The 72089-nt window shown below is 44.5% G+C and overlaps 1 protein-coding gene and 1 pseudogene across 2 annotated transcripts; one reads left to right on the top strand and one right to left on the bottom strand.

Moving 5' to 3' along the window:
- Positions 1–2945: 2945 nt before the first annotated feature.
- On the bottom strand, positions 2946–3987 carry LOC308282907 (large ribosomal subunit protein uL3m-like; annotated as a pseudogene). Its single transcript has one exon. The product of its transcript is annotated as a large ribosomal subunit protein uL3m-like (transcript).
- Positions 3988–29232: 25245 nt separating this feature from the next.
- LOC308283099 (C1q-related factor-like) lies at positions 29233–54877 on the top strand (the record flags this gene model as incomplete). The annotated part of the gene is made up of 2 exons (XM_080723483.1): positions 29233–29931; positions 54698–54877. Exons 1-2 carry the CDS (start codon positions 29323–29325, stop codon positions 54875–54877), a joined length of 789 nt encoding a protein of 262 aa, XP_080579609.1. The 5' UTR covers positions 29233–29322.
- Between the last annotated feature and the right edge of the window lie 17212 nt (positions 54878–72089).

Genomic DNA, 72089 nt, shown 5'->3' with positions numbered 1-72089 from the left:
CAAGGACTGACAGATACAGAGATCTCCATATATGGGCATAAAAGGGACACAGGCCCATTTTTGTGATACATGTTGACTAATCCCATCTTTTACTTATACTTTTTTTTTTTTACATTTACTTTTTTCTTTTTTTTTGTTGTTGTTGAAAATAGCCAATCTACGAGCTTGTGGATCTGCTACTTTCACTAGTTTGGGTCCCCGGTGAGACTTCAGATTTCTATTTTGGGTCAAGCTAAAACGTTTGAGAACCACTTAGAGTCTCAGCCCTTTTAGACCTCAACACGTCTGTCTAAAATATCTGGCTTCAAAGTGGTAATGTAGATTCTATCCTTCTCCATCTTCACACCAGGCATCCAGGATCCTTGTTGTCTTTTAACATAGAGCCAGTAGACCGTCCTCCCCACCACAACAAAACAACACACAACAGCAACCAGAAGAACAAATCCCACGATGTTGCAAATGATCCCAACAATCTCGGCGGCAGGCATGGCGTCCTTAGCCACGCACGTTCCTAGCGCGGTGAGTTCACCTATCTCCAGGATTTCCGCTTTGTCCGTAATCTCGGGGGACGAGGGCTTCTTGTAAACCACGACACTGAGTGAAGCTTCCATCTCCTTGTCTTCAACCAGTGAACACTTGTATTCGCCAGCGCTGTCTCGTGTGATCTTCGACAAGGTGTAACTGTCCGAATTCTCCAAGAAAACCATCTGGCCCTTGAGGTGGAAGTTGTAGCTGCTGGGAGGAGGGTTACCGTCTCCATGGCACTTCAGCGTCACAACGTCCCCTTCTGCGTAGGGACCCTCGGGTATCGCCGTTAGACTCAGCCTTTCGGTCGGATAGTGAACAGGAACGGTCAGTGGTTCGGACTCCGCTGAGCCCAGCTTGTGGTTGGACAGACAGGAGAAACTGGCATTTACGTCCTCCCTGGTGGCAGTGTACTGGAGAGAGGAGGCTGTGGTCAAAAGCCCTGTGGTGGAGTCTTCCTTCACGGCAGAGGTGACAATGACGTCCATCCCATCAGCCACCAGCGGCTGGCCGTTCTTTTGCCACGTGATCTCGGCGGCAGGCATGGCGTCCTTCGCCACGCACGTTGCTAGCGTTGTGAGTTTACCTATCTCCAGGATTTTCGCTTTGTCCATAATCTCGGGGGACAACGGCTTCTTGTAAACCACAACATTGCGAAAGTGGTGCCAGATGAGCTCGACTGTGTTCACCGTGCAGGCATAGAGCCCTTGGTCCGTCAGCGTCCCCTGGCTGATCAGAAGGCTGGAGTCGTCAGAGATGCTGAACCGCGGGTCATAGATGTCTGCCTCATCTTTGTCAGCGTCTTTGCTCAACAGATCGATTGTGGTGCCATTGTCTAGCAAGCGCTCCCACTTGGTGGAGATCAATTCGTTCCCGGGAAGAAGTTTGTAAGGACACGGCACCATGATGGTTTCTCCGTACAGGCCGATGAACGGTTCCATGGTGCTGCTTCCGCTCTCCTTCATGAGTGGGAAGCTTCCCACGGTGCTGAGGAGGAGGAGGAAGATCCCCAGCAAGAACCCCGACCAACGCATCCTCTTCAAATCGCTGAGAAATTCGGAACGACCTCCGCTTGTGATGTATGAAGTGATTTGAATTTGAGATCTGATAGCGTGTAATGGGTCTGAATCCTGTATGGTTCTGGTTCTGGTGAGAGTTGTTGAAGGTTCTTGACTGAAGAGTCTTGTTCTGATGTTCTGCCACATCTCTTTGTTGCAGTGTGATTGTCTCACTGAAAAAGGTGTTGTATTTAAACTATCTGGCGATGCTTGCTCATCACGCTGATGTCACGATGAGTCAGCCACGCCCATATATGGAGACTGTGATGTCAGATGTTAGTCGCAGAGTATTCAGTGGTAACCATGACAGCCTGGACTCACTCAGGCATATTGAGTAACCGCGGCGACCTAGTATCAACAAACCTGAAACCTGAATCTCCATATATGGGCATAAAACCATTACCTCACCACGACAATGTAGATTGATCTCCATATATGGGCATAATCTGGGCCAAACACCCACGGTATCACCATTTATGGAGTCAGGCATGTCCATATTTGGCCTGCCTACCTGTCATTGATTGCATTGACAATGTGTCACGTCGCTCTTGTCTTGTCCATATATGGGCATATCGCGCAGCTACCACAAGACAGACGAATAGGCTAAAAATGATAATGCATTATAAATGCGATTATAATGCATATAGACCAGACCTTTAAGTAAAGTGTTACCAAACTGTCTAATAGGAGGGCGGGTCGCTCGATGGGCCACGGCCACGTGGTCCATCGACATAACCATACACAAACCATGGCCACTTCACTATGACAACATAGCCATAAATAATCTATGGCCATATATGGAGTCTGTGATGTCAGATGTTAGTGGCAGAGTATTCTGACTAGCAACACTGGTAACCATGACAGCCTGGACTCACTCAGACATTTGAGTAACCACGGTGACCTAGTATCAACTAATAACCTGAAACCTAAATCTCCATATATGGGCAAAAAAAAAACATTGCCTCATAACGACAATGTTTGATGAGGTTGATCTCCATATATGGGCATAATCTGGGCCACACACCCACGGTATCGCCATTTATGGAGTTAGGCATGTCCACATTTGGCCTGCCTACCTGTCATTGATTGCATTGTGTCACGTCGCTCTTGTCTTGTACATATATGGGCATATCGCACGGCCACCACAAGACAGACCAATAGGCTAAACATTATAGACCAGATCTTTAAAGAGGTGGTGCCATAGTTTTGTACTTTTTCTGCTTTGTATGTGTCTATGGATTTCTTTTTCTTTTCTTTCTTTTTTTTTTACAGAGAATGTGTGTGTGTGTGTGTGTGTGTGTGTGTGTGTGTGTGTGTGTGTGTGTGTGTGTGTGTGTGTGTGTGTGTGTGTGTGTGTGTGTGTTAGTCCATTGTGAGCGAGGGATCTGTGTGCACAAACATATCTTCATCATACAGGTCTTTGTCGAGCTGCTCCCCTTCCTCGGTGAAGTAGGTGGGGAATGGAGGGGAGACCAGAGCGGATTTCCTGGTTGGTAGGACAGAGTCTCTCACCTTCACTAAGCAGTTCTTCCATCCAGGGACAGAGCCGTTGACATAGAATATATTAAACATGGTGTTGACCCTCCATACCTTTAGGCCACATTCTGTCCTGTAGATATTGCCCATCATGCCAGGCATCTTCTTTCCTTTCCAGACTTTTGCTGGATCCCCTCCGGGTCCCGAGGCTCTAGGTCTGCGATGTGTCTTGGTTGAACCGTGGCTCGCCGGTTGACCTTTGAACCCATAGCGCTTCATTACGCCTTGGAAGCCCTTACCGATCGTTTTGGCAGTGATATCAACATACTGTCCTGGACGGAAATGTGCTGCGTAGAGAGGAGTGCCTGGTTTGATGATGGCATCGTCAGACACTTTGAACGTGGATACTTTCTGTTTTGGAGGAACTCCAGCCATCCTAAACATCTCAATACTGTTGTCAGTCCTTTGGAAAGGCGATACGTTTTTTGCTCCCACGAGTAAGGCACCAGTGCGGCCATCGTATTCGTCTTTGGACAGATACTTCATTCAGTACATGGCAGTCCTGCACCTGTAACATGGTCACTGCATGTCTCTCCCCTTCTTTCGTCCACACAGGAATCATTCCCAATTTCACTGCTATCAACCCAACTCTTCTGCTACCTTCACCGTAATCATGTCTGGGCCAGGGCTCGTCTTTGAGGGGGTTGAGTTTGGCGGCTGTCTGTCGTCTGTATTCTTGACCCGTGCTTTTCCTCATGTACTCCTGGTTCTCCTCTGTCAAGTGTTCGTCGAAAAACGTTGACACTGTCGTGACCGTCCGAACACAACCCAGCGCCGCCACGGGACTTTCAGACGCAGGGCTCAGTCTCATTGCAAACACACGGGTTCCTCCTCGCTGAAGCAGCAGCCGACACATCCACGCCACCATTACACAGTTACAAGTATAAAAAATAAATAAAAAGTTTCTATGAAGCACAAAGATGCTTTGACGCCTAAACAAGACCCATGCCTTCCAGCTTGTCCTGAAATGTCACCCTCCAGTCCTCACACACGGCGTGTCCCATGTGTCTATGGAGATAACATTACTGTAATAGAGACCCCCAGATGTTATTATAATATGCAAATATGTCTTCCCTGCGTATTTTTGGTTACTTCCTCAAAGAGTCAAAAGGCCCAGTTGAAATACACCGATATAATGACATCATAATATCATCTCCACCATTCAACTGCTTCTGTGGGTGTGGCTAACTTCAGCTGGGTCACCACCCACCTGACAACCAGGCATACTTAATGAGCAGGTGGGTGTGGCCACATAAAAACATAGTTTTAACACTTTCTGTTGACTTTTTTGAAAAAATCTTCCTCCAAGTATATAATCTTAATACCTGATGATTATGTTGTAGAGTGGAAAAAATCACAGCACCAAATTGTCTATTAGGAAGGCAGGCCGGTCTCATCGACATAACCATAAACAAACCACGGCCACTGACACTATGACAACATAACCATAAACAAACTATGACCAGCTCCGCCCAACTATGGAGTGTGTTGTCTAACCTCAACGACGTGTCATCATGACAACAGTCCTAATCAAATCAGTAAGCTCCATATATGGGAACAAAAGGGGCATGCCCATATATGGGCATATACTGATGACATCAGTGATCTCCAAATATGGGCATTAAAGGGACAAGAGATCTGGTTATCCAGAGCCACAGATTTGACCGCTATGCCCATATTTGATCATGTGCATCACACACAGTGGCAAGGCATCGGGAACCGCTGATCCAACCAATATGCCCATACAAGGTTATTCCAATATATGGGCATATTATATACTTATGACATCCGGGATCTCCTTATATGGCTTTAAAAGGGACAAGATGTGTGGGCCGCAAACAGCTAGGTACTGTACACACACACACACACACACACACACACACACACACACACACACACACACACACACACACACACACACACACACACACACACACACACACACACACACACACTCTCTCTCTGTACATGTATATATATTATAATTGCAGCTAATTGTAGCTCTTATAAGGTAGACCAGCACTAATCACAGGTCTCTCATTACATGAAGGAGGGCTCTCTCTGCTCCCAGATCCATATTAATGATACTCAAATTAATGATGTGTTATACTGTACACTCATCTCCCTGATGGCTAGACGATATATAATTGAACGCAGAGACGTGGATTCAGTGTAATGTGTGCTCGTGGGACTGAAACATTGCACATTGGAACTTCATCAGAATTCTCTTCACATTACTCATGATTAATCTGGACGACTTCATACACATAAATACTAATGGAGACAAAGCACACGGATGGTCGCTGCTACGAAACATGTGGTGGGCAGCATCCCCAGGTACCAGGCAGTGTGTGTGTGCGTGCGTGTGTGTGTGTGTGTGTGTGTGTGTGTGTGTGTGTGTGTGTGTGTGTGTGTGTGTGTGTGTGTGTGTGTGTGTGTGTGTGTGTGTGTGTGTGTGTGTGTGTGGGTGGTGGTGGCTGGGAGGGGCGGGGTTGAGGATGACTCCGTATATGACACTATACTGTTGGTCTGCTTCACTGCCCACCAGAGACCAGGCAGAGTTCTTATACAAGCATTTGCACAGCAGTGAATATATGAATTAATCGACATTTAGTTTCCTCGCAGTCCAAGTGATGCATATTGATAGATGGACAGACTAACAGGCAGACAGGGAAAGAGACAGGGAGACAGATAGGCCTACAGATGATGATGTAGGTACAGGTAGGTACCGTATACAGGTTAGACATGAAATCTGCCAATATCTACATGTATCTACCTACCTAGTACCTACCTACCTACATTACCTACTTACCTACCTATCTACCTACAGTACCTGCCTGCCTACCTACCTAGATAGATACATACCTGTCTCTTTCTTTCTTTCTTTCTTTCTTTCTTTCTTTCTTTCATTCACATATATATTTTCATACTTTAGAATGAATTCAGATGTATACATATATACTTTGTACAGTATTTGAAGGACAGAGGCTACATGTTTACTGTAATAGGGGGTTAGCTCATGTGGTGGATGATGGGGAATACCATGGGACTCACCCAGCTTCACAAAGGAAAGGTTGGTCAGTAGAACAGACCTACTGTACAATACAGTTTATACTCAACTTCTACCTGTACAGGTTCATGAGGAGACGCTTATCCTGTGTATCTCCTATGCTTTCCCATGGTCTGCCTTTATACTTTGTTTCTCAAAAAATGTGAGACGAATGCCCTTAATTTCCAACAAATGAATGCAGAAAAGTAGAATAGACTTATTAGAAAACTAGAATAATTTACATAGAAATAAAAAAAGAGTACAGTAAAGAGCAAGGTACAACAAAGAAATGGAACGAAGAATAAAGTTTATACAAAAAACTGTCAATGCTCAACGTGAAACAGCCAACTTGAACAAAAAAAGCAAACCTTAAAGGACAACTTTAGTTTTTTACAACAAGGGTTCATATTTTAGAATTAAAGAACATAAAAGATGAGTGTTAAAATTATTTAATTGACTTCTTTCTATTGTTTTAGAGATTCTTATTTCACTGGTTGGGGGCATGCGTTCAAGTGGCTAAATATGTCATTTTACACAGAATAAGCCCATTCCCAAGATACAACACAACCTTTCATGATTAGATGTGACTTATGGGGGCTAGAAGTGTTACTGTAAATAGCAATAAAGAAACTGCTGGCTTATTGTGTCTAAAAAGACATATTTAGCCACTTGTACGCATGCCCCCATGCGTACGCATGCCCCACATTTTATCACGGTAAACACGATAAAACAATAGAACGAAGCAAATGAAAACATTTTAACCCTCACTTTTTCTTTTCTCTAATTACAATCTAAAATATGAACCCTTGTTGTAAAAAAACAAAGTTGTCATTTAAGCACAACTATCAATACAATATACAGTGCCCAAACAAAAGTGTCCATAACAGTGAATGCTAGTCAGTGCTACAAGTATCTCACCGCCATGTCAAACACAAGCAAGTAATGGTTTGGTACCGCTGTATTTTGAAGGGCTCATCGTGCCTCGCAAAACTGCGAGACCGGTGCGTCCACAGTATGCAAATATCGGTATGCTTGAAGTTCTCAAAAAAATACCAAAGGCCAGAACAGGAGCCAGAGCATTTAAGTAGCCTATCAGGCACCTCAGTTGTGGAAACCGCTCACAGTTTCGGTCCGTGAAGCAGACACACTTTGTATATTTAAGGCTAGATTAAAAACCTTTCTTTACAACAAAGCCTATTTACTTTTCTCAGACTGTTGAGTGCACTTGGGTTGTAGAGTCATTCTCAGTCAGTACTTCTCAGTCACCCTGCAAAGTTAAAAGGGTAAGAACTGAGTAAAAGGCAAGGTTCCCTTTCTCTTTTGCCTCCCTCCCCGCCCTTTCCACCTCCCCTCTTCCTTGCTTCCCCTTCCTTTCTCTTTTCCTCCTCTCTCCTCCTCTTCCCTTTGGTTGTTTGGGTTCGTGACACATCAGTGCAATTGTAACTAACACTGTGCAGACTCAAATCCCACTAAGGCCTGCCACTAATTCGACTTCCGGAGACCCGTTCCCCGGAGTTTTTTTGTGTTTCCGACTCCACATTTCCATGGACTGCTATTACAATACGTACCCTCAGCTGCAGACCAAGAGTGTGACTGCGGACCAGTCCTCCATGGAGCACGCCTGTGGATTGCCATTATATTATATTATACCACTTTATTACCCGGCTTGTTTGAATGTTTGATTCTGATTGGTCAATCGCTGAAATCAGAGGTCTGATATTCCCTGATAACAGACCGCTCCGCTCTATAACAGACCACTGTCTAATCAAAGGCCCAGAACACCTGCTGCAGTCAGGCTGCACTGCGTGAATCTTGTGCTGTAACCAACATGTCAGCGATGTAAACAGTCAAACACACAGCGACATTTAGAACTAAACGTTGCTCTCAAATGGATTCTATCTAATCAGCACTTACTTGTTTTCCAAGGCGACCGTGTTGCGCTGAGGGGGACGCCCAGCGCAACACTTGTGGAATACTTTCAGCTGTCTGTAAACGAGGAAATACTTTGTTTTGTTTTTAGTTTTTAGTCAAATTATACATTTTATTTAGTAGCCGGGTAATAAGCGGGATAATGACTGGCTCCTTGGTGGTTCTCGATACATAACATCCCTTCAGCCTGATAACTCCAGTATTACTATTACGGTTACTACTTGTAATTGCCTGTATCTCTCTCTCTCTGTCTCTCCTTTGCTCTCTCTCTCTTTCTGTCCCCCCGACACGGTCGAGGCAGTCGGCCATGCACCCACCCTAGAGCCTGGGTCTGCCTGACGTTTCTTCCAGTTAAGGGGGAGTTTTTCGTTACCACTGTTGCAAAATTGCTTGCTCTGGGTGGGGTCTCTGCTCAGGTCTCTGCTCTTTATGTAAAGTGTCTTGAGATAACTTGTTATGATTTGACACTTTGATAATATTGAATTGAATTGAATTGAATTGAATTGAATTGAATTGAATTGTCAGGATTAGCATGGCCCATTACTGGAATGACAATAATTTTTGGTATTTAAAAAACGACTTTGGGCACTAAAAATAGCCTCAACACAACAAACAGTCAACAAACAATTTACATGACAAAGGCCTCTGATACCGTCTCACCAACGACAGGCTTATTCTGGGACGTGTGAGATGGCAGTGACAGTTTGATGTGATGAAGGTACAGCAGACAGCATGTGGAGTTTTACCTCTCCCTCACCTCATGTTCTTCATCAGCTCTCTTGGGGAAGCAGCTGGTTCCAATGTGGTGGTCCCTCCCCAGGGAGTGACGTTTCCTCTGGGACGCAGTCAGTCACGCAGCCATGAGCATGACCAGGACACTGAACAGTCTGGCTGGACTCCTGCAGTGGTGTAAAGCAGTGGTTCTCAACCTGCGGGTCGGGAACCCCAGGTGGGTCGCCACATTATTTTGGAGGGTCCCCAGATGATTAAAGAGGCGGTGCCATAGTTTTGTACTTTTTCTGGTTTTCATGTGTCTAGGAGGTTGACAGTACTTCATTAGGGTGGTTGTTATATGAGCAATTATGTATTGCCTTTCTATTTGGGTTTTAGCTGTAGGCTGCCACCTTGTGGGGTCAAACGTGCTGGTCCAAAAACACACATACTTATTACATCACAGAATCAACCCCTCCCCTAATTACCATTCACCCAACATACGTGTTAACAGACCGACAGTGTGGCTAACTTCAGCTGGTTCACCACCCACCATGACAACCACGCATACCAATTAACTGGTGGGTGTGGCCACATAAAAACATAATTTTAACTCTTTCTGTACACTTTTTGGAAAAAATCTTCCTCCTAGTATAATACCTGATAATCATGTTTTAGAGGGGGGGAAAATCATGGCACCACCTCTTTAACTTAATGTGCAACATAGTTTTCTCTCTCAACAGTAAACAAACCAACATGAAGTTTAAGTGTATAGAGGATATAGGCACATTTCTAAAGTGACAATTTAAGGACTTTTTAATACCTCTGAAATTACAAATTAAACATTGGCCAAATTGTCAAATATTAGAGGCAGAAATTGTGAAAATAGCCAATCTACATACTCACATTCGCAACAATAGAACCAACAGAACCAATAGAACCGGTCCCCAGTTAAAATATGATTATTTTGGGGGTCGCAGCCTGAAAAGGTTGAGAACCACTGGTGTAAAGTAACTAAATACATTTACTCAAGTACTGCACTTGAGTAGACCTTTGCTTTGAGGTATTTGTACTATACTAGGGTATTTCCAATATCCAATACTTTTACTTCCACTCCACTACATCTTGGATCCAAATATTGTACTTTGACAATTTAAATTATATTATAAAACATACATTAACCACTTTGGACCTATTTTATACTTAGGCTACGGTATTTGAAAATAGCGGATCTACGAGCTCAGACGCGTCGTGAGCTTGTAGATCTGCTATTTTCAAAAAAATGTTGTACTTTTTCTTTAGGTGCTTTCAGTATATTTTGATGCCAATACTTTTGTACTTTTACTCAAATACATTTTGAATTCTGGACCTTTACCCGTAACAGAGTATTTATATATTGCAGTATTGATACTTTTACTTAAGTAAAAAGATGATGTACTTTTTCCACCACTGGACAGCCTCTTCTCTTCGATGTGTGGGAGACGTCGCCTGGGTCAGAAAAAGAAATGGACAAATTCAATTCAATTCAAATCTTTATTAGCAGACTCGGGTCCATAAACAAACGTATCGTCATAAGACAGAAAGTGTTAAGACACAGTATATCAATGCGTTCTAAAATATTGTGTACAGTAGCTTGCACAATATTTTAGAAAGCATTCAAATATATTGAAAGTAATGTAAACCATTTGAGGAACAGTACAAGCGAATGGCGCAAAAGAAAGTTAAATTACCGCAACACAAACTTCACTGTGAATGTTATGCTTTGTTTGCAGGCGCATATTGTCCATGTGAAAGTTCTGTACATATACTGTAGATTAGGGCTGTCACAATTATTACATAATCGTCTAATCGTAACTATTTTACATAATCGCAAATATTTGTTCATAATCGTCATAATCGTGAATGTTGAAAAATGTTCATACATTGATAAACATTTTCAGAAATAGTGGAAATAGCAGATCTACAAGCTCACAACGCGTCGCGATGCGACGCGTTGTGAGCTTGTAGACCGGCTATTTTCACTACCAATGTTATTTTTTTAAGTAGAAAGTTGTCAAATATATTTCTTTGTATATTTAGGTTATGTGTCATATCTGCCATGTGCAACTTCAAAGCCTAAAAGCCGAACAGAAATGTAATTATCAATGACAAAAACACAATTAAATCGTTAATCGCAATTATTTGAGTGACAATTAATCGTCATGTAAAATGTCATATCGTGACAGCCCTACTGTAGATACATTTGGATCCAACTAAACTCCAAAAGTTGTTTAATAGTCCCTGCAACTTCTTTGACCCAAATGCCAGTACAGGTTCAGCAAAGGTTCACATATCTGCGAGCAGGAACCAAAGTTAATTGGATGAGTTACACTGTTACAGTACCCACTGAAATACTGTCTATCAATTTAGATCAAGTCCAAAGTAATTAAGGCACAGACACAGACACACACGAACACACACGCGCACGCGCACACACACACACACACACACACACACACACACACACACACTGCATTGACCTTGATGCAGCATTTCAGTGTGTATAACTGGTGGACTGGGAAAACTAAAACATATCTCAGTTATTGTTACTGTATGTGTTAGCCTAGTAATTGTTACATTTGCTGTGGTTGCTGTTGATTTTACAATCAATAATCTAAATCTATATAATAGGGCAATATTTTAAGCCTGTCATGTTGTGGTATTGCTTTTCCACAGCATTACAATTCACTGTGCCAGAGAACGTTTATAAGGCATTATTGTGATGCTCTGTATTTTCCTGGTGGATTGCTTCATTGCCTTTCATGAACAGAAAAAAACGTGTCTGAAGATTGTACAGTATATTTCCTCTTTTGGTGGGTCAAGAATAACAAACACTGACACTCTAATCACTGAGTGAAACAACAGAATAAGTTAATTTTGTAGGCTGCCAACTTTACAAACTGCCAGTAGGCGCAACTTCAAGGCTTCAATGGGATAGGCTCCAAACAATACAAAAAAATCACAATTATTCTTGCCTCTAGAACAGCCATGTATAATAGAGATGCCCTATGCAAAAGAAAAAAGACCCTGGTAGAATTATTACCATTATGATTTTTTCACAAGACGGGTCCAGGTGAAGGAGGAAGGCAGAGGACAGGTGGGACGTGAAGAGCTTCTTGAAGAGAGAGTTTTCAGTCGTCCACAGGATGACTCTGCAGTCCTGGCTGGGGTGAAGAGGTCATTCCGACAGTGGAAGGACGGAAGGGTCCACTGCTGCGTCAGAGAAAGAAAGACAACATTTACATTCTACAAAGTTTAAGCTGTGCGCCTGGCTGACAAAACCTCACTGGACTGAATGTGTTAAAATGAAACGTTTCCTCTCTGAGAAAGCAGGGGCGTCAATTGGGTATGGCAGGGGTATGCAGCTGCCATACCCTGGGGCCAGGGGGGGAAATAAAAGCTACTTTTAAATATAAATCCATGAATGTCTCTTTGTCTATCTGCGCTGGTTATTATGTTGTTAAATTACACTAAAATAACCACAAATGCAAAATGTAACAAAATGGTCACTTTAACTATTCTCCACACTTCTCCCCATCTTGACAACATGGTATATTCCCAGGTTCCGCAGGTCAGCTGCACAGGTGCAACGCATTATGGTTAATTGTGGCACATTTACTAACATGCCAAGTTTAGGTGCACTTGAACAACCGTTCCAGGCTGCCATTTCCAGACCAAGAAACCATAGAAACCTGTGTAAAAAATTGCCAAAATTCTTTTTTTTCATACATTGTGAAAATAGCCGATCTACATGCTCACAACGCCTCGCAGCGTGAGGCGTTGTGAGCATGTAGATCTGCTATTTTCACAATATAACCATGTTATACAAAATGTAATGCCTCGTATCCATGAGGACTCCCATCTTTGCCATACCCTAGCTTTTGCTGAACTGACGCCACTGTGAGAAAGCATCCTCCGTGGCTAGAGTGAGTCTTTGCGGAATCAACTTGTAAATATTTTATAAATCTGGCCTTCGGCTGTGATCATCCCACTCACCTCACACAAGCATCGAAAAGTGTGCGGCTGTTTTGAGTTTTGACTCGCACAGCTTAGCCACCTAATCATGATGAGCCAATGAGGACCTAGTCTCACGTGACCAGAGGATGCAAGCCTGGGGGGCGGAGGTTAATGAGCACCTGAAATGCAAACGAATGCAACATGGCTGACTCGTCTCGTCCTACAGTATAGTGGGTGAGCTCTGCATGGTCGCCAAAGTTACCGTCATTCTGTTGTGTGAAGAGCTTTTATTTGAAGCTCCGCTGACGCTTGTTGTAGCTTACGAGGCATACATCAGGCTTCGTGGAGCCATAACCGCTGTGGCGTGGAAGAACACATGGCCCGAGGATATTCTGTGTTCACGTTGCTTGTTTCCTCTAGAGTCGTGTCCTTCACCGTTTCTGCTTTCACCTGGAAATGCCGTGCGCGAGGCTGCGTGTCAGCAAAAACTCAATGGAGCACAGAAGGCTTAAGTCAGTTAGACCGGGTACGCATTGTATATCTGCTATTATTTTTGAAAAAAAATCGTGAAAATGTGTGCAATTCTTTGAATATTTTGACCCGATTCTATAAGAGTCTTCTGAATCCTTCTAAGGTTTTTTGAAAAAGATATGTTTCTATGTCGACGGTGCTCAAACCTTTTCATGTGATGGACCCCCAAAATGATATGTATTTGGCCATGGACCCCCATCTCAAAATATTGTATCAGGGACGCCCCAGAAGAAAATATTTGAGTTACAAATGTTCCCTTTAAAAACCTATATATATTCAAAGATTTGCACAAATCTTCATGATTTTTCAAAAATAGCAGATCTACAAGCTCGCAGCGCGGCACCAACGTGAGCTTGTATATCTGCTATTTTTCAATAGTTAAAGCATTCAATAATTCTAGGCCTAAATGGGTTAAAGCAAATACATATTCATTTTCCCGGACATACAGCATGTGAAAACAAACCCCACACATTAGGCACTGTATACACTTTGCGGCAGCCAGAGGCAACTCTCTTCAGAACATACTGAACATATTCCCATCCCCAATTCCCCTTGCAGGCATCCTCTACCCTTCCCTCTGCATCTTCCATTTTTGACTTCCTCTCTGTTCGCAACAGCCCCACTAAACCACCTCAGCGGGCGCCAAGGGACCACAGCAGTGGCTTGATCCTGGCACTTATGAAAGGGGCTCTTTGATAAGCCACGGCCAGGAGCAACACAAGGGAAGCAATCACAGTCTCGACTGGAGATGAGGCGTCCACTGTGTTTGCTTGTATGTCTGTTTTGATGTTATGTTCCTTTGACCTGTTCAACTTTTCCCTTGAAGAAATCAAATCCTTAAAAGTATTTCTTTTTTTTTTCAAAACCATTCGTTGTTCAGACATCACATTTTCCCTTGTGGCGCTTTGATATTCTTGGAAACACTTGACTGTGTGTGTGCGTGTGTGCGTGTGTGCGTGCGTGCGTGCGTGCGTGCGTGTGTGTGTGTGTGTGTGTGTGTGTGCGTGTGCGTGTGTGTGTTTCTCTTCCCTCACTCCTTGTAACCACAGAGAACAACAAAGTGATTGAGTGTTTTTTTAGTTGTGAGGATGACGTGGTTGTTACCTGGCCTCACCATGGCTTTCCTGTTCTTACTTCACCCTCCCAGCCAGACACCCCTCCTCCAGCCCAGCTTCCCCTTGTCACCCCAATTTAAGTAGTTCCAATCCAATTGAAAATAATGTTGCCTGAATTGCTTTACGGTTACATTTTCAAGCTTTCATACCTGCTTTCCATCTACACTTCTCAGTTGGTAGAGTTCAATATTATATAACTTCATACACGTAACACATTGTATAGAGTAATGCATAGATTTTCTTTTAATTAAATTCAGTGTATAATAAGAAAATATGTATTAAATAATCTTTCTAAGTAATTTGAAAGAATGACTTTACATGGTGCCTGTGGACTACTTTCAGCACCGCCACCATGGGACAGCTCCGTGTATAACTCACAAGCTAGGGCACAGGACTAAACCTGGCTGTTTGCTTGAAAAGAAGACGGCAAACCGCAGTCAAGCATGGTTAAGCTCTGTGCTAGTGATGTGCACGCACCTCACAGCCGGAGTTTCAACATTGTCGCCAACAACAAACAATGAAAACACCCTCTCCAAGTCTAGCTCTGAATGGATTAACTTTGACAAGGACTGCGAGAAACAAAAATACACAGACAATAAAACAGGAAGTGAAAAGAATCAGTGGAATCAGAAGCGATGTTTCCCACAAGGCAATGCAGCATAATGCCTGATTTAAATTTGGTTGGGCATCGCCGTCGCAGTCACGCCACTGAAAATAGCAGATCTACAAACTCACATGTTGTAGCATGACAAATTGTAATTGTAAGACATCTCGTTTATTGTGCCGCCCTTCTTTTATGCATCTTTACTGTAGCTAATAAGTAAACAGTGATTAAGTATTAATTATGGGTGTGCCGCCCGCTGGTCTAACGGTCCAGGCGCATACCACTTAGGCTCAGTGTAGCCTGACAGCGTGTCGCGGGTTCGAGTCCTGATCCCGACTACCTTTGCTGCGTGTCACTCCCCGTCTCTCTCCCCGTTTCCTGTCAGTCTACTGTTGGGTCAATAAAGGCATAAAAGCCCAGAGCATATCTTAAAAATAAATATATTGTTTTATTAATTATGATTTTGTTTCTGTACTGGGACCACCCATACAGACATATACAGTATACAGTTATTAATTATTATACTGTTTGCCAGCAGGATGTTAATTGCGACCGTAGGTCGCAGATTAGTATGTGAACGGTCACAGCTTGTCCACATGTATCTCTGTATGTCTCCGACATCATGCTCTGACGTCACTGTGATGTCAGGGGAACCAATCTTAACTCATCTGGTGCCGTTCCCGAACTAGTTCGGCTTTATTTCAATCCAATACAATCTTTTTTTTATTAATTCATTTACCCCGAGCTGCTTGTAGAGTCGTGGGTGGTCCTGGCTCGCTAGCCGCTAGCCAGCTAGCCGTTCTACTCTGTCCGACGATATATTCCATTAAAAATGGTTTAAAATACATTTTTGAGCTCCCCAATGTTCACCCGATGTTCGGCGCCGCTTCCGATGAGTACACGAGTGTACCGATCCCGAAGTAGTTCGGCTTTATTTAATTAAATGAATAAAATGATAAGAGGCCTTCTGAAGCCTGGCCTGATTTTTCTAGCTACTAGCCGAAAGCTAACAACGTCCCGGCCGGCCGTAATTTGCGAACGCAATCGCCAATCTCCGCCTAATCCAATGAAAGACCGCATCTTTAAAGGCTTATATCTCTTTTTTGTGTTTTAGGGAAGCGGCGCGAGGTTTATTTACGGCGAAATCGCCCAAAAATGATCTTTTAGATGACAAAATGGGAATAGCCATTCTGTTAGCATCTTCATCCGGGACATTTCCATGCCGTGCATGAACGTGAGCACGTCAGGTCCTGGAAGGTGAAGTCCTGGAAGCTAAAGCGCTCGCCTATGAGAGATGCGCTGGCATTCTTTGGCCCCTAGAGGGCGCTGGCACTCAAAGAGTTAACAGAATGGGTTTGCTGCTCTGACATCACGCTCTTCACTGTGATGTCACACTAACAGAATCCCTTTTATGCCCATATATGGAGTTCCTTGATGTCATCACTTCATATGGGAATGCCCATATATGGAGGCAGGGACGTGCTGGGCCCCTGATTCAGCCCGGGAAAAAGAGTTGGAGAGGCCCTCATTGCGCGTAATAGAGAGATCTCTCTCTATACCACTGCTGCTACTCAAAGATTTGTGACAAGTGACAAGCCAGTGGGCCAATTACATGAGTTATATTTCGTCGTTGTCGGGTGGAAACCTTGTATGTCCAAAACCGTTTGTTTATTGTCAAACCTCCAGACAGGGTCCCCCTAAGGGATAACAGCGCCATCTGATGGCGCAACAGAGTAAAACTCATAAGCTCCCGAACGTCAAATACAAAATGTCGGGAGGGCTGTCAATCACAAACGAGGGCACCGCCCCCCGAGTGTATAAAAGCCCCCTGGGCCAGCATAGCTTCCTCTTTCCGCACCTCTGCTTACCGCAACTAGAGTACTGCGAACTCAGCCATTATTATTTTAAAGTTTAAGCTTAAAGCGACGGCTAGGAAGTCGGCCACAGGCCTCTTTAGAATATTCTCCCACTTTAACGTCTAATTTCTTCAGTTATTCTCCTTGTTTTCACTTGTTTCCTCTGTTTCTCCTTCACGCTTCTTCTCTCGACGGTCTATTGTGCGTTAGCCTTGCTTAGCTTAGCTTAGCTTAAGCTAGCTCGCTAGCATGTCTGCGCCACGACCCAGAGGACCGAGCCCTAGCCACTTGCTGGCTATGGTGCCCAAGAAGTGTGGGAACCCTGCTTGCAGAGGACTCATCGCAAGGGAGGACACTCACCCTTTTTGCATCGTCTGCGAGGGGGTAGGACATGCCCTGGCTGCTCTGTCTCCGCCAGCTCCAGCCGTGGGGGTGAACTGCGTGGACTGCCTCCGCTACAACGAGGTAGCCCTCCGGGCCCGGTACGAGATCGCGTCCGCTGGCTTCGGCCTAGCCACCGCTCTCGTCGCTGGACCTTCCCCCTCTACCCCTCCTAGTGTGCCGGTCAGCGCTGTACGCCACAGCGCTGCTACTCGCCACGAGGTTGGGCCTCCGGCGGATGCGGCCCTTTCTAGCACCGGTAGCCCCGGCGCTAGCGGACCTGTTTCCACTCCCGCTCCACCGGAGGTCCCTTCCACTGTTGCTCATGTCTCTCCTGGCACTGGGGCCGTGCCCAAGAAGAGGACATGCAAGGCCGCCTTCGGAGTGGTTTCACCGCCAGTTCCCGCCACGAAGGCCGCCTTCCAGGAGTTCCACCCCGGTGCTTCTGGCCACTTCACCGTCGGTGATTTTCCTCTGTCATTCTCCGTCCCCCAGCAGCGCGCCATGCAGTCCTCCTGGCACGACAGCGATGGAGATGAGGCGGAGGACGACTACGACCCTGGGATGTCGGAGGAAGGGTCCGAGGGTGAGTATGAGGAGGAAGACCCTCAGCTCCCCTCCGGACAGGGCGGAGACGCAGCCAAGGAGGTCCCTCATGCCGAGGTTCCTTCCTCCGCTGTGCTCTCCCCGGCCCATACTGCTCCCATCCCCCCTACTACGCCAGTAGGGGGGAGCGGAGCAACAGCACCCGACCCAGACTCGATCCCGCTGGACGAGCTGTCGGTGTTGGAGCGCGCCGCCATCAGATGTGGCTTGGAGCTGCCGCTCGAAGCCCCAGCGCTTGGACCCCGGGACAGAGTCCCCATCCTAGGCCAGGACGTGGAGCCTTCCCCACCGCCACGCATGGCGAAGATCCCTGTGGTGCCTGGGTTTGCGGAGGCCCTGCATTCCACCTGGTCCACTCACAAGGACCCCCCGAAGCTCCCTTTCCTTGTTGACTGCCTCAACGCGGAGAGCATAGGGATCCCCCTGTGTCCCCCCATGGATAAGCTGCTCGCTCAGTCCTTTGCGGGGAACATCAAGCCAGAGCACGAGCGGACGGCACCGGGCGGTCGCTGTCCATTCAAGCTGGCTGTCGGGAACAAGGCGCCTGGATTCGCCATTGATTTCGACGACAAACAGTCTGCCTTGGTGAGGAACTGTTACAGATCCTCTGCGCTGGCCGCCAGAGGACTGAACGTTACACAGCTGTTGCTCACCTCTACCAGGCGCCTCCTCGGTGAGCTAGAGGGGGTCCCTGAAGACACAGCAGCCGAGTTGGACAAGACCCTCCGCATGCTGGTGGACCTGAATGTCCATGCCATCGAATGGCTTGGACATGGCATGGACTATTCGATGCAGGCGGAGAGGCAAAGGTGGCTCAACAAAGTCAAGCTACCTGGTTCCTCGGGGGTGGAGACCGCGAAGGTCATGCAGGACCTACCCGGACACCCTACCACCTTGATGGGCGGTGGACTGGATCTCCTCCGCCAGGAGGTGGAGGCCAAGAGGATCACCCTGGAGCTCCTGGAGGCTACCACCGAGCCCAAACAGGAGCCTAAACCTGACAGGCAGGGACGAGGGAAGGCCCAAGGTCAGGCTGACAGAGGGCGCTCTTCCTCCAGCAGGGGAAAACCCCATCCCCCCAGGACCCCCTCCTCCTCTGCGGGGCCCACCCGCGGAGAGGTGAGGGCTCCTGCCCGCTCACAGCCTCGCCCCCCTCACAGGGGCGGGAAACCGAGCGGCTCCTACAGGGCCCGTGGGAAGCCGTCGCGGAAGTGACATTGGACCTTGGCGGGGCCCCCTTGAATTTTCAGGGGACCCCCCCTATCAAACGCAGGCGGGTGGACAATATAATTATTTCTCATGCCAAGAAAATAATATGTGTGCCTCCTCCTCTGTGTCCAGTGCCAATAAAAATAAAGAGTATGTTGATGAAACAATGCCTGTTTATTTCGACTCCTCCTGCATTAGCACAGACGACTCCATTTTGCATGAATACAGCCAGTATAGAGAAGTCCAGGTTGGATTTTCTATCAGCTCAGAAAGCACCGCTTTATCCAGTCAGGCAGACGGGGTACAAGCCAGGGGTTTCTCTTTGCAAAATGCTTCCTCTTACGTTAGATCCTATTCACAGCATTTCAACTCCTCTTCTATGCAATACTCCTCTGTCTCCACTGAGCGGCACTGCAGTGCCGAGTTTAGTACAGGACAGGGGTTTGGTGCTAACGATAGGGAAGAAGTCAGCTTTTCACAACAACCAGGGTCGGCCTCGTCTTCCCGTAAGGAAGAAAATAAAGGCCTTAGAAAAGGTATTAAACGTAAACACACTTCCCCAAGCCGGGGATTGTGTTTCTTATGTAATAAAACCTGTCCCCCGGGTTCCACGTTGTGTTCCCCCTGCATCTTTAACGAGCGGGGCCAGGAGGGCGTTACGTTTCTGGTCTCTACCGGATACGGAAACGAACCTACCGGATACGGGGGTCACGCGCCTTCCGGTGCGATGGCAACCGGATACGGAAATGAAAGTGCCGGACACGGAGACCCCTCGCTGCGCAGCGAGGTGGCCACCGGATACGGAAACTTCTCTTCTGGGAACGGAACCTCTTCCTCGCGACCCTTTAGTCACGCGGACTCTGTACAACCCCAAGGCTTCTCCTTTGCTCAACAACACGCTGGCTCGGTGTGCGGAGCATTGGAAACGTTGCAATCCGAATCAATGGGTGTTTCGGACGGTGACACGGGGGTACAGGCTACAGTTCGCGGAAGTACCCTTTCTCTCCAGCAAGGTTATTTACACTCGAGCCCGTGGCTTGAAGGCAGAGGCCTTGAGAGAGGAGATAAGCTCGCTATTGCGCAAGGGCGCTATAGTGGAGCTATCTCGGGATCAGAGCCGTCTAGGTTTCTGGAGCCGTTATTTTCTGGTCCCCAAAAAAGGGGGGGGGCTACGTCCGATTATGGATTTACGTGCTCTGAACAAGCACTTGAAAAAATTCAAATTCAGGATGTTGACGTCAGAGGCTCTGATGAGATCAATGAGGCAGGGGGATTTCCACTGTTCAGTGGATCTAAAGGACGCTTATCAGCACGTCCTTATTTATCCCCCCCACAGGAAGTTCCTGCGGTTTGCCTTCGAGGGGCGCCTGTACGAATACACGGTCCTCCCTTTCGGCCTTTCCCTGAGCCCGCGGGTTTTCGTGAAAGTGACCGAAGCGGCCATAGCTCCACTGAGGCGACAGGGGGTCAGACTCGCAAACTACATAGACGATTGGATGATTTCAGCCGCCTCCTGCTCAGAAGCGGCGCGTCATACCAATCTGGTGTTATCACACCTGAAGTCTCTGGGTTTCAACGTCAATTTTGGCAAAAGCATGTTGACACCCTGTCAGCAGATTTCCTTCATAGGGATATCTCTGGACTCGGTGGAGATGTCTGCCCGCCTCTCACCAGAGAGGGTGGACAGATTTCTGGTTTGTCTCCGCTCCTTTCAGCTGAACCAGGTGGTCAGATACAAGGAGTGTATGAAGTTAGCAGGGCTGATGGCCTCAGCGGTGCAACTTCTGCGCCTGGGCAGGTTTCATATGAGACCTTTCCAGCGGTGGACACTGGCACTCAGGATTTCCTCCCGGCAGGGCTACAGGAAAGTGGTTGTCAGCCAGGTCTGCTTGGACGCTCTGGTTCCTTGGAGGGATCAGGCGTTGTTGACAACCGGAGTCTCCATGGGCGAGGTGGTGTCACGCAAGGTGATTACCACGGACGCCAGCCGCTCGGGGTGGGGTGCCACCCACGAGGGGCGTTCAGCCAGGGGTCTGTGGACTCCGGTTATGTTGGAGTTTCACATCAATTATCTGGAATTGATGGCGATCTACTTGGCGCTCAAGTACTTCGAACCGTTTCTCCAGGGTTGCCATGTCCTAGTCAGGACGGACAACACGGCGGCCATGTATTATCTCAACAAACAGGGCGGCCTATCCTCGCGCACGCTGGATCAGCTGGCTCGGGAGATGGCTCTATGGTGCGTGCCGCGTCTCAGGTCCATCAGGGCCTCCCATGTTCCGGGACTTCAGAACGGCGGCGCCGATCTGTTGTCCAGGGGGGAGCCTCGCTACGAGGAGTGGTCACTCCATCCGGCAGTAGTGAGGCAGATCTTCTCCAGGTTCGGGCAGCCTCGGATCGATCTCTTTGCCTCCCAGGAGAACTCGAAGTGTCCCCTTTACTTCTCAGTAAGGGGGCCTTCTCCCTTGGGGACGGATGCGTTCGCTTACGAGTGGCCGGTGGGCCTTCTCTACGCGTTTCCGCCCCTGCAGCTGATCCTTCCCACGTTGGAGAGGATCAGGTGTGCCAACCTGGAGGTTCTTCTGGTGGCACCATCCTGGGGAGTGTGGAGGTCCTTGATCACCCCACTGCTCTATCGGTCCCCTTGGCAGCTCCCATTGCACAGGGATCTGCTACGCCAGGCAGGGGACGAGATCTTCCATCCAGACCCGCGGGTCCTAGACCTGTGGGTTTGGCCCGTGAGAGGGAGAATCTGCTGGCAGCAGGCTTCTCACCAGCGGTTGTAGCTACTATTCAGAGTGCTAGAACCTCCTCTACTAGGGCTTTGTATGATGGAAAATGGAATGCCTTCTTGGACTGGTGTGAGCTTCAGGATCCTCCTGTGGTGGCTCACTTGGCTCCAGCCCAGAGGGTGTTGGATTTCTTGCAGAACCGCCTGGACCTGGGTCTGGCGTTTTCTACCTTGAGGGGTTATTTAGCGGCCTTGGATGCCTGTCACCTGGGGGTGGCAGGCAAAGGCTTGTCTAAAATCCCTGAGGTGGTCCAGTTCATGCATGGTGTCGACCATTTGAGACCTGTGACTAGAGTGTTGTTCCCTTCTTGGGATCTACAGGTGGTTCTTGTGGGCCTATGCAAGGCACCGTTTGAACCTATTGAGAGTTCCTCCTTGAAGCATTTGAGTTTCAAGACGGCTCTTTTGCTGGCTTTGTCTACGGCAAAGCGAGTGAGCGACCTTCATGCGCTCTCAGTGAGTCATGATTGTATGAGGTTTCTCAATAATGACTCTAGGGTTCTTCTTAAACCTCATTTGGGTTTTGTTCCGAAGAACCGGGTGGTCCCGAAGGACCCTGTTGTTCTGACGGCTTTTCATCCTCCTCCGTTTGCTTCGGAGGAGGATAGGCGTCTTCATTGTCTATGTCCTGTTAGGGCCTTGAAGGCCTATTGTGACAGGACGGCGGACAGCAGGTCTACTTCTCAGCTTTTTGTTGTTCTGAATGCTCGGCAACGAAAAGCGGTGTCCACACCAACTTTGTCAAGTTGGATTGTGGACGCTATTAAGTTGGCTTACGCCCGTGCGGGGTCTGAAGTGCCGGTGGCATTTAAGGCCCATAGCACTAGGGGTGTGGTGACCTCTTGGGCTTTGTCCGAGGGGGTCTCCATTAATGAGATTTGTGCTGCGGCGAATTGGTCTTCGCCCTCCACATTTGCGACCTACTATCACTTGGACCTTGCGCTTTCTGCTTTGGCGCATTCGGTCCTGGGTGCTGCTGCCCCATCTACTGTGTAGTGGGACGGCTCTCTTCTCTCCCTTTCCTGGGACAGCGTGCCGCTGTTCCTGGGTGGCTTGGGGGGGACCCTGACTGTTTCCTTATCTTACTGTAGTATTATAAGGCAGACCTATGTCTGCTATTAGTGCATAAGGCAGATCTCGGTCTGTCAGGGTCTTTTTACTGTCTGGACACGCCCAGGCCCTGTGGGTCTGGGTCGGCCGGTTCCTGGGAGGGGTCACGTCGGTTGACGGTGACTCTTTCAGGTTGTGGTCTGGGTTCACGACAGTTCTGTCGGTGCATGGCTTCTCGGGGTGTTTATGAGTCCCTTAGGGGGACCCTGTCTGGAGGTTTGACAATAAACTATTAGGTTCCGAACGGAACCCTGTTTATTTAAAACCGGAGGACAGGGTCCCCCGATTTAAGCCCCTCGGTTCGCTTGTTGCGGGCAGAGGTGCGGCTTTAGAGGAAGCTATGCTGGCCCAGGGGGCTTTTATACACTCGGGGGGCGGTGCCCTCGTTTGTGATTGACAGCCCTCCCGACATTTTGTATTTGACGTTCGGGAGCTTATGAGTTTTACTCTGTTGCGCCATCAGATGGCGCTGTTATCCCTTAGGGGGACCCTGTCCTCCGGTTTTAAATAAGCAGGGTTCCGTTCGGAACCTAATAGTTTTGTATTTATCATTTTAAAAATGATTTAAACTAGTGAAAACAGCCGATCTACAAGCACACAGCGCCTCGCACCGCGAGGCGTTGTGTGCTTGTAGATCTGCTGTTTTCACTACTTTTGTGCAAACAGTTTAATTTTTAATTTTGTGCAAACAGTAAAAATGTTTCCTAATGGTCGGCCTGGACCGGCCGGGAATGAAGCGGCCGTTCGGGAGTTGTCCCGCTTTTCCCAATGGCCAGCACGTCCCTATATGGAGGCCACATCGGCCACATACCACACTAACGGCTGGTTCTACAGACAGGGATATCCATGCATGTATGGGCATAAAAGGGTATGATGTCAGATGTCATAGACATCATAGGACTCATAACGAATAACTGAGTAAGCATGTTTGGGCTCTCACAGCATATCTTCATATACAGTACATGGATCTCCATATATGGCTACCAGGAGTCTCCATATATGAGTAACTGGTCCAATATACATCACTGGCCAGATGGCCAAGAATTGGCGCAACCTTGCATGTCGCCCTGAGGCGTGTTACTAGTTAGTCATGTTATACTACATACTGTATACAATAAGGTTAAGCCATAGCCCCTTTTCCACTACGAGGCCGAACCAGAACTAGAGCAAGAACCTTCCAGAACCAAGAACTTTCAACAACCTGTGAAGTTCCGGGACCAAGTTCTGCTTACGTTTCCACATAACCAGACCTAACCAGGAAGGTCCCAAAAAAGAGCAGCAGCGCTGCTGGCCCCGCCCATAGGTTCCTAGAGCTTAAGTTTAGCACTACCTCTAGAGCAGGACCTAAAAAATGGTTCCAGAACCTTGTCTGAAACCAGGCCGTGCGCTATGGAAACAAAATCAGAACCAAAAAAATGTGTTAAAAGTTCTGGAAAGTTCTGGTTCCGCCTCATAGTGGAAAAGGGGCTATAGTCAGCTTTATGAAATACATTGCTGAAAAAACACGTGTGAAAATACGAATTCTGATGCCTGTCATTTTGTAAAAGATTAGGATCATAACAATATCTAACCATGTATAGAGCTTCATTTGTAGTTTTTGTACCAAATAAAAATGCTCTTTAGCCCCTTTTTAGGGGCTAATTATGCTTCCAGCATAAAATGCCTTAGTGGCCAAAAGCAAAGGTAATTGTGTTCCGGCCAATCAATTGCATTAAGACCGAAACACTGACATTCAACCCAAACTCTCGCAAACCAAAAAAAAGAAAGAAATGTTGATATTGCACTACAACTGACACTGTTGTAAACTCCCCCACCATATTCTCTCCCTACCTGTCCAGATCTCCATTGCCGTCTTCCGTCTCATCTTTGTTTCCCCCATCTCTATCTCTATATTTGTCCTCTCTCTGGTGTGCATTGATCTCTGCTTCAGAGATTTGGAGATTTGGGGCACAGCTATCTGACTGGCAGCAGGTACAGCAACAGGGACGTGCTGGCCATTGGGAAAAGCGGGAAAACTCCCGAACGGCCGGTTCATTCCCGGACGGTCCAGGCTGGCCATTAGGAAAAAATTATAAAAAATAAAATGTCGGCCTTCGTTCCATTTTGGGGGCTGGGCGGCCAACAAAGTAAATCGTCACTGTCGGGCAGAAACCTTGTATCTCCAAGTTTCAAATTTATAATTTTTTTTCGCAAAGCAAAGCCCTGCTTCATCATACAAGGCCATACAAGCACACAGCAGATCTACAAGCACAGCAGATCTACAAGCACAGCAGATCTACAAGCACACAACGCCTCGCGGTGCGAGGCGTTGTGTGCTTGTAGATCGGCTGTTTTCACTCAAGGGCGATATCAGGCTGTTTCACTAGTTTAAAATCACTTTTAAAATGATAAATACAAAACAAACGGTTTTGGACATACAAGGTTTCCAGGGCCTCTCCAACTCTTTTTCCCGGGCTGAATCAGGGGCCCAGCACGTCCCTGTACAGCAAGCAGGTGCAGAGGACAAACAATGGTCCCCTAAATAAACCCCAAAAGCAATTAAGAGCTTGTGTGCCTCCTTGTATAGGCAAACTCTGACACTATTATGAGGCATAAAACTAAAAAAGGCAAATATTCAATGTGGGCACACCTGCTATGCTAAGTAATTCGGGTTGCAGGTTTCACAAACTCAGCTTGGAGATAAATTAGAAAGCCAACTGGCAAACTCATAACTCTGTGATGGAAGTCTAATGATGATGAAGAGACAGGAAAGCAGCAAAATAATAAAGTCTAGTGGTGACAAATAGTCAGCCATCCTGCTTCATTGATCCATCTCCCTCTACACGGAGAGCTACGTCCAGCTCTAGTGCAAACAATATCTAAGCTTTCCGTCTGGATTAGACAAGATCATATCGGTCGTGATTCCTACCGATTCTTTTCAGAAAATGGTACAAACAGCTTTAACAATAGCCCACGGCAGTACTATCCTCATTGCTATCTGTCTCTCATTATAGAGTAGGCCAGTAGTTCTGATTTTTTACGGTATGGTACCAAAGGGGTCAGCCGCCAAGAACAGCATTTTGTCTGTAAGTCCCCTGTATGTATGTATGTCTGTCTCCCACCAAAACTGTTGCCTAAATATGGAGTTTTTGCCCTAATATGGAAATGACTGACATCAATATCACATGGCTCCAGCCACCACTACTCCCTGGTGGTACCATTTATGATATTTTTAGTGTGGTTGCCCCCGCAGGGCTATTAGTACTTGTCTGACTTTATTCCATATTCTATCTTCCATCGTCCATGTAAACTTTCTTTTGCTGCATTATTTCGACCACAGTTTTGGTGGCACGCACTTATAAATCAAATCCACCGGCTTCATCGGGACACGCATGCATGCTATTTTTTACGAGATTAGTTATATAGTTTAATTTATAAAAATGTATTCGTGATGAATCGTGAAATACATTTTCTCCATTGACTTTAGTTAAAAATTAAACTTTTCCCAAATATGGAGATGGCTGACCACATGAGACTGAGACAGTATGTCCATATATGGGCTTTCCAAGATATGGGCTTAATATTGATGAAATCAGGGATCTCCATATGGGCATGAAAGGGACAAGGACTGACACAGAGATCTCCATATATGGCCACTAATTTATTAGTGAATACATTTTCCCCATTGACTTGAATGGGGGAAAATTCAAATGAAAGGCGAAAAAATGTATTTGCGAAAATCGTGTCATGGCAACCACACTTAATATTTCTAGTTTTCTTTTAATTTAGTGTTTGTAGGCGTGCTTGCATTTTTGGGCTCTGGAACATATATCAAAAAAACAAAAGTCAATGAGATATTTGAATGGGAACATTGTTTTATGACCCACGGGGCGTGGCTTTGACGTCAGGACTTCGGCATTCTATTTGCTGACTTGTCGAGTGATTTGTCGAATTATTAGTTTGAGCCTTGGCCAGTCCAGCAACTCCAAAGACGTCCCTCCCTGCAAACATACACATACTTCATAGGCTGTCTCGTCTGTTTACAATCTACAAACTTGTCATTTTCCATTGTCTGCCATTTATCACTCTAAGAATGAAAATGTCAAACAAATGACATCGCTGCCGCACATAGATTGTTTTCCCCTCCCAAGCAGGACCCGTAATTTGATAAAACCACGAAATCAATATCTAAAAAAGGACACCAATAAGAAATGGTGTCAGAGCGTTGAGGCGGAGAAACAGGTTTATTGACACGGAGAGAGGGCAACAGCATACAGTAGCAGTCAATGTCATTGTCTCTGATATTGGCAGATGCTGTGTATATTGTAATGCCCTCCGCTAGCCCTGCAAGTGGATTCTACCCTTTGCCCCTTGACCTTCATTACAAACCTCCTTTGGTGTCAGCTAGGAAAAGGTTTTGTTGCCAGACATACACTATAATGTATATTAAGTAGCATTGGAGCTGTTGACTATGGTTAGTTCTGTTAGGGTGGTTTAGGGCAGGGGTTTTCAAAGTGGGTGACGGGGCACCCTGTGGTGCCGTGACGGCAGTCCAGGGGTGCCGCAAGATAATTTAATAATATTTGGAATTTATCTGGACACTTGAAAACATATTTAGTATCATTTTAAACTTGAAGTACAAAGTTATTTTCAGTCAGTTCTAACCAAAATGGCTATTATCTCAACGTTTTCCTCGCAACATAAACATCATAATTCATCATACAAGACTGTCGCACAAAACTAGTGAAAACAGCCGATCTACAAGCACACAACGCCTCGCGATGCGAGTACATTTTATAGATGATAAATACAAAACGAACGGTTTTGGACATACAAGGTTTCCACCCGACAACGACGATATGCTATAAATATAAGGTGCTGGGAGTGAAAATTATAATGTAGGGGTGCCTCGGATTAAAAAAATATTCATGGGGTGCCCTGAGACAAAAAGGTTTGGGAACCCCTGGTTTAGGGCAGTGTTTCTCAAACTTTTACATTTCAAGGTCCTTTATTATAACTCTGTCAGTGTACAAATGGGACCAAATGGACCCGTTAGGGTTCATTTGGTCCCATTTGTACACTGTCAGAGTTACAGACCTGTAAGGGTCTATTTAGACCCTCCCACAGAGTCCCTGGAATCCACTTTGAGAACCACTGGTTTAGGGTGTTGTTGGAGTGAGTTTGTTTATTTAAATGTGTGTGTTAGCATGCACACGCATCAAGCACACACAAAGGTACACGTTTGTGCTGTGAGATCCATCTCCAGGGGAGAGTAGGGGCAGTTCCGGCTCTGTCTATATTTTTAGAGGCTGGGTGCTGATGAGAGGGAGAGAGAGAGAGAGAGAGAGAGAATCTATATATGGAGTGAGAAACAAAATCAACACAAGAAATTGAGGGGGGGGAGAGGACAGAGGATTGAGGAAGACAAATGGGGGTAGGGAGGTGAGCCATACTGGTTCGGAGGGACTGGAGAGTCGTGGAAAGTAATGCAACGTGATGACAGCCTTTCCAGTGAGCGAGCCATCGAGAGAGAGAGAGAGAGAGGGGGGGGGGGGGGGGGGACGTAAGTAACCACACCAACCTTTCACTGGAGGACGGGTGGGCTGGTGGGTATGTGTGGGGGGTAAGGAGAGGGTGTGTGTGTGTGGGGTAGGGGGGTAGGGGGGTGGGGGGGTGCTCCACTGCAACCGGCATATAAAAAGCCAAGCCTGAGAATCCTCCACCACAAACACACCACCACACACACGTGCGCGCCGAGACTCAGTGGCTGCTCTCTCTCTCACCCTCACCCACTGTCATTCTACTTATACCATCCTCCCTCCCTCCCTCCCACCCTCCCACCTCCCTCACTCCATCCATCCCTCCCTCCCTCCCTCTCTCTCTCTATCTCTCCCTCTCTCTCTCTCACTCACTCTCTTTGACTCTCTTTCTTTCTCCCACACACACTCCATTCAGCTTCAGCTGAATGCTCTTCTGGGCTTTGCATCCTCTCCCTCCTGTTTCTTCCTCTCACACCAGAAAAGTGAGTTTGCGCTACACTCCGTTGCAGCCGTGCATGGTGGCGTTTGGGGGCGCGTTCTGACCGACTGCCTGGCTGTGACTGAGCGAGGGCAGTGAGGTGTGTCGAGTGTATGTGGTGCTCTCTCTTACCCTCACACGCTTGCCGCTCCTCTTCCAACTCTACTTGGGATCTCCGGGTCCTCCCGTTCCTCGGTGGAAGGCTCCCAACACAAAGCAGTCACCATTTCCGCCCCCGGGAGACCCACGCTGGCCGCGCAGCCCCTTCCCCGACTCAGCATCGGGAGGAAGACCCTGGTGGCGGCTGCCGTCGGGGTTATGCTGGTCCTGGTGCTGGTGGTCCTCATTCCCGTGCTGGTCAGCTCCGTGGGCACCGACGCCAGCCACTATGAGATGCTGGGCACCTGCCGCATGGTGTGCGACCCTTACCTGAACAAGGGCACTCTGGCCAGCAGCACCACCTCCACCGGCCTCCAGGCGGAGGCGGAGGCACTGAGTGACCAGAGCAACATGCCTCCGCCCTCCACGCTGGTGCAGGGCCCCCAGGGGAAGCCCGGCAGGCCGGGCAAGCCTGGACCCCCGGGACCGCCCGGGGAACCCGGCCCACCGGGACCGGTGGGGCCCCCCGGCAACAGAGGGGACCAGGGCAAGACTGGGATTTTGGGCTTGGGGGGAAACGGAGCTATCAGCACGGCCACCTACAGCACGGTGCCCCGGGTGGCCTTCTACGCGGGGCTTAAGAACCCGCACGAAGGCTACGAGATCCTCAAGTTTGACGATGTGGTCACCAACCTGGGCAACAACTACGATGGCATCTCGGGCAAGTTCATCTGCAGCATCCCGGGCACATACTTCTTCATTTACCATGTCCTGATGAGAGGAGGCGATGGGACCAGCATGTGGGCAGACCTGTGCAAAAATGGACAGGTGAGTGTGAAGAACACTGCTGGATTACTTTTACTTTCGGTTCCTTTGCTTGTACAATTTCCCGTCTCACTCCGGAACTCTGTCACTTTTTCTCTCTCTCTCTCTTTCGCTCTCAATTTCTTGCACTTTCGTTTAAGCAGGTATAATAATAATAACATTGAACAAAATACTTGTGTGCCTATAGCCTATACAGTTAAATCCCATGCTGTTCTGACTAACGCACATTATGCGCATATACATCAACATCGCGCACGAAAACTTCAAACTGACATTGTTGAGCAGGCAGCAGCATCTGCGCTGTGCCTCGCGGTCGGACCCAGAGCGAGCATGACTGTCCTCCTGCTGTAGCAGAGATGCGCTTGGAGACGGTGTTGTCTGTCTGTAGCCTTCCTACCGCTGCATGTGCCGCTGCTGCTGCCTGTGACATAGCCACATCCCACGAACTGATTTGGATTGAGAGAGGATTATGCGTGTCTCTAATTATTTAGCTACTTACCACGAAGTTGTATTTTTTATTTTATTTAGACTATTTCGTTTTTAGGCTATAGGTCTACTTTCTCTTATTGTTGGGGAAATGTTTGGCTTATTTGCAGAGACTGTTGATTTCGCAAAAAGTCGATGGATGTATAATGCACTCTCTTAACAGACTGGGTTATTTAATAGGCGAAATAGATACATTAATAAGAAGCAGAATATTATCGTTCCGCAAGGCTGAAGATAGGCGGAAGCTTATTTCAAACTACTTACATTTTACAGTCAGGGTTGTTTAAAATCCGATGTCGATATTCTGTACCAAGGATAATATTCTGTAATAGCCAGACAAAAGTTAATTAATAATCTGTAGGATGCACGTGGTGCAAATGCACGCATTTACCGTGTCTGCTTTTGAAACGAAACAATCGCCCGGGTAGCCCTGTAAATGTTGAGCTTTTGTAACTTCTATATTTCTCATTGCACGGGTGTTTGTACGACTTTAAATGAACCTAAATAAAGCAATGACTGCAGGCTGCTTGCCTGTGTGATAGAATTTAATGACCGGCGTTTTAGGCAGACAGTTCAGTAGCCTAATTGCTGTCATGGTCACCGCATGAGTAAAGAACGCTGCACGCATCATCATATCTTTCTGTGCACTCATTTAATAAAGCGACATGCATGATATATTCACGGCGTATCGTTGTAACATCTTGACGGGGAAGAAGTAGCCTCGTGGAGGGTTTGTGTGATGTTAGTGCAGTGCATGGTTCCCAAACTTTTTATCCCGTAGCCCACACTAAAGAGAAATGAGACGTTTACCTGGGACCCAAACTGAAGTGAAAATAGCAGATCTACAAGCTCACAATGCATGCCACGTTGTGAGCTTGTAGACCGGCTGTTGCTCTAATTTCTTAGATTTTTCTCTGCAAAATCATAGATTTTTTTTATTCATGAAAAAAAAAGTTTTTTGAAATTATTTTGAATAATAAAGGAAAGAAAACATTAAGTGACCCATAAAAAATTATCCGCGACCCACAAATGGGTCCCGACCCATTGTTTGAGAACCAGTGTGTGTGTGTGTGGAAGTGAAGGGACAACGGTGCTGATGTGATGGTCAGTCTGTCTGTGAGCGGTCTGGACTCGGGAGTCGGGAGGGAGAATCACCTCATGTCTCAACTTCAAAAGCACCTTTTGACTGAAAATCACACGTTAGCCTACTTTGTTTCTGTTTGCTTGGATCTAAATGGTTCTTTATAAACGTGTTGTTTATATTTAACTCAAACCTGGAAAAAATATTGCCTAATTTTATATGCAACAAATAAAACCAGTAAAATACATGGTAGCCTAACTCTCAAAGTAACAAAACAAGCGTTGTTTAATGCCCTTTTGATTGATTGATTATTTTATTAGACAAAAATAGAGAACAGTAGAGTATAGTCAATACAATACAATTGAAATGTAGTGCAGTACAAGTACAGTTAAACACCCTGCCTAAAAGGAACATCCCAAATAAGACTTTGTGGAAGCCCTTTAAGCATGTTCCATTTTAAATCAGGCTATGTTATTTGTTCATGCTAAAAAATATATATAACAACTTCAAAATCCATGTACAATTAATACCAACACATCATGCAGACTTCAGCAAGTTAAATTCAACAGCTGGTAGCCTACATTTCGTGAAGGAAGGGGGATTAATTCAGCCTATGCTTGTTCTTGCACATTAACATTTATTTAAAATTAGCCCATCATTTCAATATGGTCCTAAGAGGTTCAACCAGTGAAAGTAGTCACATCATTTATAGTGCATAATAATGCTTAATTATGCAATTCATGATGCAGCACATGAATAGGTTATGGTCCTGTTTGATTCAAAAGAAAAAGTCCTTTAGGCTTTACAGGTGCAAATCCTACACAAGTTACTTTGTCCATTTGCACATAAACCCTCACAGTTAAATTCATTAGAACAGAACAGAACAGAACAGAAAGAATAGAAGTTAAATATAGCATATTTTCCTCTGTGAGGATGTGAGGATATAAGTTTGCTTCCACAGCCAGTACAGAAGAAAGATAGGCTACTGCACAGATATATTATTGAACCTGAACAGACCCTCTGACACAGGCTGCCTATAGGGCCATATATATAGCTACATCAAAGAGTTCTCTGTGGACATTTAAAGATAAATGGAATCCAAGTATAACACAGACTGAGACAATACATGCTGAGGTTCTCTTTCTTCCATCTTTGCCATGCATGGGACTGCACACTTGACCTTGTGATTAGATGGTTGTCTTTACCTTATACAAGTGTGTCAAGAACGACAATAAAACAGTTGTATTGATTGATTGAATACTTTATGAACAGTTTGCAAATAGTACAGTGGTAAGATTATACAAGGATGCTGGAAGGATAAAACAAAAAGGGCCAAAGGGCTTGTTTCCATTGTGGTCTTGTAAATGCGCTCAGGTGATGGAGCATTCGATTAGGGTTATGATTAAGGCTGGGCAATATTAGGAAAACCTTCGATATTCGATAACGTTGTTGAATACCTCGATAGCGATATTACTCACGATATTAGTAAAAACAATTGCATTATATCGTTTTTAATGTTTTTCTGCTTTAGGTCCACTGCCTGCTTAACCCAGATAACGAATAGCATATCGTTGTTGTCGGGTGAAAACCTTGTATCTCCAAGTTTCAAATTTGTATGTTCTTTCGCAAAGTAAAGCCCTGCTTCATCGTACAAGGCCGTCGCACAAAAGTAGTGAAAACAGCAGATCTACAAGCACACAACGCCTCGCGGTGCGAGGCGTTGTGTGCTTGTAGATCGCCTGTTTTCACTAGTTTGAATCATTTTTAAATGATAAATGCAAAACGAACGGTTTTGGACATACAAGGTTTTCACCCGACAACGACGATATCCATGCATGCACACTGAACAGTACACATAGAAGGGTTAGGTAGGTTTTATTCAAAGAACCACACCTGGTTACAGATGGACTGCTTTTTTGCATGTGCTATACGTGCATGCAGTGTGTCGATATATTGCCCAGCCTTAGGTTAGGATGCAGTGGTGTAAGAGGTCTTGTGTTAAGAGGTACTGACATCCATAAGATCCTCAAGGTTCATTCAACTCGGAGAGGGTAACAAAAAAAAAACATTTGTTAATTTCACTTTTAAGTGTAAAAAGAATGAAAAATGAACCCAAATAGACCAGTAAAAGTTTGTTTAGACTTAAGAGTTAAACTAACACTGAGGATTTTACTGTGTGGTGTCTACACAAATAAATGGTTGAGGTCCTAGCACCACTGCTGTACAAAGTAGCCTACCACATTTCTTCTAATAATTATACACACACACACACACACACACACACACACACACACACACACACACACACACACACACACACACACACACACACACACACACACACACACACACACACACACACACACACACGACCACATTGTGGTCATGAAAATCAACCGCTATTGTACATAAATAGGTTCTTTATTTAATCCTTCAGGACATTGATCGGATTGTCAATACATCAAAAAGACGTTTACGTTCCTTCTCTGAGCGCAGGTCTCCGCCAGGCTGGGTAGCCTACCCAGGCACCAGGACTGTGGGCTGCAGCCGACAGGACATGAGGAAGCTGCGGGGGGAAACAGCCTCTTTACGACATGCGGTCCAACCTTTCACGTGGAGCTCCCTATGAGCAAAGTGAAAGACCTTTTGGAGATTCTATAGAAATCCACAGAGCAGCAATCATAACTGCGGTGTCAAGCGGCTCCACTTCGCACCGCGACACCGCAGCTACACGGCAGCGCCCTGTGGATTCGTCTATAGAGGGCCCTCAACATGCAATTCCAATCTGGTGCTGACTGGATGTTGCGTTCATGATGCCATTGTGTCAAATATAGGAATCGTGCACACACAAATGTTTGAAGATAGTTACAGGCAAACAGTATGGAATATCAAAAACCCTGTTTGACGCTCATTGTCACACACATGATCATTGGTACCATTTGTGGCGCCCCATGTGGGTGTATGTGAAATTGCTATTCGCTCAGCTCAAACTAGAGGCCCCTCAAAGCGCGATGCTATATAGCACCTTTAATATACAAAGATGCTACAGCACCAAAAGAGGTTCCCCTATAATTACTATAGACAAAGAACCACTTTTTGTGCTATTTAGCACAATATTTGCTTGGTGTACTGTACATAGACAACAGCAGGATGGTTGGCACCATCCTTTGAACCTGGAAGGAAGACAGTTACAGTCCAAGGTTGGCTCTTTTGCCTTCATTTGGTCAACTAAGTTTAAGACACGCAGCGCAGCGTACAGAAAAAAAAAATCACGCAGGGAAAAAAAGAGCTCAATAATAAAAAGAATTGGAGCAGCGCGAAGGGCCTCCTATACATAATGCCTCGGTCCGCTATAATGTTTATGGGAGGGTGTAAAAGCATTGATACATAATAGGCAAAGGCAAACATATGTTCCTATAAAACACCTTCTGTTCCTGCTCCCAAGAGGAGGGTGTGGAGGCACTTAAGTTAGACACACGCAGCACGCATCTCCCGAGACTGGTGTAATGTTTATAAAGTGGTAACTGCTCTCTCTCTCTTTCTCTCTCTATCAGCAGCTTAGAGAGGGCCGATGGTAGACAACATATAGTTTCCCCCTGCCAGAACAGAACAAAAAAACAACCTTTCATGGTGATGTTTATTGGGTTGTGTGCTCGGTGCGCCCACAGGGGCCCCAGACCCTCTGTCGGGCCTAAATGACTGTGAATGGTTATAAATGTTGGTCTAACTTGTGCTATGTCATTGATGAAGTGCTGAGAGGCTGAGCCGATGGTGCTACAGCCGGCCTGGTGCATTCCTCAGCTCATTTAAGGCAGCGGAGGAAGAAAAAAAAGCGTTGGGTCTGGGGAGGCCTGGGAATTGCAGACAATCCTAGCATTTTATCATATTTTCGCCTTAGTCAGGCGTGCACTTCCACTTCCAGGCCCCGCGGTGCTGCTTTGCAATAGCGTATGCTAGCTCCTCCCACGCCAGGAGCTCTTACAAGTCACGTCCAACGTCAACAAGCTTTGGGTATATTTTTTCTCCCCGTCTTTCTCTTTTGGCCCAGAGAACAGCAAAAGAAAGAATTCCAACCCTGTCCCCGGAAACCTTGACACATTTCAGGCGTGACCAAAGAGCGAGCTCCTCTGAAAAACAAACAAAAATGAGAAGCTATTTTCAGAAGAGTAGTACTATATTCTTCATCTCGTCTTCCCAACGTTTGTCATGACTCAATTCCCACCTTCTTTCTTTGGTTTCTTCCTCGTCTTTTACTCATGTGTCAAATATTTCAGTCACGTCACCGAATCTTGCCTTGGATACATCCTTGGAGGCAAGGCAGTCAGAGCCAGTCACAAATAATGACAAATTCATTTCTACAGGGGACACAATAAACGGGGGAAGCGTAAAAGACAGAGACTCTGGCACAAAAGTCTACTTAATTGTAATTAAAAAAAAGGGCCTGAACTAGATCCAAGATGTGTTTCTGCTCCTCCTCTCTGTTCCCTCCTTAATATTGTTATTAATCCGCAAAACCGTTTCTGAGTTAATTAAAAGCAATGACTTCAGCGTCAGTCTCTCAAGAGAGCCGTAGTGAATAATCACTCTGTCTCCTTCTTTAATAAGCCTCAGCGTCCTTCGTGCACATGGCTCTTCCCCAGCAATTACAACACCCCGCCGCCACACACACACACACTCAAACTCACACACCTGCGTGTGCACACAAGCACGCATAAACACAGACACACACTCATATACATACAAACAGATGCACTTGTGCAGATGTGGGCTCTCGAACACGCACACGCACGCCTGTTCGCCAACCCGCGCCGCCACCCCAACTGTGTGTTGCCCTCCATTTCTCCTCTGCTTCAGTTCATTGTCTACAATAGCGTGCTCTACCAACACAACAGGGTTACAACGTTTTACATCATGAAGAGAAACGTGGGGTAACTGCGTCACTGTTTATTGAAAACGCCGCCCTGTGATCACATAAGGGCTGTGCTAAGGTCCTTGCTGTGATACAGGGCAGTGATACCAGACAGTGATAGAGGACAGTGACTGTGCTATAATCCTTGCTGTGATACAGGTCCAGAGGTGGAAAAAGTACTCACATTCTTTACTGGAATCTGGAATTCTAAATGTATTTGAATAAAAGTATGAAAGTATTGGCATCAAAAAGTACTCAAAGTACCAAAAGTAAAAGTACAAAATGTTTGAAAATAGAATGATCTACTGCTATTTTCAAATAGCCTAGGTATAAAATAGGGCTAAAGTGTTATAGAGTCCACTTATCGCGCACTTCATGCACAATCATTATACGTATACGCTCTGATGAAGACCACTACGTTGAAATGTTATCACGTTTGTTGCCACAGCCAGTATAAATGTGTGTGTGTGTGTGTGTGTGTGTGTGCGTGCGTGCGTGCGTGCGTGCGTGCGTGCGTGTGCTATACCTTCTACCTTTGGGTATTCAACGTTGGAATCGTACAACATTGGTTTAGGCCCATCCTTACTACATTGTGCACATTACTACAGTATGTGTGACAACAACCACAGCTCAAAGCAAATCAGTTCCTGTTTTGAAACTCTAGAGAGGGTCAGCGCTGCTCACTTTAGCTCAGCCCAATGCCATGTTCCCTTCCAGACATCCAGCCCGACTGACACGTGTACAAACAGGGGGGAAATAATGGAAATATGGCGCTGGGGGTAGGGCATTCACGAATAGTGATTTTTAGTATTCGAATTATTCGACCTCAAAGTATTCGAATAGTCGAATATTCGACAGGACTGGCCAAACTGTCAAATATTAAGTAAGCAAGAGGCAAACATGAGCATGTAGATCTGCTATTTTCACTATATTCATCTGTTGAACCGAGTCACATTAAATGTAATACCTACAATTCCGAGTGCTTGTCAGGGTGGGGGTCCCCAGTTCAAATATGTTTATTTTGGGGGTCATGGCCTAAAAAGGTTTGAGAAGCCCTGGAATAGAGCATTAACAAATTTATCCACCAGGGGCATTGACAACTCATTCTTCTGACTTCCTATCTAGCCAAGTTTTATAAACTATATATTTTCCCCCCGAGAAAAAAGAAAAAAAAAGAAAACGAATATTCGACTTCGGTGAACAACGTTGAATAATGACTTTGATATTCGAATATTCGAATATTTGGTGAATGCCCTAGTTGGGGGTGGTACTCAAGTTGCTGTGCTCATAAGCATTGCATTGTTTATCCACCTGGTGTGTCTCCAGGTGTAACCCACGCAGCGTGTTTAGCATGCACAGTCGATCTCAACAATAAACACAGATAGACAAGAGCCATCTGGATCTACAGTAGGACAGCTCTGGTTTTAGGATTGTTTGTTTTGATTAATGAAAATCTGCATTTAAAGTAAATCTGCTTGCTACTACACCACTACATTCCATAGGACAATACTGTCATTTTTATTCCACTACGATTATTTGACGTAACTTTAGTTACTATACTTACTACCCCAGGTTTAGATTAGCTAATATAAAACATGCAATAACCAATTACGCTTTTGTATTTATAGGCCTACTTTATATTCAAAAATAGCTGATGCTTGTGACATGTATAGCCATTTTTTAAAAGGTTTTACCAATTTAGATTTTTTTTTGTACTTTAAAATTGTGGTATTGCTATTTGGAGTAAAAAGAAATCTCTCTCTCTCTCTCTCTCTGGACGCTTGGGTTCATGTGGTTAGTATTGGCTGTGGTAATTGATTCATTCCGTCTCATCCACACTAGGAAGCCCAGAGCACTGAGCATTTCAACCAATGGTCTTATTGGCGTGTTAGATACGCACATGAATTTGTGCCAGAGTTGGAGAGAAATCACGCCATACATTTGATATCCACATTCTGGCAATAGGATGAGGATACAAAGAAACACCTGCTATTCTTTTTCCCTGGTCTGATTTCAGGACTAAGAGGTCTCTGTGTGCCTGGTGGAACAGAGAGACTTTGTCTGGTATATAGAGTAGACAGACAGCCGTGTCTGGATTTAAGAGAGAGAGAGAGAGAGAGAGAGAGACACCCTCAGATGCTTAGCCCTTGCTATTGATCTGACTTTCTGTATGTTCGTATTCGTGTGTGTGTGTGTGTGTGTGTGTGTGTGTGTGTGTGTGTGTGTGTGTGTGTGTGTGTGTGTGTGTGTGTGTGTGTGTGTGTGTGTGTGTGTGTGTGAGTCGCTCACTCCTGTCAGAACCATATCTTTTCTGTGATGTACACCATGGCACTTCTTCCATAATCAGAAGGAGAGGTAGTGGAGGTGGACCTTTGGCCTTGATCCGCTGTGTAATTGGACATTGGATTTGACACGCCACTGAGTGGAACATTAGAGCTGGCCTAATTAGGAAGGGGGGGGGGGGTATTAAATGAAGATTTGCCAGTGTTGTTTGGAAATGTCGAGATGACATCAGGCTGTCATCCGCAACAGTGAGGGGGTTAGAAAATCTATCGTGTATTGGTGAAGTTTCACAAAAAGCTCGCCGTAAAGCTCAAATGATTGCTCACCGCTCATTTTCAATGGTTCCCTTCCTGGCCAGCCCTTCAAATGCAGACGGAGCAGGCCAGCCAGGCCTCGCCAGTGCACACGTTTCCTTTGCTGACATCTTGAGATGGTCTATTTTATGAAGTGCTGTAACGTCTCATGCGCCGTGAACCAGAAAGCTAAAATAGGCTATGGGTTTTCAGCTGTTGGCGGGCTGACTCAGGCACGATATGGTGTTGACTCACAAGGTTGTCTTCATTATAATGAGGACTCATATTGGAGACAGCGCAGGGCCCCCTGGCCCTCCTCTTAATATAAACACCTCTCTCCCTCCAAGCCACTGACATTTTTGCTGTCCCCGAGTTCAATCCACTGGGATGCCCACTGCTTTCCTCTCTCACTTCACGGAGAAAACCACAAGTTAAGTGAGGTGCATTGACTCCCCCACCTGCCAAGCAGCTGAATTTGTTTAGCTACCCCCCCCTGTTTAAAATGAATATGGGTAAGATATCAACAATCCTTCACGCAAAAGATGATGAATTGGCTGCTTCATGAAAAATGCATAAAACAGCAGAACCGAGAACCGGCTTCTCACCCTCAACTATAATAATGAAAGTCATATTTGCCTCATGTGAGCTTTTTTTAAAGGGGGGGGAAAGAAGGGGGGGAAAAGAAGATGGAAGATGCTGTGCGAGGCAAAGAACCCATCAGTTACTAGGATTCCTATTGGAAAAAGGGGCCAGGTGCGAACAAATGGCTGGAGATATATTTCTGTAAAAGTTCCTTTTCAGGCGACGTGGAGAGCAATGATGGAGTTTTAGTGTTGGAGGCAGACAGAGCAGTGTGTCAGTAATTGACTGCAGCTGATGAGTCACACACAACAGAGGGAGAGAGAGAGAGTGGACGCAGGTCAGAGTTGCTGGCCCGTCCTCCCTCCACTCTTTCCCACTGACAAGCCTCCGCCAGCGTTTCTCTTCTTCTGTTTTTTTGTTGCCCAATTGATTCTTTGACGCGTTGTGCCCATTAGATGTGCTATTTTTGGCTGAGACGCCGCGGTGCGATGTAGTATTTTAATAAGGCTTTATTGAGGGTGCACCTCAATAAAGCATTTACATTTTCATTTGATCTCTTATGTAGTATAACGATGATAATGGTGATAAACAGAAGGGCCTCCTGTGGATTCACCTTGTGTAAGACGTTTCATAACACTGCAACTTGTGTGACGAAGACTCTGTTTCAACAGAGGAGGTCGTGTGGGAACAAATAGACCAGCTGGTGTAATTTATTTAGAGAGCCCTTTTCTATAGTTCCCACCGGACATGCCATTTCTTTTCTATTATTATGTCTCTATCGGTCCCACAATGACCAATAGTACAAGCGAGGACGTTACCTTTTTGACAGTGTGGCAGTGTTGGAATCGATATCAGTTTTCCAGAGTGTGTGTGTGTGTGTGTGTGTGTGTGTGTGTGTGTGTGTGTGTGTGTGTGTGTGTGTGTGTGTGTGTGTGTGTGTGTGTGTGTGTGTGTGTGTGTGGTTGTGTGCATGTCCAACGCATGCGCACGTACGTGTGTGTGTCTACAAGTGAAGACACACAAAGTACATCTCAGTTGCTATAAAGCATGTAGTTCACGGTTAAAATGTTGAAATGCAATTAGTCAGAGGTACACTCCAATTTAGAGGGGTGGGTGGGTGGGGGGGCACAGAGCTGGATAATCTAAAATGGAGGCTTGACATCCAGGTAACCAATCCCTGTCAAAGACACTGCAGCGTCCGTCCTCCGTCCAGACATGCCCTTGTCACTCACACTGTCGACGTCTCGCACAGCAAGGCAGACCACTGTTAACACGAGGCATTACAAAACCATTCCTGAGTCAGTGACAACAGTTAAAAGCCAATTACCCCCCACCCAAATAAATACATTTCAAAATATTTCAAAATGATTTGGAACTGTTGCATATAGACAACTGAGCTGGCCATAGAATGCTGCACAGTGCGGCCGTTGGTTGAGGATAATGTAATGTGTCGTTTGAAATAAGCGTGATATACAATTCTGCGAAAGCAATCAGGCTCAACAAAGGAGCAGTGACAGTGGCTATGCAGCAACATTTCACGCTTTCATGTTTGGAGCCGATTAGAGACACAAGTATGTCATTATTGATGACCGTGGCATTCCCAATCGCAGTTGTTCACTGTGCAAGTTGAAGCAATCCACACTTGACTTTGGCGTGGCAGGCGTTATCTATTAAACTCATTCAGAACAGGTACACATTTTGTGTATCATTATTTTATGCTTTAACTATTGAAAAAATAGCAGATATACAAGCTCACAGCGCGGCACCGAGTGCCGCGCTGCGAGCTTGTAGATCTGCTATTTTTGAAAAATCTTGAAAATTAGAATGTTGACCCGATTCTATAAGTGTCTTTTGAATCCTTCTAAGATGTTTTGAAAAACCCATGTTTCTATGTCAGCAATCTGGCCAGCCATCGTCAAAGAAAAGGTCCTTTTCACTCAACTGGAGCTCAGTTAGTCTGTTCTTGAGAGACTACTATGTCAGTGGTTCTCAAACCTTTTATGTGAAGGACCCCCAAAATGATATTTATTTGGCCACGGACCCCCATCTCAAAATATTTAGTACCAGGGACCCCCCCAGAAGCAAAATTTGAGTTACAAACGTTCGCTTTGAAAATACATATATTCAAAGATTTGCACACATTTTCACGACTTTTTCAAAAATAGCAGATCTACAAGCTCGCAGCGCGGCACTCGGTGCCGCGCTGTGAGCTTGTACAGTATATCTGCTATTTTTCACTGGTTAAAGCATTCAATAATTCTAGGCCTGAATGGATTAAACTCGCATGTGTCTCCACACTGAATATCACCCAATCGCACCCATCACACGTTGACGGTGTGACAGATGCAGACGAGGCGCAAAAGGAGTCACAAGGAAGGCCTGACACCGCCTGACACCCTGTTTACAGTCGCTGGAGCAGGGGCTGCACACAGTCTCACGCTTTGTTTGTCTTGTCAAAGTTCCGCTGCGTATTCTGTGTCAAGGTCACGCACACAAACCAGCCCTTCTACCTTCCCTTCTCTAACTGTACATCTCTCTTTCTGAATCGCTTTGTGTGCCGATAAGAACCAGGAGCCAACAGTCCGGGGTTCTCAATCGTTATTTCACAACCTGAGAGAGGGAGTTTATTCACTCTGATCCACTCATCATTGAGGATGAACTACTAAGCTGTAAACTCTTACAGGAGAGGAAAGGATCAAATTCACTAGAGTACATAATACTATACTATACTGTAGCCTACCTACAGTATAGACCAGAGAAGCAGGTTTCCATTGTAATTTCCCTACAGTACTGTAGCTTATAAGTAAATTACTCATCTGTAATTACAGCCAAACTGTATTTGTAGGCTCATAATCTAAGACAGTGGTTCTCAGAGTGGATTCTAGAGATTATGTGGGTTCCTTTAGGGGGCTCTAATTTGACCCTTACAAGTTTGTAACTCTGGCAATGTATACAGAATCAAATGAACCCTAACAGGTTCATTTTGCTCCATTCGTATTCTGCCTGAGTTAAGGGGAGACCTTGAAATGTGAAAGTTTGAGAAACACTGATCTAAGAGGTATACTGTAGATGATTTCATTATTTTACAGTTACAACCAATACAGTTCTGATAGTTTCAATCTGCTGCCACAGCACCGTATGTGTTCCTTCTAAGTCTTTCTTCAGAGATGAAACGTATTGGCTATAATAGTTGACCAAAGGCTGCCCTGAAGAAATTAAGTATCTTATAGTTCCTTTAATCACATGAACTGTAGCATTCGCTATATAGATAGGTCATAATAGGCAAACATTTGGCAAAAATGGATGAACATCCATCTCACAACACATTGTAGATCAGCTATTATTATTATCTAATATTATATATTTGATGTACAACAAATTACTGTATAGGGTTTAAGTGCTTTTACTGCTTTGTGAATTTGGAAATGGATAAAAAGCTGAACAACTGACACCAGATCAGTGATATAACCATCAGGTACAAAACACTGCTCCAGCTGTCATCATTCAACCGCTGTACAGAGTGTTCTTGAAAATGTATGATGGAAAATGTGATTCTTATGTGTTTAATTTTTCACACATAAGACAAGACAACTTTTATAACTAAATTTAATTACACTCCCGTCATATGTCAGACCACTTGAATACATGAAATGATATAAACCAAGTTGCCTTGATATAAATCTGTATTGCTCATAGGCAGAACTCTTCCATGACAACAATGTGAGCTGTATATCGTCGTTGTCGGGTGGAAACCTCGTATCTCCAAGTTTCAAATTTGTATGTTCTTTCGCAACGTAAAGCCTTGCTTCATCGTACAAGGCCGTCGCAGAAAAGTAGTGAAAACAGCAGATCTACAAGCACACAACGCCTCGCGATATCATGCATGCACACTCCCTATAGTGTACTGTAGACCAAGGAAGAACCTTTTCAAATGGGCCTCATGGTGGCGCTATAAGAGGCCACTTCACACTGGTAACCATAGGTCACACAATCCCCCCCCCCCCCCCCCCCCCCCCCGGCAGCTGGGTAAGCAACCCTGCCGCCGCAGAGATCTGAACTCAGAAGGGCGCACCTTTCTAGTTGGGGTCTTTGACTGCTTTGCTGAGGAATATTGGTAGTTAAATTTATGTGTTTTTTTCAACCCAAAAAAGACTCAGAATAAGAATAAATTAAGCTATTACACATCTCTGACATTGTCAGATGGCGCCAGGCTCTATATGCAAACAATATTATTGAACAAATATTTTAAGAAGTTTCATTAAAATCCCCAAAGACAAATCCTGCTGAGCCTCTATCAGCGCTCGCTGGCAGCCCCGAAGTAGTAACCCTCTAATAAGGGTGTGTTGACATTGTGCGATCAGGGCGGATCATATCATATTAATATGCACTGGACGCCTGACTCTCAGAATCAGAATAGGAAGCTTTGTTTGCACATCGATATGAGCCTTGCCAGATTTAATCAGGAGGATAAACAACGGCAGGGAGAATTTAGAATATTCCATATATTATCCCTCAACCTTAAAACCCGCTTTCATTATCCACGTTACCCTTTGTGGCAGCGCTTGCGATTCTCATCCCAGTGCCGAGTGCCATTGTCTGTGACTGTGCGCTGATTCTTCAGTCCATCTTCTAAGTTTGATTTGTCCTCTCCGACAGAACAATGGCCTCTTTCTATTCCTCAATTTCCCTCCCTCTCTCTGTCGCTATAGAGCTATAGCTCCATCATGGTGTATACTCCCTTTAGTGTTGAATCGTTCATTTCATTTTGCCTGGGAAAAGAAAACGTATTGCATTTTATCATTGACAATAAGAAGAGAGGGTGAAGAAATATCGTCCCTGCTACCCTCGTCAGTTCAGTTTTAGTGAGCTGAAGGCAAATGCAGGGAGCTGTTCTACTTGAACCCTCGGAAATCATTGAGGGTATTGATGACAGATGCTATCTGACAGATAGCAAGAGCTCTCTTTAGGCAAATCATATAAAAAGTTGGCGGTTGCCAAAAAACTTTTCGTTTATAATGACTTCATACTTTTCAGTCATACATATTTAAAAAAACAAAAACAAAAAAAAAAACAATTCAGCTCCCAGTACATTTTTGTCCCAGCTTTCACAAGAGCTTCCGTTGGTACAAAATGCTTTGAGAAGTGTGTTGAGATCCATGTTTTCTCTCATTAAGTGTGCCTGCTATGCAATAGCAAAACACTTATTGTAATCCGCCATACTTAAGTCATTAAGTCTTTCGCCACGAATTTCTGCACGTAATAACTGCCGCACAATTTACGCCACCGCCGCAATATATACATCAAAACGTGCGGCTCGGCCGGGAATGGTGTGCTATTACTTTTCTTTCCGATCCGCGTTACCATTGCGACGTAATTTGCAAAAAACGACGCCAAAAAACCCCATTGACTTAGAATGGGGGAAACTTCGGCACGTAATAACTGCCGCACGATTTACGCCACCCCCGCAATATATACATCAAAATGTGCGGCTCGGCCGGGAATGGTGTGCTATTACTTTTCTTTCCGATCCGCTTTCCGATTGCGATGTAATTCGCAAAAAACAACGCCCAAAAACTCCATTGACTTTGAATGGGGGACTCCGAAAAAAACCCAGAAACTTTGGCGCCACATAACTCTGCCATACTTTTGCCTAGCAACGTCATTTAAAATGTAAAATGCTCACACAACTTTGGTCTTTTTCCGACCAATAGGGATGAGCTGTAATTGATTAAGCCTCGCCCCCTCTTTAACAGGAAGTGCCCTTCACCAAACAGGAAGTGCCTCTATAACTCATGAACCGTTTGTCGTACAGACTTGCGGCTGGTGTCATACCTTTTCTTTTTTTCTCAATTTTTTTTTCTCAATTTTTTTTTTCTCAATTTTTTTTTTCTCAATTTTTTTTTTCTCAAATTTTTTTTTTTCTCAAAAATTTTTTTTCTCAAATTTTTTTTTCTCAAATTTTTTTTTTCTCAAATTTTTTTTCTCAAATTTTTTTTTTCTCAAAAATTTTTTTTTCTCAAATTTTTTTTCTCAATTTTTTTTCTCAAAAATTTTTTTTTCTCAAAAAATGTTTTTTCTCAAAAAAAATTCTCAATTTTTTTTTTCTCAAAAAATTTTTTTCTCAATTTTTTTTTTCTCAAAATTTTTTTTTTCTCAAAATTTTTTTTTCTCAAAATTGTTTTCTCAAAATTATTTTTTTCTCAACATTTTTTTTTCTCACATTTTTTTTTCTCAAGATTTTTTTTTCTCAATTTTTTTTTCAAAATTTCTTTTTCTCAAAAAACTGTCGTTAAAGTGCGACCCGTGATAACGGCCAAAAATGCTCCAAAACGCCACTAATTAGTCGAAATGGCTGACTTCCTGTTTGGTTTCTGATTGGCTGCTGGCCTTGTGACGTGGGTAGAGCTGCGAGGGCCTGGTCATCGCTGCTTGCAGCTTTAATTCATTAATCGTCCATGACCTTAATTGGGGCCTATTTCGCCAAACAGGAAGTGCCCCTCACCAAACAGGAAGTGACCCTTGATCTCGTGAACCGTTTGTCATACAGACACGCGGGTTGCGTCAAATGAAATAACGCTAATGCTAACACCAACCGCTACACAAGGTTGCACAGACTTAGCGAGCTGCAGGCACACTTAAAATTTCTTAGAAATTTTCTCTTCTAGTTTAATTTAGTGTCAAATGTCCAAAAATCGTGGTGATGCATATACAGTATGTTATATATGTTATATGTTATATCGACTGAACTACAATAGGCCTGTATAGTTGCTGTCTGGCAGAAACCTTACATTATTTTCATAAATATATAATATATATAATATATTTATGAAAATAATGTAATCTTATAAATTATTTAAAAATTCTAAACGTTCAGATATGTTTTAATTTAATTTTAGCTATTTTTGAATAGCCAACATCTATCTATAAATGCGACAAATCTCTGTCTGTTTGTTTGTAATCCGCGTATCTCGAGAACCGTTCGTCCCACCGGCTTCAGATTCGGCACGCGCGTTCCCCGCCGCCGCGAGGAGTGCAGTGCCGGGCCTCGACCCGACCCGACTCGCGGTTTTCCGAAACCGGCGCGAAACGTTCGGAATCTCCTTACGCGGAGCTGATTGTTGACATCAGGCTGTTCCTGAGGAAATCGGCACAATCACTGACTCATTGTGACATCACTTCATAAAAGGCTCTGACATCACGTACGCCAGGAGTCAACAAAAAATCTCTGTGAATGTGTATGTATGTATGTGAATCTCGAGAACCGTTCTTCCCACCGGCACGCGCGTTCTCCAGATATGGGCATAAAATGAATCCCCGAATGCGGAGCTGATGTCTGACATCAGAGTTTTCCGCAACCGGTACTGTGTGTGCAGAGATCTCCATATATGGGCATAAGGGGACAATGGCAAACAGATGGTCAAAACGGGTCCTATGACAACAGGTATATTGGGGTTTGCATTAAAGGGTGGGGACAAAGGCTAACAGAAGGCAAACAGATGGTCAAAACGGGTCCTATGACAACAGGTATATTGGGGTTTGCATTAAAGGGTGGGGACAAAGGCTAACAGATGGTCAAAACGGGTCCTATGACAACAGGTATATTGGGGTTTGCATTAAAGGGTGGGGCATTCATGGGGTCCGCTCCAAAAAAAGAAAATAAAAGAGACAAAGACAAACATAAGACAAGCGACAAAGCGTGGGACTGGGAGGATGACTTGAATGATGCAGATTTAAGCAGGCCATGTATTCTGCTTAAAGAAGAAACAAACAAAAAGCGACAGAGATCTCATATATGGGCATAAAATGGACGCAGATAAACAGATATCTCCATATACGGGCATAAAGGGACACAGACAGACAGATACAGAGATCTCCATATATGGGCATAAAATGGACGCAAATAGACAGATATCTCCATATATGGGCATATGGGCATAAAATGGACCCAGAACTATATCTGCAGTGATCTCCATATATGGACATAAAATGGACGCCGACAGACAGACAGATACAGATATCTCCATATATGGGCATAAATGGACACAGGCAAACAGATGGTCAAAACGGGTCCTATGACAACAGGTATAATGGGGTTTGCATTAAAGGGCGGGGCATTCATTCCCTATTTACATCGTTCCCGAGTTGGCCAGGTCGCCGACTAGACGCTGGGCCGCCCGAAGGGCGGCCCAGCTTCTAGTATAAGAAATGGATAACGTGGTTAAAATGATTGTGATGCGGCATTAACACATTTCGCTGGGAACTCCCTGGCTGGAACCCCCCATTAAAAGGACCCCTGGGGGTCCCCGGATCCCACTTTGAGAAGCAATGAACTAACCCTTCAACACCCCAGGAAGTATTAGACAATTGTTCTCCCCCTGCCATGCTACCAAGACAGTGACAGTGCTCACAGGTTGGTTTCTGGGAGCTATTAGGGAGAAGTGCTGTCCCCCCAATGACAGATGTGATTATGGTCATGATGATGGAGTGTTCACAGGAGATTAGATGTTCCGTTGGAATGTAACGTCACTCACACACACATATAGCTCTTAGCTCAGTTTAGTCAGGCAGGGGCATCACAAGGGGTAGGAAAGTGGGACTGAGTTACTAGGGCCCAAGGTGGAGGGGCCCTTATAACCTTATCTATTGAAAAATAGCAGATATACAAGCTCACAGCGCGGCACTGAGTGCCGCGCTGCGAGCTTGTAGATCTGCTATTTTTGAAAAGTTGCGAAAATGTGTGAAAATCTTTGAATATATGTATTTTTTAAGCCAACTCAAATTGTGCTTCTGGGGGTCCCTGGAACTAAATATTTTGAGATCGGGGTCCGTGGCCAAATACATATCATCTTGGGGGTCCTTGACATAGGTTTCTTGCACACATTTTCACGATTTAAAAAAAATAGCAGATATACAAGCTGGCAGCGCTGTGAGCTTGTATATCTGCTATTTTTCAATAATTAACATTCTTGGGGGGCCCGCAGTGAATCCTTGTACCCAGGGCCCAGAATTTGGTGTGACGCCCCTGCTCACACACACACATATAGCTCTTAGCTCAGTTTAGTCAGGTTTGAAATAATGTGTCACATCGATAATGCCTTCCAACCTAAATGCTTTTTTGTAGCACCGGGCCAAAGGAAAGCCGTTCTGTAATTTGATTTTACGAACCACTCCAATTTTAATGTCTGCCTGCCACTCATTGCTTTGCTATTTTGAGTTTTATCACTCAAGACATTGGTTACATTTCCTCCTACATTAGCTCTTGCTCCCTCCACAACTAGGAAGTATTTAAGGCTTAATAGTATACTCGCCCTGTTATATTAAAAAAAAGTAATGCATTCATCTTTATGGCCAGTTTGAGTACAAAGCACAGGAAATGTTTAACCGTACACCTTGCCAAATGTGCTCCTATTGACCAAACTATTAATGGTAAATGTAAAAGTTAAATTAATTTCCCTTTTCATATACAGTATATCATTCCATTTAACAAATTAACTATACAATTTTACATACATTTTATGGAATTCCTTTGGATTTATTTAATTCAGAGTGGACCCCAAAGTGGACCCCTGTCAGGTTTTGGAAGAAGTGACTGCAACTTCTCGATTGTCAATATACCTGTTATTAATATGTTCCTCTTTGGTTAACTCGTCCAATAAATTATCTGATACGCACTGTGCCACCTTTCATTCGGCTATATTAATAGAATGGGTACACATTATTGTGAATCATTATTTTATGCTTTAACTATTGAAAAATAGCAGATACAAGCTCACAGCACGGCACTCAAGCTTGTAGATCTGCTATTTTTGAAAAATCGTGACAATTTGAATTTTGACCCGATTCTATAAGTGTCTTTTGAATCCTTCTAAGACTTTTTGAAAAACCTGTTTCTATGTCAGCAATCTGGCCAGCCATCGTCAAAGAAAAGGTCATTTTCACTTAAATGGAGCTTAGTTGGTCTGTTCTTGAGAGTGTTCTATGTCAGTGGTTCTCAAACCTTTTCATGTGAAGGACCCCCAAAATGATATGTATTTGGCCACAGACCCCCATCTCAAAATAGTTAGTTCCAGGGACCACCCAGAAGCAAAATTTGAGTTACAAACGTTCGCTTTGAAAATACATATATTCAAAGATTTGCACACATTTTCACGACTTTTTCAAAAATAGCAGATCTGCTATTTTTCACTGGTTAAAGCATTCAATAATTTTAGGCCTAAATGGGTTAACTCATCCAATAAATTATCTGATATACACTGTGCCACCTTTCATTCGGCTATATTAAAGAAAAGTATACAATGGACATTTCCATTCCTACAGTAGGAACATGCTTCAATGTCAAATATGCAACAGGAAGTAATCAATCCGTAGGGGCCTCTGTGACATGTTTGGAATCATTCTGCTTGCCATGCTTGCTCCCTGTACCCATAGAAATAAACGCCATCGAGTCCCCCAGCAAAGTAGGTGGCTCTGAACACATTAAGTAGGGCACATGACATGACCCATCTGCAGTGCTGGAAAAACTACTCAAATATATTACTTAAGTAAAAGTATCAGTACTGCAATGTAGAAATAAGGGTGCCCTCACACCAAAATACCTATGAGAGTGGAATCAGCCAATGCATTTCAATGAGAAGGGAGAGTTTTTTGCAGAAATCCTCTGCTGGCATGAAACCGCTTCACTCTCATTGAAATGCATTGGCGGAACGCGGATTCCACTCTCATAGGTACTTTGGTGTGAGGGCGCCCTTACAATTAAATATCCGGAATTCAAAAATGTACTTGACCAAAAGTACAAAAGTATTGGCATAGAAATGTACTTAAAATACCACTAGACTGTCAAGTAGACTGTCCCATTTCAAGTTTTCAAATGTATAAAAATCTTTTGAAAATATCTACACACACAGTGTCACATCGCGACGCATTGTGAGCTTGTAGATCGGGTATTTTTGAATGTCCGTAATGTATGTAGGGTTGAAGTGGTTTACCTTATGTTTTCGTAATAATAATAAAAATCTACAAAGCAACTAGTAATTAAAGTTTTCAAATAAATGCAGTGGAGTAAATGTACAATATTTGGATCTGAGATGTAGAGATGAAGTAAAAGTATTGAAAATTGTAAATACTCCAGGAAAGTACAAATACCTCAACATTGTATTTAAGTACAGTTCTTAAGTAAACGTACTTAGTTACTTTCCACCACTGCCCATCTGTACTATTTTATAGGTCACATTTACAGTGTGCGGGCAGATCAGAGAAATAGGCCTAGACATTGTTTCTTACAGGTCATGTATTTGTCCTACAATAAAGTATATAGGGCTTTAGATTTAGAGGTTTTGATTCAATCTAAACAAGATATTACTGAGAGCTGTGCAACAACGGTCAATGGTTTCACTGTATGCATTCAAACATTTCTGTTGTGATCATTAGTGTTGATTTCATCGATTGAAACCATGGCGAAAAATGTTTTTCTACCACTTTTTGTGGTCACATGTTCAGATACTGGATTCTGATTGGCTTAAAACAGTGGTAAATCAGTCAACAACCTTGAGTTGGCTCATGGACCCTACCCACTCTGTTGTGTTGAATGATTGTAACTAAATAACCTTGCAAGTTACAACTGTGTTTTCTTTCATTTATATGGTGGAAGTGGTAGGAAAGCAATTTACCATTCGAGGGTTGTGGGTTGTTGGCTGATTTACCACTGTTTCAGGGTTGTGGCACGAGGCGAAGCGTAAATCAGCCAACAACCCACTCCCTCTCATGGTAAATGGCTCACATCGACTACCTTTTTTCACTGACAAAAAAAAATAGATATAAAAACTAGACTAAAATGTTAGGTAGGGACTAGTGGAGAAGAGATCCAGTGGAACTAAAATGAAAGTCATTTTATGTTTGGTCGCGCTCTGAAAATTGCAGATCTACAAGCTCAATGCGTTGTGGGCTTGTAGATTGGCTATTTTCAGCAGGCAACCAAGTGTAAAACCAGGCATTACGACGCCATCAAGGCCCGCCAAAATACATTTTAGTCGACAAAATCAACCTCAGCTGGAGGGGAACCGTGAGGTTCCCAGTTCGATCCCGGGGTCCCCCAGAGTTAGTGTCGAAGTGACCTTGAGCAAGACTCTGAACCCCTAATTGCTCCCTGTGTGCTGGTTGGTGCCTTGCATGGTTTCCTCTGAGTTGTGTGTGTATGTGAGAATAGGTGAATGTAATGCACAATGTAAAGCACTTTGGATACAAAGCGCTACATAAATGCACCATTTACCATTTAATTCAGATTTAGTCGACTAAAATCTTATATTTAGTCGACTAAAACTGGACCAAACCTAAACCATTTCAGATGACTAAAATATGACTAAAACTAAATGACTTTTTATTCAAAGGACTATGACTAAAACTACAAACTTGCTGTCAAACAACACTGGTGTGCATGCTACCACTCTCAATAAATGTCTTGTGTTATACTGTATTACAGGGATACTAGACAGCTGAACCTGTGGGCCACATTACAAAAATGGCAAGGGGCAAGGGGCCAGTTGATAAAATTACAGCATGTATCATACTTGAACTTCTGTCTTCTGTCTTTTTAACAACTGACACTGTTTTTTGACAAATTAAACACACTGTGGTTGTTGAATTTGCTATGAGAGGGCAAAATATCAAAATATCTCGAAAGCATCCGTCCATTTTGGGTTAATTTTGGGATTGATTGGTGGGCCAGTCAAAATTGTGCCACAGGCCAGAAGTGGCCCGCGGGCCTGAGTTTGAGTATCACTGCTGTATTATATATGTTTTGTTCCAATAAATCTGAATGAAGCCACAAGGAAGAAGCACTTCCAACAAATCAGCTGAAGTTGAATTCAGTTACTTAAATTACTTCACTAAATTAAATTACTTTGAAGGGGGAAGCATAATAATGTTGCATTTGTGCAATATTCTTGGATATACAGTAAATGTCTTTGATGTTTGTAAGCTATTGTTTAATAATGTTAGGGTTCATGTAATTAAAGGAGTATTATTTTTTTAATCTTTAATCTACCTTCCAGGACTTATTTTAATGAATAAAATGTCATTTTAACCAGTCTGTATGGTAATTATGTTAATACTATAACAGAACATCTGCAGTGGTGGGTGGTAGTCTACCAACTCTTTGTTATTGTTTGGGGTATTTGTCACGTACATTTGCACATACCTGAAACCAGGCACTTGCACACATAGACATCAAAGGGGGCTTGAGCCCCTGCCCTTTTACCAATCTGTAAAAAGTGCCCTCTCCCGACCATGAATGCAGTTTTCACTATGGTGAAAGAAATGCAAATGCCCTCTTTCCATGTCATACCTCAAGAGAATTGCCTTGTCCAAACTCTCCTGAACTTGAATGCAACATCTTATGTTGAAAGAATTGCCCTCTCTGTGTAGAAATCCATGCCGTTATGCCACATTTCCAGTATTCACTTGATTATGCTTAGTTTATTGTGGTATCAAGAACCAAAAATAGCCGACCTCCAAGCTCACAACGCGTCGCACCGCACATTTGATTGGTTCCCAAGAATGTGACAGACAGAAACACTAGGCCTTGTAACCCAAACGTGATTTCGTAGTCATGGTAACCAGAGTTGCAGTGACCTGTAAGTCCGGACAGTTTCTCACAGAATATAACTTCATGGTCATGAGCCTCATACATACAAAATTACCTATCACCACTCACCACTCATGCCCAAGTAAATGTCTCTTTTCTGCTTTCTTTCACATGGAAACGAACTTGTGTTATTGAATACTTCTGCTTATCTGCTATGGTTGTCCTCGATTAGTACTATTAGTATTGTTGTGGTATTCATTGCATTTCTCAGTAATTGCCACTAGGCAGAGTGCTGGCCAGCCTTTACAGTCACCTCAGTTGTTGAGTTTCTATGGTGTTCTGTAGAAAACCTCTTGTTTCAAAGCGTAATGTTGGATCTTAAAGTATGTGAAAAGACTTCTTACAATGGGCCACGGTTTGGCTGAGCCTTGAGTTTTCCCTGTTCATTTCAATAGAAATAGTAGTTATTTCTTTGTTATCATGATTCATTCAACCACGCTTTTCTACACGCAACCCACAAATGGGTCCAAACCCAGTGTTTGGAACCAATGTTCTAATCCGTTGATTCTCAAAGGGGGGTCCGGGGACCCCCAGGGGTCCTTGAGGGCGTTCCAGGGGGTCCCCTGCTAAATGATAGTTAGGAACCAAATGGACCCTTATGGGTCTGTAACTCAGAGAGTGTACAAATGGAACCAAATGGACAGAAACAGGTCCATTTGGTTCCATTTGCACACTCTCAAAGTTAATTTAACATTGATAAAAATTGGGGTCTCAGAGATACAAATTCCATTAAATGGGGGTCCGTAGATTAATGCATGTCAAACTGGAGGTCCTTTAAATTAAAATGATTGAGAATCACTGCTAGAGCCGTAAAAAACCTTCTCTTATGGGGGTCCCTGGCATATCTTTTCAAATCTGCAGTCCGCAGGCTAACAAGTGTCAATTTGCGGGTCGTTGACATGAAAAGGTTTTTAGAACCAGTGCTCTAATCCAGTTGTTCTCAACCTGTGGGTAGGGACACCCAGGGGGGTCTCCAAAGTATTTTTGGGGGGTCCCCAGATGATTAACTTAATGTACAACACTGTTTTCTCACTCAACATCGGCGGATGCGATCGCCCCCCCAATCTAAGCCCTGTACAACGAACGCTGTGTCAAAAAAGCCCAGGGAATCATCAAAGATCTACACCATCCCAACCACAGTCTGTTCAAGATGTTGCCGCATGGAAAATGACTACGCAGTCTCAAAGCTACTAGCAACAGACTGCAAAAAAGCTTCTTTCCAAAAACAATCAGGCACAAACTGTCAAAGACGAGAACAGTCCAGGGCAAAAATAATCGCAAGCCGAAATAGCATATTAGCGGCGCAAGACGTTGTGAGCATGTAGATCTTCTATTCACAATAGAACCGTGTTATACCAAATGTAATGCCTCAACTGTTAGTGCTCGTCAGGGTGGGGGGGAGGGGGTCCCCAGTTAAAATATGATTATTTTGGGGGTCGTGGGCTAAAAAGGTTTGAGAAACACTGTTCTAATCCACTCACGTCCTCTGTGTGCAGGTGCGTGCCAGCGCCATCGCCCAGGACGCCGACCAGAACTACGACTACGCCTCCAACAGCGTCATCCTCCACCTGGACGCCGGCGACGAGGTCTACATCAAGCTGGACGGGGGCAAGGCCCACGGCGGCAACAACAACAAGTACAGCACCTTCTCTGGGTTCATCCTCTACGCCGACTGAGACCAAACCACGGCCAGGCCAGACGAGCCAGACGGACAGAAAGACAGAGAGGGAGAGAGAGATAAGAGAGTTGCATTGCAGGGCAAGGAGAGGGAGAAGTGGTGGGGGAGGGGGGAGATGTGGGGAGGGGGGGTGGGAGGGTTTTTTGGGGATAAAAAGGGGAGACGGGGTTAAAAAATAAACAAAAAAAAAACAACAGATGGAATGCGTTCTAGTATCCTGATTCTCGCCATCGTCACAGACACCTCTGCTTTGCGTCAACGTACCAGCCAGCCAGCCAAGCCAGACATCCGGCCTCTGCTTCCTCTCCAGCTGAGGCCTGGGTGTGGCTTCCAGAGGACACACTGCTGACGACGGCAGGGCCGCGAGGGGGACGAGCAGGTTGGGCTGGAGGGTGGAGCGGCTGGCAGCCGTTCCTCGACAGAATGTGCAGCTCGTTCAGATGCTCCTTGCTTTTCAGTGTTCCTCCCGCAAACAGACTGTTCCATCACACAGAGAAGAAGAAAAAAAAAGAAAAGAAAATGTAACAAAAAAATAAACGATCCCAACAACAACAACCACAAAGTGAAAACCCTACATACAGTGGAGGACAGACTCTTCTTTCCGCAGCGGCTGCTGGTGCTGTCAGCCGTGTACTGTCAGTGGAAATCGGTCGACTGAAAATTTGTAGTGTTGTTGTGTGCTTTCCCTTAGATTGTGTATTTTTATTTTGTAGCGATGCATAATATCTGCACAAAAGAGGTTTTCAAAAATATATTTGTCCCCCGTTAAAATATCCTGTCTGACCGGGGGCGCAGGTTTATGAGATGTTAATTGTGATGCTGCTTGGAGATCAATCCTCGATTCAAGACTGTGGGCGTTTCATGGCAAACGGATGTTTCCGCTTCATCTACGCGCTCACAGAAACGGTCGGTACAACTCCACATTGTGAGGAATATTGTAAAACCTTGAACAAAACATTTTGCACCATACCTTACAACGTATCTAAAAAATATATAAAACTCCTCATATAGCCCACGTTCTTTACCCAATCTACTTCACTCTGTTCACACAGTGTCCTTCTGTATGGATTCACGCGAAGAAGAGGAGAAAAAAAAGAAGAGTTTAAGTGTCTATTAGATGTTCTAGTTTCATGTAGATGTTCTACCTGGCACAGCTTCTAACCCATTTTAACGGCACACATTTCCCCTCTGCTGTGTCGACCTACAGTAGGGCAGTGCTGTGTGGTGAAATCTGGCACCGGAGCCAGAGAGAGAGAGAGAGTCAAAGAGAGTTTAAATTGAGCAACTATGAAGGAGTGTGAGTATAGGGATTGGGGCGGGGGATTGGGGTGGTAACGGTAAGCGCGGGCAAATGTTCTCTTTCAGGGTCTTTGAGCTTCACCGGATGTCACCCATTCATTAGCTGCACATTCACTGACACACAGGCATCATGGTAATATTTACTCAACATGGCGGCCTGACTGCTTGCTTGAGAATGAAACTCATTGGGTGAGTGACTTGGCTTATCATGACTGCACGTTTGTCTGTGTGTGCGCGTGTGCATGTGTGTGTGTGAGCGTGTGTGTGTGTGTATGTGTGTGTGAGAGCGAGAGAGAGAGTGTCACAATATGTGCAGTTTGTGCACATGTGAGTGTGTACTTGTGTGTATACCTGTGAGTGCATTTTAGCATGTGCCGTGCCATAGCTACAGTACACTGTTCTGTACATTGACTTATTCTGTGCTACGGCCAATGACAGATATTTTGCTCAGCCAATGAGATTGTGCTCTGTATGGAGGGGATAGCCTCTATAGATATGATGAGAAGAACAAACAGCTTGTAAATTAAATCTATGCTATGTTTGTCTATCTTATTTTATCTTTTGGAATTGTTGAATACATTTAAATAATAAATGGGATTTTTGGAGTCGCTTTGCCTTTTCTTTTTTTACCCCCCACCCCAATCACACTAATTAGCAAAACGATCTGTGAAGGTTCTAATTTTGGTTTGTGAGACCCCACCTTGCAACGGTGCAAAACAACAGTGTTTGAAACATGTTCATTATTTCTTATTCAAAAGACTCCAGTAACTGACTGCATAAATCATATCAGCCTACGCACCACCACACACCTAAAAAGTTTATTTTAGTGTGATAGGTATCGGGGGGAGGGGGAGGGGTGTTCCGGTGGAGGCTCTCACCATCGAGAAAAGCTGCGCTCGGTGATAAAGACCCCCTGAATTCAGCAAAGTGAGCGGGCAGATCGCCGCCATCATGAAAGGCCATTCTGCATGCCAGCAGACTCCTGAAGGAAACACGGCCTATCCCTCAATCGCCGATCACAAAGCGCCGCATCTGTAGATATTCATCAACAAAGGAACGGTTTACTCGGCGAGGAAGGAGAGCGGGGGTGGGGTGGGGGTCTAGAAATGGGGTTGAAAGAGATAAAGCACACGCAGAATATAGTTTGACAGAGACGGATGGAGAAGAGAAAGAAAGGGAGAGAGAGAGAGCGGTGGAGAGATGTAAAGAGGGGAGAGGATAGGCAGGGGGAGAGAGAGTACAATATAAGACCAATACAAGGAGGAGACAGGGAGATGGACAGGGGGCTAATAGTGATTTGGGCTGCGGTGGTGGATAGTGGCTGAGGAGGGCTGGCTTGTTTCAAGCTAGAGTGAGCCGCGGCCGGGGCTGCGTTGCAAGGGTGTCAGGGGAGATTAGCCAACATGGAGCTGGAGATGGCTGGGATTGGACAAGTGTCAGTGGCTGGACAGTCCTCCGACTTGGCAGGAATGGGATGTGACGCTGGCTGCTGTGTTCTTTAGGGAGACGCAACGCCACTGTCTGTGTTAAAGTGCTGTCGCTTCCCTCTGGGCAGGCGACATATATGTATACGCACGTGTTGGTGTTCAATTAATACACGCCTATAATCCTTATTTAATCAAGGAAAAGCTGATTAAAAACACACTCCTATTTACGCCAACGGGCCAAGGTATTGTAGCAGGGATTGCCAGGGATTGGAGGTTTCAAAGCCTTGATCAAGAGCCCTTCCACTGTATAAACTGTGGAAGGGCTCTAGTCTGGCTGTAGGGATGTATAGTCTTTGTCATTATGCAGATGTTCACAAGGGGCCCGGGCACCATTCAGTACAACAAATGGTTGCACAGAAGATTGTACTTCACTGATATTCCTTCCCTTTCCATTGGTATCTTCTGTTCCGTCTCATCCTCACCTGGCCTTTAACTTGGCCTTTAACCTGTCTGATGAAAGGGGTGCCCGCTGGCCTAGTGGTCCAGGTCACATATCACAGGAGGCTAATGCGGCGTGTCACAGGTTCGAGTCCAGATCCCGACGGCCTTTGTGTGTGTCATTCCCCATCTCTCTCTCCCTGTTTCCTGTCCTATCTTCACTGTCATACTGATGAACACAACACCTTCCAGCTACATGTATCTTGGAGATTCTGCTGTACATATACAGTACCAACATCACACACACACACACACACACACGCGCGCGCGTACTCGTGCGTTCCTTCAGCCACAAACTAACGCCATCAACCTCGCTCTCTTCCATCCCACCGAGACCCATGGTTCCCTTTGTCGCTTTTGAGCACGCCAGCCAAGGTGTAAAGTAAACCTTAGCTAAGCAGCAGTTGGCCTCTAGACGGGCAGAATGTGCCAGGCAGGTGTAGTTTGCCGTCACTCCGCTGTTCCCCGAGCAGATGCTGAGCCCAGGCAGCAAAGCAGCCATGATAGTTATCTGCGGGCCGCCCTTGGGCTGCGCCGTGTACTAGACATAACAGCAAGCAACAGCGAGTTGACTCGAAAGCACTTCAGACACCTTTAACATTCACGGATCGCTTCCGTCCTTTCCTCCTGTGCGAGGGCCTCTGCAGTCTCCTGCTCTAACTCTCCCTCTCCGTCTTTCTGCTTTTTTAAATGTACGATCACAGCTTTTAATGGCCCTTATGTGCTGCAGGCGGACACAGAGCGGATCAGGGAAGGTCAGTACGGGGAGCAGCGAGAATTCCGTATATATCTGTCCCCCCCCCCCCCCCCCCTCTCTCTCTCTCTCTCTCTCTGTCTCTCTTTCGCAGAGTGAAAACACACAAGATGTACCAATGTCTCCAGAGAACACACTGAAAAAAGAGATTAGAAAAGGATGCGTACATTAGTGACCTTTCAAAGCGCTCCCTCCTTGATGCTTTGCACAAATCCCCAAAGAAGAACAAACTATTAGAGGGCTAAAAAGTTGACAGGCTAAACAAAGTTCAAAGCTGTTTTCTAGCTATGGGATGTTGCTTGCCGGGTAAATGCTATTCAAGTATGCTATATGCTATTCAATTTCACAAATAAGTCTTTGTGGACAAACATCAGAAGCCATCGGCAGTCAAATGTGACAAATGTTCTGCAGTTCGAGGAACGATGTTACATAATGTTTGAAATGACATGAACACACAGCATTTATTTTTATTATAGCTTATCCAGATCGACTTACAAAGTGCAAGGTTGGAAGTGCTATAGACCATATTCACACGGCGGCCATTTTCCTATTAGATTAATGAAATGCCACCCCGTTGCCACCCTGTTTTTTCAATGCAAAATCTATATGGTCAATGAACAATTTATATTTATATAAATAGCCTCATGATTCTCTTCATAATACAAAGTACCAATGGAGCTTAAGTGGTCGAGGAATCAAATTGCTACTAAAAGTGTGAGCTTCAAAACCACATACAACTAGAATATGTCTATTCCAAAGATTGCGTTAGACCGGAAATTGCCGGTTTTGACCGATTTGGGGGGGGAAAGACCGGTAAATAAAATTCCCGTCGGACATTGGGACCGGCAGAAATTCGGGGCGAGCCATTATTATTATGATCACCGCATCGCACCGCCTCATCATTCAAATAGGTCTGTTCCATCCAGATGCCGCTGTCCGCTTAAGCGTAGCAAAGTAGAGTGGTCACGTGCCAGAAATAGCAGCTCTACCAGCTCACAACATATTGCGGATCTGATGTGTCGTGAGCTTATAGATCTGCTATTTTTGGAGCGCATGATTCTGTCGTATAACAAAGAGCGACGTTACGTCATCAAAACACAGAAACAACGGTTGGCATGGTGGGTGTGTGTGGTCTACTAGACTGCACACTTAATACAATTTAGAATGGCGAAACAATCATCTCTCGGTGCATATTTCGGCAAGAAGAATGAAAAGAGGCCCAGGTTAGACCCAGAGCCAGAAGAAGCGGACAACGATGATCCTCCTCCTGCAGCAGCGTTACCTGCGCCGCCGCCGGCAGCAACCAAAACAAGAGGTTTCCACGCTGAATGGAAAAACACATACACATGGTTAAGATGTGAAAGCCAGGATGGCGAAGTAAAGAAAATGTTTTGCTCGTACTGTGAGAAAACTGGAAGAAAAAATGGGTTCACAAAGGGCTCTTCAAACATGAGATCTTCGTCGCTTTCTGATCACAGTAAAAGTAGCGACCATATTGTTGCTGTGGAGTTAATGCGCCAGCAGGCAGCAATGAAACGTCACTCGGATACGGCTTTGCAAGGGTCCAGCAACGCACTTGAATCGCAGCTGAAGGTAGCTTTCTATATGGCAAAAAATGATGTGGCCAGTGCCCAATTTGTACCACTGACTGAGCTGATGAAAGCTGTCAAAGCCCCTGATTTCTTAACAGAAACTGGCATTTACAAATCCCACGACTGTTTTAATGACATGGAGAAATCACTGGAGACTGTAATTATTACAGAGATGGATGAAAAAATACAGAAGAGTGAGTTCATCGGTGTCATAATTGATGAGACTGTCAATATAACAGTGGATCGAAAACTGATAATGTATCTTAAACTGGAAAATGAAGGGAAAGTTGAGACTGTTTTTCTTGGGAATTATACTGTTGAATCTGGGACTGCTCAATGCATTTATGACACGGTAGTGGACGCACTGGGCGAGAGAGGGATAGACATGAGTCGGGTCACTGGTCTGGGCTCTGATGGTGCCAGTGTTATGACGGGGAAACGTGCAGGAGTGGGAGCTCTGCTGAAAAGAGACAGTCCCTATTCTATCCAAGTGCACTGTATTGCACATCGAGCTGCATTGGCCGCAGTTGATGCAGCAAAAGTGAGCAAAGTAGATGACTATAAACGCACTGTTAATGCTGTATACTCCTTCTACAAACACTCCGCCACACGGACCAACCGCCTCCACCAATTAACTGCGGAGCTCACTGACGAGGACACCAAGAGCCTAAAACAACCATGTGCCGTGCGCTGGCTTTCCCTGCACCGCGGAGTAGAGAGCATCCAATCCAATTGGCCTTTTCTTGTCAGAGAGCTCATTGAAGAAGCTGCTGGTGGGAATTCAACAGCACAAGGAATCGTGAACACGATCCAGACCTTCTCATTCACCGCCCTTACTCACGCTCTTTGTGACATCCTCCCTGTTATGACAAAGCTCAGCCTTGTATTCCAGAAAGACGATGTCAATCTTTCCACAATCCGCCCAATGGTGCAGGCGTCTATAGCTGCACTTTCACAGCTACGTGAAGGCCCAGGCCCAGAGGAACAAAAGTTCCATGATGAGTGCAACAACAATGTCTACAGAGATGTGACAATGACACAGGCAGGTGACCGATATGTTACAGCGTTCAAGACGGCCAGGGATCGCTACATTGTTCACCTGATTGATGGCCTCAAGACTCGCTTCCCCGAGGAGGAATTAGATCTTCTCAACTGCCTAGATGTAATCCTAAACCCAGCTAAATACCCAGCTGCGGGTGAGTCCTGTTATTGTGGCGATTGCAGCCGTTATTTATTATTATTAATATTATTCTTTAGTTTATTTTTGCAGAATATTTGTATTGGTTTAATTAACATGCAGGCTTTAAACATTTAAATCATTGTATTCAGCCATAACATCTCTTGAAATAACACATTACATGAAAATGATATAGCCTTATAAATAAAACGAATTAATTTAACAATTTGAAAAGATAATAGGCCACACCTGTTGTAGGCTTAATAAAATAAATAAATAAATACATAAATAGCCTAAGATGACTTCATCTCTCTAAAATAGTGTATACTGGTTTTGACAATATAGGCTATAATTATAGGCTTTTCATTATTTTTCACCATTTCCATACAGATCTTCGGCAGTATGCTGCACCAGCTGTGGAGCGCATTACGGATTATTTCACCGGTGACCCAGGACTAATCGATGCCGCAAATGCCAAACGTGACGCGGTTCCAATGATGACAGCTCTTCGTGGCCACGGAGGATTGCGATTCCTCACAGCATGTGAAGTTTTGGTTCGAGATTACAGTGACATTTATCCGGACTGGGTGAATGTTGCAAAAGTGGCCTGTGTCATTCCGGTCTCTAGTGTGCCAGCGGAGCGTGGGTTTTCACTGCAGAACCGGATCAAAACTCCACTCAGAAGCCGCTTGAAGGAAGAGAAGGTCACGCGTCTCATGCGCATTTCAAGCTGCACTAAAACATACGAGACATTTGATTTTAAATCAGCAGCTACTCAGTTCAATGCAATGAAGTGTCGCCGCAAATGAGCATTTTAGGACGTAGGCCTACTGATTTTCTTATACTGGCGCAGCAAACTTTCCCAGGCTACTTTAAGCACTTTGTTTGAGTTTGATACAGGCCCTACATGGCCAATAGGCCTACGATTTCAATTTGGATTGTTCTAAGGAGAGGATTGTTCTATAAGGAGACTGCGTTTACTGTAAGTAGGCTGCCTGAACTTAACAGGTCATTGATAATAAGCTTTTATTTTATTTTAAGGATGTTAGGCCTATTATGGCCTATTAACCATTGTTTATGCATTTGCCTTCGTTGTGTGCCCTCTGTTAATGTTAAGAAAATAATTAAATATGAATGGGCCTTTAAAGAAAATATGTATACTGGTTATCAAATCTGTTAAAATAAACGAATGAAATATAAAGACAGCTTGTTTTGTTAAATCATTACACGCATAGGCCTATGCTACGCACATCAAATGCGCACCTGTATATGATCTAGGCATAATTAATCTGTTTGTGCAAGATTAAGCTCTCATAATTATATTCATTGGTTTTCAAATAATCTTCTATCCAAAATATAATACTATAGTATCCTGTATCATATATTGTTACTTGTTAGGCTATAGCTAAATGCTCCTGCCTGTCGTTCATCCATTTAAAATGCATGACCGGTTTTGAATTCAATTGTCCGGTAAACTTTGATGTCGTCGGACAGGAGGACCGGCAGAAAAAAATCCTAGCGCAATCTCTGGTCTATTCAATGGCTGAAGTTCTTCAAATACATTTACAGTACTTAAAGAAAACAAAATATACTGTACATTTTAGTGCATTGTTTCTCTCCTTTGAATAACATACGCTATACACCTCGTCATTATATCTATTGTGTCCCTTGGATTAAAAGTACATGGTTCAGCGGTAACACAATATCAAGGTTGTAGTTTTATAAATACGTTTGGAACAGAAATTGTGCAAATGTATTTAAATGAAAGTCGTTTCACTGAAACAAAGGTAAGAAGAGGATCACAATCACTGGGAGAACTAAAGACCCACAGCCCACATCGCTTCATTTATGCACGATGGTGTCGCGCAAATAAAAGAGCAGATATATTTTTACATGTCACATTGTGTGGCATCAGTGACACGATGTGAGCTTGTACTGTGTAGATCGGCTATTTTGGCGTGTGTCATATGACACCAAGTATAAATAATTCAGGCTCTAGAGATTGGAAAAAATGGAAGCATTTGTTTTTCTTCTGTTACAAATGACCTAATCGGTTCGAAACGTGGGTGGCAGTAACTTCAACCCATAATGAATCTAATTGCTGGGTTGCACCTGATTCTCCCTGTGTGTGTGTGTGTGTGTGTGTGTGTGTGTGTGTGTGTGTGTGTGTGTGTGTGTGTGTGTGTGTGTGTGTGTGTGTGTGTGTGTGTGTGTGTGTGTGTGCATGCTCTCGCTCTCAATCTCTCTCTCACACACACACACACACGCTTCTGTGCACGTACTGAATGGTGTATAATTTATGTGAGGACATGAGGCAGAACTATAGAGCCTGTGGGACATGAGGAGTTAGAGGGCAGGTATCATAGAGAAGATTATTAACCTCCACACCACTGTCTGCCACTCTTAAAGACTGCAAGAATACACACTTAACACAGATCTCAGATCCACCATCCCTCCATATTATAACATAACCTTAAAATAACCTATCCACAACTTTCCAACATCCCATCGTGCATTGCGCAGAATGTGCAGGCAGCTTCCGGCGCCACAGCCGAGAATGATCTACAAGCTTGCATCTGCGACCCGACCTTGTGAGCTTGTATGTCTGCTGTTAACCGGAAGTGTCCCGCAAATAATGATACAGTAAATTCTCGCGGAAACAGGTAAATAAATAAATAACCTTCCTTTGTCACGTAATTTATACAGCGCTTTTCGAGATACTCAAAGTCGCTTGTAAGTCGTGATATTGGGGGAAAGACACACACCATCAATATGATATCATTAACATGACGTCAGAGATCCACAGGGACGGTTCTTTTGTGAAAATAGCAGATCTACATGCTCACAACGCGAGGCGTTGTGAGCATGTAGATCGGATATTTTCACAATTTCTGCCTCTAGTATTTGACAATTTGTCCAATGTTTAATTTGTCATTTCAGAAGTATTAAAAAGTCCTTAAATTGTCACTTTAGAAATGTGATATACACTTAAACTTTATGTTGGTTTGTTTATACTGCTGATTGAGAAAACAGTGTTGCACATAAAGTTAATCATCTGGGATCTTTTCTAGATACTCAAAGTCGCTTGTAAGTCGTGATATTGGGGGAAAGACACACACCATCAATATGATATCATTAACATGACGTCAGAGATCCACAGGGAAGCCGTGCCGTTATTAGAATCTGTCCCGTTCGATCAATAAAGGAATGAGGCCTCCAGACTCTTGCATAACTTTTTGTTCAGAGCCGTCTGTTGATGCTGCGTAATAATTTCCAAATATAACTCACTTAGCCCCCCCTCCTGCTGCTATTCTCAGCCTGATGGATGTGTGGCAAGACACTCCTGCTGCCTCGTGTCACCTGTGCTGGGCGCGCTTTGGGCGGAGAGACAGTGAGCGAGCTGTGGGAGGTCTGGAGTGGGCCGGGGAGGGTGGGATTTGGGGGTGAGGGGGGTTTATGGTTGGTAGAGCAGACATCTGTGATTAACACGCACAGACACGTGTCACCGTGGTACAGTGGTAACGTGGGAGAGACGCTGGAAGCTGCCCACAACATAGCCGTGACGGCTAGCGTTTGCCCATGTCCAGGACTCCAGAGGACTCTAGGAGGATATTGCAACGAAAGGCCAACAAAGGTGAAGCCACTGGTGAACGTGTACGGGAGTTGCATGTGTGTAGCATGCACTACAGTATGCAATGAGGGAAAAACTGCACGTGCATGCATCGTCAAGACAAAATGCATGAAATACAGCACGGTACATTCTTTAAGTTTAACGCATATAGAACAGGGTTTCCTGCAGTGCTTTATTGGCCAGGCGGACCACCCGGCCTAAAATCTGTAGCACCCAGCCAAGAGTCTGGTGAAAATTATGCAAAATTCCTCCTAAACGTGCAAAACAATCTATATGTGTTCTTGTAGATCTGCTATTTTCACTACTTTTGTGCAACACTTTTGTATGATGTAGGGCTTTCTTTAATTTACAAAAAAAAACATACAAATTTGAAACTTGGACAGTTTCTGCCAGACAGAGACGAAAAACTATTTAGGGGTCGTTACCGTCCTTGGCATGAAAACATTTGCAAAACACTGCAGTAAAGACTCATAGTGGTTCCCTAAACCACTTGCCCTGTTAGGCTCCTCCGCCGTTTGGGGACCACCTGACTAAATGAGCGACTCCCCACAGAGACACGGGGAGCTGGAGTACAGAGCAGCTCCATGCATAGCGTGCGGGGTTTGGACCAGAATGAGACAAGGATTCCGGAGGAGAAAAGAGGGGCAATGAGCCTCTGCTAGGTGAAGGAGGCCACGGGAGAGAAGGAGACGAGAAGAGCAGCCCTGAGAGAGACATCGTTAGAAAAAAAAAGAGAATAGCTGACACCTGCCCCCCTTCCCCTGACTTCCACCCTCACAACATTGCTCTGCAGATCACAGCGTAAGAATTGTTGAGAGGACGATTTGACGAGTGCTTGTCTCCCGGGAGCCACACACACATACTGTGTAGACAGACAGGGCAGGCAGGCACCTACGCGCACACACACACACACACGCACACGCACACACACACACACACACACACACACACACACACACACACACACACACACAGACGCACACTTCAGGGAATGGCTCCATAGAGAGATTCGTGAGCCATCTGCCAAATTAGGCCATGAGCCGTGAGCCCACAACTTCACTGTTCTATTCAATTTTCAATTACTGGGCTAGAGGCTTACGCTTACACTTTTTTTTATTAAAAAGCATGCGAACACATGCACACATTAATACAACATACATTATCATAGTGGCATGCGTGCATTCAATACGGTATACAAATGAATCATGCAAACATGCCCGAGTGTCACTCATTATTGTTCCATAATGGCGCTACTGTGTGGCGGTACTGTAGGAGTTTGAGGAAGAAGCACTTCATAGAGCCTCTTCAAGAGGAAATCAGCTTGCATAAAAAATGCAGTGCACACACACAAGAACACTGATATACATACATGCATACACATGAGCATGCAGGCATGTAGGCAGGCAGCACGTAAACATACTTACAGAGAGACTCAGCCAACAGGCAAACAATGGCAGATTCTTCCACTCCCAAAGGTCAGAGACGTATAGATCAGGGAGGGTGAGACAACGAACGCACCCGACTGAAAATGTCAGTGTCGCCCCATTGCCATGGCAGCCGGCAAAGTTTGGCAGGGGCTGAAGTACTCCAGCTAAAGGCCAGATTATCTAGTGTGGCTAATTGAGCCTTGTGCATTGTGTACTGCATACACACAGGGCGGGCTAAATACAGACTCACAGGAGAACTTGCAGTTGCTCTTTCATAGATACAGTATACAACATAAAAAAAGGAAAACAAAAGCAAATGCCAGTGCTGAAGAGGCGTAATTAGGGATCTGGCCGGTGACAATGTCACTTGCGATATACTTTATGAGTCAGCATTCTGAGGTCAAATGTCACAATATTGACTGGGGCAACTCTTCTGATGAGGGACAGCCTGGCCAAAGCAGCAGGAACGTTTTTGAGCGGTGGTCACAACGCTCCTATACGTGGCCGTGTGTGTGGGTCTGTCTGTCTGTTTGTCTGTCTGTCTGTCTCCGGGTATGTAGCCTGCAGTAACCTTTTCTGACCACACATGTTAAGGGAGGGGCGCTGTTGTTCAGGATAGGCCAGGCATAGGCCAGGCACACTCACACACACACACACACACACAGGGGGCACACACACACACACACACACACACACACACACACACACACACACACACACACACACACACACACACACACACACACACACACACACACACACACACACACACACACACACACCGCTCAGTTCACACAAGTGTGATTTTTAATAATAGCGTGAGTGTGTCATGACTCCCCCGCAGGCGTGTCGCACCAAATTCTGGGTCCTGGGTACAAGGATTCACTCACATTTTGTGCTTTAACTATTGAAAAATAGCAGATCTACAAACTCACAGAACAAAGCTTGTAGATCCGCTATTTTTGAAAAATCGTGAAAATATGTGCAGGTCTTTGAATATTTCAAATCTGTTTTTTGAAAAACCTATGTTTCTAGCATGTCAGTGGTGCTCAAACTTTTTCATGTGAAGGACCCCCAAAATTAAATGTATTTGGCCACAGACCCCAATCTCAGAATATTTAGTTCCAGGGACCCCCCAGAAGCAAAATTTGAGTTACAAATATTCGCTTCAAAAAGATTTGCACACATTTTCACGACTTTTCAAAAATAGCTAAAGTATAAAATAATTAAGGCCCTAGTAACTCAGTCCCACTTTCCCCCCCCAATGTGACACCCCTGCTTCCCCCTGCCTTAATATGTTCTGTGGAATTTGAGAACCCCACCTAATGGATGCTGGAACATGGACGTTTCTTCAACAAAGAAAACTATTATTAAAACCAAAGGTGAAGAGGAAAAATGAAGGACATTCTGAGGTCCTGGAGGTGTCATTTTCTGATGTAATAAACATAACTTTCAAGTCAATGACGGTGAAAGTCAGTCGGGAAAGAAACATTCAACACAACATCTATTTCATTACGTTTACCTAAATAAGTTGTAGTCATGGTACTATGGAAGTGAACAGACTTTAAATAGACAATTAGCGAGCACCAGCTGGTAACTCTGTTGGGTTGCGTTGCAGTATACTCCATACTCAGGGTGCACGTGTTCTCCCAGTGAGTCAGTGGGAGAGACAGAACTGTAGAGTGAAAGTGTCATTTTCATAGAGATGTCCAAACATGCACGTGCATGTGCCCTTCATAGAACTTGAACATAATGTTGAGGCAGTGCTTTTTATAAACACATAAGCATATGGAGCTGTGCTGTATATGCCATTTTTACACTGGTGAAGTATTCTTTCAAATGTAAATGCCATCTAAGCTGTCAGTCAGATGCACATGGCTCATGAAAACACATGAAGAATGTACTTTGGCTGTCACAGATTGCCAGTCAGTATATCGTTGTTGTCGGGAGAAAACCGTGTATGTCCAAAACCATTCGTTTTGCATTTATCATTTTAAAAATGATTGAAACTAGTGAAAACAGACGATCTACAAGCACACAACGCCTCGCACCGTGCTTGTAGATCTGCTGTCTTCACTACCTTTGTGCGAAGGCCTTGTATGATGAAGCAGGGCTTTACTTTGCGAAAAAACATACAAATTTGAAACTTGGAGATACAAGGTTTCTGCCCGACAGTGACATTATGAGAGTAGATATGTATTCGCTAATATGCATCAAAACATTAATTAAGGAGACAATTTGTAGTGCTTTAAGCTATTATGTGTGGATGTATGATTATCTATGTTGCTCAGTATAGGAGTAAAACTGACATTGTATTTCTAACCCTATGGAAAATGATGACTTAGAAGAGCATAACAATTAGTAGACCCTTTCAATCAAAGATAATTGGGAGGGCTGTGCACAGTTCAGAAACCCGGCCACCAGTGACATCGTCCGTGCAGAATCCAAGCAAAAAGAAACGTCAGGATTTCTATTCCTGGAAAGTTAGTATGCTATAATGGAAGCCATTGTTCTGGCGTTAAAAAATCGTGTTTGAAAAAAAGAAAGAAAGAAACCCTGCTTAACGATGACGTCACTGGTAGGCGGGTTTCTGAAGTGTCCACAGCCCTCCTATATGAGACTCAGACCGCATAGATTTTTTCTTTTTCTTTTTACCATTCTATAATGAGCACTAGTGAAGAGCAATTATATCAAGATGAAAAGGGGTTAAGTCGTCCTTTAATGTTTTATGTAAAGCACTTTGAATTGCATGTTGTTGCGTTCTATACAAATAAACTTGCCTTGCCTTGCTTTGCCGGAATGCTGTACATCGCAGTTACAGTATTTTCTGGACTATAAGGCGCACCTGACTATAAGGCGCACTGTCAATGAATGGTCTATTTTAAAACTGTTTTCATATATAAGGCGCACCTGACTATAAGGCGCACATAATAGACGCTTATGCATCCAACAGATGGAGCTGTGCTAAAGGGAATGTCAATGTCAATGAATGATCCATATATAAGGCGCACTGGACTATAAGGCGCACTGTAGTTTTTTGAGAAAATTAAAAGCTTTTAAGTGCGCCTTATAGTCCGGAAAATACGGTACATACAGTATGCCTCACTAGGCAGTTTGTAATGGCTGCCAAGAAATGCACACAATCTAATTTGACACCAAAACAGTACACTAAAATATGTTTCTGAATACAATCGAGGTGAAATAGACAATGCAGATATAGAAAATTGAATCCTAATTTGATAAACACGGTCTACTTTGATCATTTGACCAGATCGTCATAAGCCGGCCGTGTGGTGTTGGACAGACCTCATTTACATGCAGTTGGATTCAACCAACTTTAAGCAGATTTCAGATTATGGCAGCTGGATGAAAACCTCGCTGTGTCGCACCGCGTACACCGCATGCTCTCCATTGAAAATTAATTGGAATCCTTGGACCTTGGACTTGATGTGTGTCAATGCAATTTAGTGTGAATTCACCGTGTCAGAGCAAATCGTTTGCGTGCTGCGAGAGGATGCTTGAACCCAGGAGCGGCAGACGGTAGTTACACGGGAGTGTGTGGCGCGTGACGTGATAACAGAGAAAAAGACTACTTTCACTTCTCCCAAAGTTTTGTTTGAGTTATTTGTCGGCGTCTTCAATAGAAAATAATGAACTGCTATTTGAGCGCTGATGCCACGAAGGACAGCGAAGAAGAGAGTGCTGGCTGAGAGATGGACGTCGGATTGGGTGCCATGATGACAAGTACACAGGTACCGCAGGCCCAAACCGTAGCGTTGATCTGACAGCTGCTTAAGTATTAACTATTATGCATGGGCCATTCAAATGGCTGCAAGCCCCTAGAAACGAGTGGTGATAAATCAGCCAGTAACATTCATTTCCCATGGTTGGTTTGCATCGTGACAGTAATCTGATTGGAATCTGATCACTCTAACGCACTTGTTATATTCTTAGAGTGTGTTTTGATGTCTTACAACACCTTGTTAGTAATAATCTAAGCAAAGCTCAGTTCACTTCACTTAGAGTTGAACCATTCCACCCTCAAGGATATTATAATTGTTCATTCAACTATAAAAGGTTCTATACACAATCCTTAACTGGCTTTGTGCTTTTGTTATAGTTCTCTTATTACACTGCACAAGCCAGACCACTCTCGTTGATTTGATCACAGTGCTTGGATTTTGAGCAGAGGAAAGCCACTGGCAGGCTCCTTCTGGATGGGATCAAACGGAGGAGCTTAGGTAATAATTGCAATCTGGCAAATAACAAAGCCAACCAGCAGTGGTGGAAAAAGTACTCACATTTCAATCAATACTGCAATGTAGACCAAAAGTAGTAAGTACTCATTATGCAGAATGTCCCACTTCACAAGTTCTCAAATGTAAACAAATCTTGAGCAAATAGCCGATCTACAAGTTCACAACAATGCCATTGTGAGCTTGTAGATCGGCTATTTTCAAATGACAGAAAAGTATATACGGTAGGGCGGCTGAAGAGGGCAATGTATGTTTTGTAATAATAATCAAAATCTAAAGTTGTCAGATAATTGTAGTGGAGTAAAAGTACAATATTTGCCTCTGTGATGTAGTTTAACAGAAGAAAAAGTACCTCAAACTTAAAATACTCCAGTAACGTAAAAGCACTTCAAATTTGTACATAAGTACAGCACTTACGCACGCACGCACGCACACGAGTAAATGTACTTGGTTACTTTACACCACTGGGTAATTGCAATCTGGTAAATAACAAAGCCAACCAGACAGGCCTGTTGATGCAAATACACGCCTGGATATCAGTCAATATTTATTTTGCTCTTCATCCACGGTGAAGTGAAGGTCACGTTGAGAAGATGGGAGGAAGGCACATATTTTAGCCTCTGTATGCTTGGAATTGTTTGCTCATTACTAGATGTGAATTGACTCAGCCCAAATACAAGCAATTATGAGGATTTGTTCACCGTGGTTGTCTATTTTATGCTCTGTATTTCAGGGAGGGGGATAAACGCTTAAAGCTTCAGAATTGTCCTTCTCTTTGCCATCCATATGCTGCCCCCATCGCTGGTTAATGGGGTTCACTGTCAGTGCGGAGACAGGGTCAGTCTAAAGCTGCACAAACATCACACATGCACAAACGAACAGATCCTCAGATGTCCCGTGTTAATTCTTACCAGGTGAGTGTCCCACACGCTCTGACAAGGCACCAGGGGTTGATTTTGACAGCAAATCTTTATTTAGTTTTAGATATATTTTAGTTTTCTGAAATGTCTTCGTTTTAGTCTAGTTTTAGTCGACTAAATACCATAAGATTTTAGTTAACTAAATCTACAGTTGATTTTGTCGACTAAAAGATATTTCGGCAGGCCTTGATGGTGTCGTAATAGCTGATTTTAACACTTGCTTGTGTGC

The sequence above is a fragment of the Nannobrachium achirus genome (genome assembly GCF_963921795.1).
Source record: "Nannobrachium achirus genome assembly, chromosome: 4".
Taxonomy (NCBI): domain Eukaryota; kingdom Metazoa; phylum Chordata; class Actinopteri; order Myctophiformes; family Myctophidae; genus Nannobrachium; species Nannobrachium achirus.
Note: the sequence above shows the minus strand (reverse complement) of the source record. Positions and strands in the feature narration are given on the sequence as shown.